Source organism: Trematomus bernacchii, unplaced genomic scaffold, assembly GCF_902827165.1.
Source record: "Trematomus bernacchii unplaced genomic scaffold, fTreBer1.1, whole genome shotgun sequence".
Classification (NCBI taxonomy): Eukaryota; Metazoa; Chordata; class Actinopteri; order Perciformes; family Nototheniidae; genus Trematomus; species Trematomus bernacchii.
In genome coordinates this window covers 10,250,062-10,322,150 of record NW_022987547.1, presented here as the reverse complement: position 1 = coordinate 10,322,150, position 72,089 = coordinate 10,250,062, and the positions used below count along the sequence as shown (strand labels likewise).

Genomic DNA, 72,089 nt, shown 5'->3' with positions numbered 1-72,089 from the left:
GATATCTTGTCTGAGAGAAAGGTTACACTTCCAAGGTGTGCGATGGCAGGGCTGCGTGTCTCGTTCTCTATTTAGGGAAACTCTGGCGTTCCATCTCGGAGTTCACTGCTTCTGAGAAAAACCCCTCCCGCTCTGCAGTTCCAATAATGTCTTCCAGATGACCAGTTGTCCTACATGGAGTTTTGTGTGTTATGTGGTTAGCAAGGACTTCAGTAATCCAGTTTCTTCACACGCAACATGCCAGCCTGTGAGCTGCGCTGGCCAAAGAGGATGTGGAATTGGATGAAGTGGTTCATTATTGGCTTGATTGAACACTCTGTGGTGGAGGAGGGTAGTTCCTCTGTAATGACTAGCATGCCTGCATCAATGGGACCAGTGGATTCAAACATTTTAATATTTTTTAAGGTAGAAAGGAAGAAAAATATGGTTACTATAAAGGGATCCATTCATAGTTTCTGAACATTTTGAATCTGCAGACTCAGTGTTGAACAGTTGAGCCTTTCAGAGAAATACCCTTTCAAAATACGCCTTTGCAAATCCAAATAAAATCCCTGCCAACCCCTTCAGCCTTTCATGTCCACACCTGGGTACAAAGTTCTAAAGGAAATATAAAAAAAAATCTCGGGCCTGGCTTACCTCATATCACAGGGTATTTGCTTCTTGGTCCAGCAAACCCTAACTTCAGTGCTCAGCACCTCCTGTTGAATCGGGCTGTTGTAAATACTCACCTTCTACTTTTGAAGGCTGTCCTTTGGTCTCGTACCTGCTTCCTCTTTGAAGTTCTGAGTAGTTTTTAATTCATACACCTAATCAGCCTTGGCTGGCTCACATGACTTGCAGCCCTAGCCACATTTAATGTGAAAGCACTTCTGTTCTTTCATGGTTTGCAAGATATTTTGCATGTGTAAGTAAAAGATCTTAGGCTTAATATCCGAAACAGTATTTCCTCTGACCTTGATTTCATTTAGCTTGAGATGCTAAAAGTCATCCGTAAGCCACATGATTTAAAATGTATTTTAAATGTCATACACTCTTGTAGTGTAACCAGCTTATCGACAGAAAAATATTTGGCAGTTATTCTGTATTTTATAAAAGGTGATCATTTATTTTAAGTAATTTATCAAGAAAAAACATTAAAGGTTTCACAGGGCCAGCTTCCCACCCATTGACAATTGGCACACATGGTTAACAAATTCATAATGTATCAGAACTAGGGATGTGAACGATTAATCGAATATTCGATTATTCGAAATTATTCAGGTATTCGAATATGAGTTATGAATATTTATATTAATTTTTTCTTTTTCTTTTTTTGGGAAGTTGATTACATATTATCAAATTGAACAATTCAATGTATACGACAGTGCCATAGCTAAATGTGTTAGGTGACGTCTAAAGGTGTGTTTTGCTCCGCTCACCGGTCCCTCACAGCGGGCAGAGCTGCAGGTGCTGATCTCTCTCTCTCTCGCGTCCGGTCCATCAGATCTAGGTAGTTCTAGCTAATGATATGCCTGCTGTCCCTGCCTACACGCAAATCACGCAGACTCAAACCTCATCTTATGCCCAAATGCGGCGCAAATGCGCTCCGCAGCCGTTGCGAGGTTCCGGCGCTAACAGTTCATGAGCGTGCTCCCCCGCCCCCTGTCAACACTCGCGACACATGAGTGGCCAGCCTAAACAACAATAAGCACTACTTGGCAACCGTGTGTGGCGGCAAAGTACATAGACATTTTGACAGGAGAGATTTAGTTTTGCCGGTATTCAACATATTTGACCAGTCATAGTCCGGTAATTATTTACACTCTAAAGAAGAGTCCTACACAACAGACATGGCGTCAAAAAGGAGTAATGTGTGGAAATATTTCGACCAGGTTAGTGAGTGCGGTGTAGAGTGCACACTATGCCAAATTAAACTTATATATATAATATACCTTGCTATACCCGCAACCTCCGTTCCAGCTGAGAGGGTCTTCGACAGCTGGCCTGATTGTGAATCGCCTCCGCACATGAAAGCTGTAGGCCTATAGCTGTCAAACTGTGATCACCAGTTCAATACATTTGACAAATTCGACATGGTTTCTATACTTATTTGAACATGTATTTATTTATTTCCAAAAGTTATTGAAAAAAATTGTTTCGAAAAAAAATGTTAGACATTTTTTTTTGACCCCATTTTTTTTTTATAGGATATGTACATTTCGGTTAACCGGTTAACCGTTTATTGGGGGGTCGAATATTCGAATATACATTGGCTTTCAAATTCCCATCCCTAATCAGAACATGTGACACAAGACAGCATTGACACAATTAAAACTAATAGTAGAAAGCACTTTCTGCTTCTTTTTACAAAAAAAGCACCTTTTTTGACAATGTGTTGTTCCCTCCTCCAGGTCTCTGCCTGCTGGACTTGACGGAGCAGTTTTCTCTCCCAGAGACGAGTCCACCCATGATGGCCAGACTCATCGAAACTATTGAGAACAAAGGTAAGCTTCACCACGGAAACAGTACTTTAAATGTCCCTTTTACCTCTGCCTGTCTTTGTTAACCACATCTGAATGTGCATTTATGACCAGATAGTTTTCTCATTTTATAAATGTAATGAGTTTTGTTTCTGTGATTATCTGCAGGTGTGGATAACCCCACTTTATATCGAACATTTACTGCTGGTGGTGGACTTGAAGTCAAACCGTATTTTGAATGTGGTAAGCAGCTTTTTTTTTGTATCAGCCTTAAGTCAGTAGTTTTCCAATAGTTGAATGAGGAAGAAGAAATGTCTCACAGGTGCAAGTGTTGATGACGAACAGAGATAACAGTGTGAGGTGACACAGAAAGTACTTTGGTTTTCATGCATCCATGGTTACATCTACGTATGAATCATTTCGTTTGCGGTTTGCCCAAACGCCAGTAATGACGTATTTCACTTTGCACAAAGAGTTTCTAGTTTTTAAACGTGTGTTGTTTTGTGCTGCAGACCCCCCCCTCAGCAGACCTGGATCAGGTGGAGCTTCCCATCCTGTGTGACGGTCTGCGCAGGTACCTGCAGGACCTCCCCCAGCCCATCATCCCCACTGCAATATACGCTCAGATGGTCCTCACTGCCAAAGGTGAGAGCAGAGGACCCCCGCACAAATGCAATTATCATTTATATTCTGCACAGAAAAACAGAAACACTGATGACATGAATGCACTCTACCCTGCTGAACATTCAGTTCTTTGAAAACAAAACCACAAAGCATTGTCAGTACCCTTTAGACTTTCATTTTCTAACCAAATGTGCTTTTTTCCCTTCACAGTAATTAGTGCATTACAAGTGTATTTTGTAACTTTCTCCATAAATTAGTTTCCGTTTGTCTTTCTTTGTTGCAAGAGCAGACACACTTCTCACAGCACACACTGTTCTGTAGCGCTGCATTCTCGTTCTGTCACATGGCCAGAAACAGGATATCTGAGGTTAATAGGAACTAAAACAAGCCTGAGCGTTTATCTCTTGCATCTGTCAGCAGCCAATCACCTGCCAGTGTACCTTACGCTCATTGTCAACCACAATCTCACTGTGGTTTCATAACCTAACTGCACATGACACGCTTTTTCCACCGCTTCATTGTTTAAAGAAACACCTCTCACTTTACGCTCCACTTCGACTCAGGCAGGAACTGTCTTTTTCACATCTGTCTAACTGACCTCTCGGCCATCCTCATCTGTTTCTACAGAGGTGGTGAATCCTGAGGAATGTGCTCAGCTGCTACGTCGCATCGCCAGCGCCTCGACCCTGCCTCCCCAGTACTGGCTAACCTTCCACTGTCTGCTCAGGCATTTCTCCAGAGTGTGCCAAAACGGGTCCAAGAACCTGCTCAGTGCCAGAGCCCTGGGCGAGATCTTCAGCCCTGTGCTCTTCAGACAGCAGACCACCAGGTGGGTGTCAGCCGGATGGGGGCAGAGACAGACACTCAGGCAGCGACAGACAAGTGTGCAGGCTCAGTCATGCAACACTGAGACACACACACTCTGAAACACGCACACTTCCAGACACTCACACATCAACACACTGTCAGCAACAGTCTGTTAGGCACTCATGGGTTTAGCTGCGCACAGATATAGGTTGGAGCTTTTCTACTTACCAGCTGTGCTGCGCAATTAAAGTAGCTAAGCCTGAATTGCCATCCGATTGAAACACAGAGTAATCAGAGCAGCAGAGAGTCACCTGGGCTGTGAAACTTTATCTAACTTGCCTTTTTTGTTTTTACACCCTCTGCAGTTGTGAACCCAGCTTGGAGGCCCACATCAAGATCATTGAGGTTCTGGTGACCAGTGAATTGAGTGAAAGTCAGGCGGCTCCAGGTAGTTACCACCGTCATGCACAACGTTTCAAATGCTGTTGCTTTTTTTTTTGTTCCTGCTAGAATAATATTGATATATCTAAAAAAGAAATGCAAGACTGTTTAGCATTGCACTGCTGCTGTTCGATTTGTATATTCTGCAGGGACTAGAGCTGCAGAACATACACTGAACACCCTCAGACCTGATCTATTAATAGCTTAAAGAAAGAGTGTTGAGGCCCAGGGGGGGTACACTGGAGGTAAAATACTGACATTGTAGGGCAAGTTAACTACTTTATCGTGTTTTAACTGAAACACATTCCCTGATGATCATTGTTGCAACATTGTTGAACTGTTTGAATAAGGTCTACACTGGTTCTAAAGCTTTAGCTGCAAACAAAGGTTCCTTGTGCTTGCAAATGATCGTGTCAGATATAAACCTTGCGGTCGGTTCTGAAAGTTCATGACATGGTACAATGATTCCATGGGAAGTTGTCTAATACAGAGTACAACATGTCCTGCTAGTGTTGATTTTGGTTTCTGTATTCTTTGTGTGATGAATGTTTGGTTGATATTGAACACATGGCCCAGGACGTGTGTAAACTGATGAAATCTTGTTCTGGTGTTCTTCACAGGGGAGATTCTTTTTTTTCCCGGGGTGATGTTATTTTGTAATATGTCAAACACAGAGCTGCACAGAGTCATTTTTCATGGCTGGTGCAGTGGTGGTCTGCACAGATGAAGCTGGCCTGGGTGTGTGTGAGTGAAGTGCTCTGCGTGGCACAGTTATGTTTTTACAGTGCTAGTTAAAAGCACCATCGTTGCTGGTCCGGAGGCCCAGGACTGGCTGTGGCTGTTTAAACATTTTATTACCTGTTAGGTCTATTTATAATGTTCCTGTGCATGGGCCACTCTCAGCTGTCAGTAATTTGCACCTGCGGGAGCATTTGGCACTGAGATGGATGGATTGAAGGGCGGGCGGGCGGGCAGGCGGGCAGGCGGGCAGGCGGGCAGGACTCAAACCCTAAAACACTTTTTGTTTGTTCTTGTAAACACACACACACACACACACACACACACACACACACACACACACACACACACACACACACACACACACACATATTAAAACAGGACAAAGTTCAGGTGTGCCAAACTGGAATAATCTACTTGCCAATGATCCAGTACTCTGGTTGCCCAACCCTATAAACCTGTCATAATTTTAGGTGGTAAAGTATTATGACATCGTTTTTTGATGAAGACATTGATGGAAATTAAATTAGTACATTTGCTTTAGTAATTATAATACTGATAATAATGCATTTTATTTATATAGGCGCCTTTCTAGGCTCTCAGGGTCGCCTTTCAAGATACAAAACACAAAACATCAGCAGAAAATGTAAACAATGCAGTGTATACTCATAAGAACAGAGGAGTGTGTTGAGTAGTGATCTGTGGGTGTGTGTGTGTGTGTGTGTGTGTGTGTGTGGTGTGTGGTTGTGTGTGTGGTGTGTGGTGTGTGTGTGTGTGTGTGTGTGTGTGTGTGTGTGTGGGTGTGTGTGTGTGTGTGTGTGTGTGTGTGTGTGTGTGTGTGTGTGTGTGTGGTGTGGTGTGTGTTGTGTGTGTGTGTGTGTGGTGTGTGTGTTGTGTGTGTGTGTGTGTGTGTGTGTGTGTGTGTGTCAGCCATTTTGTCTACTTCTGGAATTGCTAATGTGTTGCTTAACTGTATTGTCATGACGACCAGTGAGTGCTTACAGAAATAGGACACATTTTGACAGGCTGGAATTTTATTTCTAAATGACATAATGTGAATCTCCAGGATAAACGTCCAAACCAGGACGCCTTACAGACCGCAGTGCACATGTGTTAATTTGTTTATATTACACTATGGGATCCTAAAAGTGTGTGTGTGTCTGCGTGTGTGTGTGTCTGCGTGTGTGTCTGCGTGTGTGTGTGTCTGCGTGTGTGTCTGCGTGTGTGTGCGTGCCTCCTCCCAGTTACTGCGTGCCTATTTTAAGTAAGCGACAAAAGGCCCACTTAGATTTGGTTGGCTGGAAAGTGGGCCTGCTCCACAGAGCACTTCTTGTTAACCGAGGGCTGCCTCCAGGTCCTAGGGCCTCTCTCTCTCTCTCTATCTCTCTCTCTCTCTCTCTCTCTCTCTCTCTCTCTCTCTCTCTATCTCTCTCTCTCTCTCTCTCTCTCTCTCTCTCTCTCTCTCTCTCTCTCTTTCTCTCCCTCTCTCACCTCCTCGCCCTTTCTCCCTCCGTCCGCCTGGATCTCCACATGTCCTCCCTGCCTCAAAGTGCCCAGCTCAGCAAATATTTGAAACTTTGCAAGTTAATCATAAGACTGAACTCCCCCTGCCTCCTCCTTTACAAACAGAGGGAGAGAGAGCGAGGGAGTGACCAGAGAGACACGCACACACACGCAGCTGGCAGAGTGGCTGCTCTGACACCAGCTACCCCTAATCATTAACTATCTGCCTCAGAGCGAGCAGGCCTCGCACAGCCCACAGAGAGAGAGAGAGAGAGAGAGAGAGAGAGAGAGAGAGAGAGAGAGAGTCAGACCTGTACCTTACTCTCGCAGCAGGAACTCAGTCAGTCAGTTAGACAGTCGCGTGTTGCACCTGCCTCACGGAGAGCGGATTACCCGGATTTCATTAAGAAGCACATAAAGCTGTGACCTTTTCTTAAAGAATTTTTTTTAAGTAACCTAAACTATGAAATGGAGCTTTGCTGGAGGACTTGAAAGTCACTCTGTTGGATGTAATTTACCTTTTGGGAATAACAGCGAAGTCGTAAAGAAGAGATTGATGATTCAACAAAATATGCACAACTCGCAACGTAAGTCTGATGTTCTGTGTCTTTGTATGTGAACCTTTTGTCATTGTCATACAAGAGTAGAGTGGTGTGTTTCAATACTTCTGCCTTCAGGCTATAATGAAAAGGGCCCGGAAGATTAAGAAACAAATACTATAGCTGAAGAAAAGAAAAGAACAAGAATAATATCTTTTGTATTATTTAGCCTCCAGTCATAGTTGTCAGAGAGCAGTTTTGCCTTTGGCAGCTGCTGGTGCTTTACAGTTTGTAGCTATTCTCACAAACTGCAAACAAATCTCTAAGTTCTCTCTGAGGGAAGTTGCTGAATTCAGTGACAATGTTAAATATTCAACCATTATCAAAAATGTATGTGTTGCCACAATAGGGAATGTTTATGTTCAGTCAAATAACTATTTCAAACCCTACAGAATATTTTCCTTGATTTTCCTTGCACTTCTTAAAGAAAGAGGCATTTAGGTCACAGTCTCTGGCATTAAAACATGTTTTCAAATCCACTTGTATCTAGTTATTGTGCTCAGTTTAGCTACTTCTTAAGTTATTCATGAAGAGTCCTAACAACGGTTCCTCAGTTGAACCTGGCAGGACTGCATTCCTCTTGAATCCTTGTACCTTACCAAGAACTGGGCCTATTTTAATTTCACTTAGGAAATCAGTGGAGTTATCTCTGTCATGCTGAGTGTCACGCTGTGGGATTACAGGCGTATTTTGGAGCTCTGGGTGCCGCTGACCGGGCCAGGCATTATAATTTAGCTGCGTACGTGCTGCTGCAGCAGAGCTGGCTTTGTCTGAGTGCCAGCAGTGGGTCGGACTAAAGCTCCGCACGACTCACGCAGAGGGGAGGGGCCGAGCAGCCTGCAGGAGAGAGAGCAGCTCACAGAGAGGGAGAGAGGCACAGAGGAGCAGCATGGAAACAGGCTGCAGGTCCTTTTCTTTCTGCCAGAGAAGAGATGCTGCACAACTGCTTTTTCAAACGGATGCATACTAGGACGTAAAGCTGGACGCTGCAGAGCGAACAATGCATTTCTTTCCATTTAGTTGCAGTGTTGTTAAGAATTAAAGCAGGGAGTATAAAGGCTTTCAGAATGACCTCATCACTCTCCGGAAATGAAAGATGCAGGAGTGGTTGGTGACAGACCCCCTGGATGTGATTGGCTGTGGTAAGTGATGTAACACGTTACTGAGCAGGCTGCTCTAAACGGTTTTTTAACTGGATGTTGAGATTGTGATGTCAAACAGTCTTATTTGCCTCTGTTTTTGCAGTCAATGCGATATGCAAGCTGTCTATCTGTAGAAATGTGTGGATCTAATGTAAGCTACGGGTAAGACTGGTTTGTCCACAAATGGGTTTAAGACCAAGATTATTTTCTAGTAATCTGGAGAGGAAATGTGGATTCAAAGGCAAATGTTCTGAGAAGCGCAGCGGAAACCTTGAGCTGTGGTTGAGTTGGTAGGCTGCATTTTGCACAGATTGTTAAGCTTGGCTTTTTCTGCCATGTCACAACTGTAGCCAGTGCACAGTGCATGTGTTCCCCAGAGCGAGTCCTGAGGGTCGCTGTAGAGAGGCTGTGATGCAGAGGGAGTGAACAAAGGCAGTGCAGATTGTGGGTTAAAAATAGCTCTCTACCTTAGCTCTGCTACAGCTAACCTCACTGTGGAACTATTAGCTTGTGAGCAGCAACCGCAGGTTGAACATGTACTTTTTTTAGGGTCCACAGCAGTGGTTAAATGTTCCATCACGTCACGAGAAAATCACCATAGATACAATGCAAATTAGACTCTTGGTGCTGCCTTAAACTGCAATGGGAAAATCATATTTAATTCTGGGTTGTAAATACTGAACTATGATACATAACTTACACAATGTGGTTGTCTAACACTAAAGCTGGATATTTGTCGGATACTAAACCTTGAAGGGGAATATATTGGCAGCTCAGTATTGACAACATTCTTTAAAATGCATTTTAACCTAATTATTTTCTGTTTCATTTTTAAATGAAAATATACCCGTGTAGCAGTATAACAGATAGGCATCATTTATTTGCTAATACCAAACGCTGTTTTTGCAGCTGGGACTATTTATAGAAATGTCCTTTTCTTGAATGAAATTCATTCTCTCTGACTCATTCATCATTCTCTGACCCCCCCCCACTGCCTCGCTGTTACCGCCTCTCCCCTGGCAGCTTTTTTTCATCCCTGTTAAATCAATGGGGAAAACAGACGAGTGAACGGGTCACAGAGCTAGTGTGTGGTTCCCAGCATCCTCCTTACGCTGGACAGAATTGAATGTAGTGGGTCTCAAATTTGGTATCCAGTTGTGTTTCTGACGCTTTAAAGAAGGGCAAACAAATGCTTTGAATCGTGATCCACAGCACCATTAACACCGCTGCTAGTTGACAGAAAATCAATAATTGAATTCAAGCGGAGACCCATTTCATGTGAATGTGCTCCAATGCAGGCTCCAATCACGTTTCAGTAAATGAATATCTATTCTATTTTCTCTCCTCACAGCTCTACCTCCAAAACCACCCAAGCCCACAGCTGTGACTAACAACGGTATGAACAACAACATGGCGCTGCAAGACGCCGAATGGTACTGGGGAGACATCTCAAGGGAGGAGGTCAACGAGAAGCTGAGGGACACGGCGGACGGTACGTTCCTGGTGCGAGACGCCTCTACGAAGATGCACGGAGACTACACTCTGACTCTGAGGTGAGTTTGAAACCATTTCCTCTTATCTACCAGCTTCTATTCTATTGTTGGAGGTCATTCAACACGTTTTTTCATCTACAGGAAAGGGGGAAACAACAAGCTCATTAAGATATTCCACCGGGATGGGAAGTACGGCTTCTCGGACCCTCTGACCTTCAGCTCAGTTGTGGAGCTCATCAACCACTATCGCAACGAGTCGCTGGCTCAGTACAACCCCAAACTGGACGTCAAGCTTCTGTATCCAATCTCCAAACACCAGCAGGTAAGGCGGCAGCTGAGAGTGGAAACTGGCAGCACTTCAAATGCTTGAATTCAAACAATTGAACTGTCTTGTCTCTGTTCTTAGGATCAGGTGGTGAAAGAGGACAACATTGAGGCCGTGGGGAGGAAGCTCTGCGAGTACCACCAGCAGTACCAGGAGAAGAACAAAGAGTACGACCGTCTGTATGAAGAATACACCAGAACATCACAAGTGAGTGCAATCCAGAGTCAGACTACCATCCTAAACTTTACTGCAACATTTCCACAACATACACTAATCCTGTGCCTTCTTCTCCAGGAAATCCAAATGAAAAGGACAGCTATTGAGGCGTTTAATGAAACCATCAAGATCTTCGAGGAGCAATGCCAAACACAAGAGCGCTACAGCAAGGAGTATATTGAGAAATTCAGGAGAGAAGGCAACGAAAAGGAGATCCAGAGGTAAGAATACATCACTCTGTGCCACGGACAAGAAGGGATTGTAGCACGTAATAAAAGATGGATTGTGTTGAAATTAAACGTCATTATTGCTTTTTAGGATTATGGGCAACTACGAGAAGCTGAAGTCCCGGATTAGTGAGATCGTAGACAGCAAGCGGAGACTGGAGGAGGACCTGAAGAAACAGGCTGCAGACTACAGAGAGATCGACAAGAGAATGAACAGCATCAAGCCCGACCTCATCCAGCTCCGCAAGACCAGAGACCAGTACCTCATGTGAGTACTCTGATCAGCTGCTCCGGGAACGTTAAACTTCCCTCTGGGGAAAATCAAATTGGATCTGCCCTGGTTTCTAATGTTCGCTCTGTTGCAGGTGGTTGACCCAGAAGGGAGTCAGACAGAAGAAGCTCAACGAGTGGCTCGGAATCAAGAACGAAAACACAGAAGAGTGAGTATCTGTTTTACTTTTGACAAATGAACTGACTGTAAAAATGTGTTCCCTCATAACTTACACCTGTGTACGTTTGTTTTGTTTTTCCAGTCAATATTCGATGGTGGACGATGATGAAGACCTTCCTCATCACGACGAGCGGTCCTGGAAACTGGGCAACATCAACCGGCTGCAGGCCGAGGCGCTCCTCCAGGGCAAGAGGGACGGAACATTCCTGGTTCGAGACAGCAGCAAAGCAGGATGCTACGCCTGCAGCGTTGTGTACGTATCTATCTGTGTTCCATACAGCTGCTAGTTCACAAACTGTAGTCAGGTTCCTCCCTCTGCATACCCAACATTATATTCCTATGTTCATCCCAGGCTCATACGATGCTCGAGCAGTGTTTAGGTAGGACATTCAAGTGGGTATGGTCCATATCCATCGTCTGTTTTGTCACTAAAAGGGAAGATATTGACTTGATTTGTTCAGCAAACACTGCTGGAGCATCATACTAGCATCAGATACATTTTGGCCTACATTTTTCCATAATAAGAATCCCCCCCTACATTAAAAGCAATCTTCTAACATCTAGAATCAACATAACATTTGTTTAATGTAGGTCTGAGCACCTTATTATTGTTCTAAGACTTGATGACGTGTTTTTAAATAGCGAGTGGTCAGAAAGAGCGCTTCTGTTCCCCGCAGAGAGAACCGAGTGTGACTGTGTTTCCTCTCTTTGCAGTGTGGACGGTGAGGTGAAGCACTGCGTCATCAACAAGACCCCCTCAGGTTTTGGTTTCGCCGAGCCGTACAACCTCTACGGCTCACTGAAAGAACTCGTACTTCACTACCAGCACACGTCTTTGGTCCAGCACAATGACTCTCTGAATGTGACGCTAGCGTACCCCGTTTACACCCAGCAGAGACGGTGAGGCCCCGGCTGTTTCCACGGACACAAAGAGAAGGCCTCATAGAGAGTTAAGAGATACAGGTCCTTGGACTCCATGATTTAAAGAAAAAAGAGGCTCTGTTTGCCTGACCCAGATTTGAAATCGGAGGAAGAGGCTCCGTTAAGCCTGAAACATTTCAGTGACTTTGCCCGACCACGAGCCTGAGGCCAGTCTGAATGTAGATGTATTTCTCCGTTGCTTTTTGTGGGAGCACAGAATGGAGAGTAAACTGCTGAACTTTCTGCAGCTGAGGACGTTTGAGGCCTTTTCCTAATGGTGCTTGTTCTTTTTCAAAGCTTTACCAGCCGGGAATGTCTAATCGCAAAACAGATGAACTCCTCAAATGGAAGTGTACTCACCGGCCACGACTTTGTTTTTCCACTCTCCGTTTTATTTTCCTTTAACGTCATATTTGTGTTTGTGTTTGTGTGTGTGTGTGTGTGTGTGTGTGTGTGTGTGTGTGTGTGTGTGTGTGTGTGTGTGTGTGTGTGTGTGTGTGTGTGTGTGTGTGTGTGTGTGTGTGGTGTGTGTGTGTGTGTGTGTGTGTGTGTGTGTGTGTGTGTGTGTGTGTGTGTGTGTGTGTGTGTGCACAAGTGGCTGTGAGTGAGTGAGTGTGTGTGATTGTCCATGTGACCAAAACTCATAGAATCAGGAAAATGTGTGGCGTCAGGGGGATGTGTAACACGTTTGCTTGTGTTAACTGTTCAGTAGCAGACCATGGATCAGCTGATAAATGTAGCAAAATGGCACTTTTTAAACAAAGTTTAATTTTTTTTTTGAAAAAGACTCCTATGGACTTTTATGAGAAGAGCAGAGAGGACGAGGCGTCTGCATTGTGGTGCAGAAGCAAACTTGATCTTTACTGTGGGCAGGTGAAACTATGAATGGACTCACTATTTCATGTACATATGTGAAAAGTCATGAATCAAAGTGCACCATACCAAAAAGGATCAGTTCCTGTTTAGTTATATTCTGATCTGCTATGCAATTCTTTCTCCATTATTTCTTCAGAACTGTGTTTTATTCTGTTGCAACCCACGATATAAGCTTGTTTTATTGCTTGAAAAGTATCTTTTCCTGTGTAAATATCCAAGAGGATATTTTGTGTCAAAATGCCAAGGTACGGTAAAAGAAAAACTGCTTATGGCTTTTAAAATAATAATAGCAAAATACACTTTACTATAAATTACTTTAACAACTGGTATCAAGATGGAAAAGATGAGTATTTTATTTTTTTGCTTCAAACTAATGTTCTTCTCAGGCAGAGCCTTTTGAGTGTTTGAGCTGCTTCAGTCACAAATACTATTTCTTACAGAGATACTTGTAGTTCTCTGTTGGACGGACAGAGAGCACTCAGAGAACGGGATGATGGGATTGTACAACCCTTATCTAACCATCACCACGAAAACAGCAGTATAGATTTATTTTCTTATAAAATATATATGTTCCCACATGAGAATATATCAAAGCAGACTGGTGTTTTCAACAGATGGATATTGTTATTAAAAGATCGATTTACATTGTCCACTTAGTATTTTTCTGTATCAGAAAATCACTGTGTTTACATGGTTGGATCGGCTCATTTCAGATAGTCTATAATTTCATATTTCAAAAAGGACAACATGTGCCAGAAAAAGGTCAGCCCCAGCTCAACAACATTTACTTTCCCACATCTTTATTCTAGCTTTTAAAAGTCCAAGGGATCGGTACGTGTGTAAACCCAGTGACATGAAAAGAATTAAGAAAATATTAAATTAAGCCACCATTATTACTAATCAAGTCTAACTGATGATTAAATCACTTCAAGAAATTGTCTGCCCTAAAATAATTTTAGATGTTATATTTGTATTCCCACTCATTCCCATTCATGCAAACTTTTAAATATATATTTGTGTAACAAATTAGTTGTAAGAGAAAGAAATAAATAAAACTTAACCTAATGTAATTATGATTTATTTTCAAATTTGACTCTTAATAATCTCCATTTTTGGCATCTCTTTGTGCAAAAAGGTAAACAGATTACCAGTCTCAAAGCGTTCACTTCCTGTCAAAAGAAACGTGTACGATAAATGATGTATTTGATGTCGTTGGACATTAAGACATTTCTCAGCATGGAAACATTGTATAATTTTTTGTTTCCTGAATATTATTCTCCCCTCGTGGCAGAAAAGTTGTACGCTTGTACAAACTACTAAATTGTGTTTTAGATGTATTTGACCAGGTAACTCATCCAAGAGAAAATTGTAGCAATGATAGTAACTGCCATTTATTCTAGGTTTTATTGGTTCTATCAAAGCAGTTGTCATGAATGACCTGACATTTATTTTACTAGAAGATTTTCCTTACTCCCCCATCAGCTGCTGGCATGAACGTTTTGTTTCTCATTGTCACAAAACAATTATTCTTTTCCAATAGTTCTTGGACAACATGCACCATTATTTTCTTTGCCCCAGTTCTGGGTTGTATGATTATTTTAGGTGTCTTTTTTTTTTCTGAAGCTCATCTTTTTGTGGTTGTCCCAGACATGATGATTGGATTGAGATTTACCAGTGTTCTCCAAGTTTTGCTTCAAATCTGTATTGGGCTTTGTTAAAAAGGAAATAAAAAACACCTCTTTTTAAGAAACAAGTATTGTTTTATGGTTTTATTGTTCAAAGAAATGCAATCATTGGATGGATGGCATTATCATGTCGTTTGAAATTTCCAAAATTATAAAATTGTTTATTTTTCTGAACGTTTTGACATTCTTAGCTATATCTACATAGTCGTATGTCGAAAAATGTCTTAAGAACAACATAGTTTAGTATGTAGAACATTTCATCAAAAACGACAGTACAGTATGCAGAAAATATGTAAAATAACGACATAGTATAGTATGTAGCAAATTTAAAGAAAAACGACATAGTATAGTATGTCGAAAATGTCATGTAAAATGACGACATACTGTAGTATGGCATGTAGAGCATTTAATAAAAAACATCATAGTATTGTACGTCGAAAATATGTTAAAATAAATGACATAGTATAGTATGTAGAACATTTCATGAAAAACGACATGGTATGTCGAAAATGGGCAAAATAACGACATAGAATAGTATGTCGTAAATATCATAAAATCAACATAGTATAGTTAGTAAAAAATATGTAAAATAACGACATTGTATGACGACATAGTATAGTATGTTGAAATTATCATAAAAAAACACAATATATTATGTTGAGAATATGCATAAAACATTACAGTATAGTATGTCGAGTATATTGCATGTTTTCGACATCGTTTTTCATGAAATTGTCCTTTTTTGGAAAATGTCGTCATACTATGTTGTTTGTTTTAACATATATTAAACATACTATACTATGTCGTTATTTATGAAATGTGTTGACATACTATAGTATGTCAACACATACTATACGACTAGGTTGTTTTTTATGAGATTTTGCCATTTTTGTCGGTTGTTTTTTAATTTCGACACACTACAGTATACTATATTTTTTGTGCATATTTTCGACATACTATGACATACTATACTAAAAATCGACATAATATACTATGTCCTTTTTTGGCATATTTTCGACATACTATATACTATGTTGTATTTTATGTAATTTTCGAAATATTTAACTACTGTACGTCTTTTTTTAACATATTTTCGAAGTTCCGATACTAAGTTGTTTTGTGGCAAATATTACGACATACTTTACTTTGTGGTTTTTTTGCGTACTATACTATGTCCTTTTTTGGCAAATATTTGACTATACTATGTCGTTATTTAAAAATATTTTTGACATACTATACCATAACGATATATTCCTTATTTAAGAATTTTTGACATACTATACTATGTCGTGTTTTATTTAATATGTCGTTCTTTTGCATATTTTCGACCTATACTTTGTCTTTTTTTATGAAAATGTACACATGATATACTGTGTCGTTTTTTTAAACATATTTTCAACATACTATGTTGTTTTTTGCATATTTTCGACATACTATAAATTATGTCCTTTTTTGGAAAATGTATGAGATACTATACTATGTCGTTTTTCAAAACATATTTTCAACATACTATATCGTTTTTTTGCATATTTTCTACATAATATACTTTGTCATTTTTTTCAAAATGTTCGACATTATACTGTTGTTAGTATACAATGGTTCTTTATGACATTTTCAACATACTATGGCGTTTTTTTACAATATTTTCGATATACTATAATATGTCGTTTTTTCATGAAATCTTTTACATATAGTATACTTTTTTTAATGAGATTTTTGGCATCCTATACTATGACATTTTTATGAAAGGGTTAGAAACGTCAAAAGGAAAATACTTCTGCTCTAGTCCCATTTCTGGTGAAAGTGGCTCAGCATAGATCATTAAATAAAATGTAGCACAACTACAACCATAGATATTTCAAAATGGAAGCATTAAGAGGTTGTGTCAGTGTGATCTTTGTTTATGTGCTATGATCACAGGCTACTTTAGGAGATTATGGGTGGCCATTTTACAGCTCCTCTGTGATTAATGGTCATAATGTGCAGGACAGAGGTTAATAATGGCTTACAGTTTATACAAGGACAGATCGAGTGTGTGAAGGTATTATTAGGGAACTGAACATACACATAATAGTACTTAGGTTTATAAAAGCCTGCTTGAAGCAATTCCAGTGAATTGCTGCCCTTTTCTTACTGTCAGCCGGCCAGAATCAATTCTTAGAATTCCTATTATTGTAAATGTATTTTTTATTTATTTTTTGTCTCTAGTCCTTTGAGAATGTGAATTCTTCGTCTTTGCGGTCAGACGCACAGATTGTAATGTAGCCACACTGGTTACATAGCTGTAAAGGGATGAGGTTTAAAGATAAGGCAACGAGTTCAGACGGCTTATCTTTAAAAAGCCCTGATAGAGGGAGCAGGCTCTGGCACTGTACAGCACCCTGTTAATATTTAACAGATATATCTGAAGCATTGATGAGCACCTCTCAGAAAGGGATCTCAGGGAAGTAATGAGGGACCAAAGTCCATCAATTGTCGCCCGACAGACTAGAGTTTAAAAGCATGACATGATCAGTTAGTCAATTTATAAAATAAATACAGTATTTCAGCTGCATTTCCAGAAAAACAATGTAATCATGCTGACTTTTTGTCAAGTTTGTTACTACTATGTTGTCATTTTAACAGTCATGATCAGCGTTCACCGTTTTTGCTTGGCCTTGATGAAGACGTTTCAATCATATTCATACCATTCAGAAGATAAAACAAAACAGATCCAATCATATTTTATTTTTGGAAATACAAATGTTCCAGTTGTCTTTTAAGAGTAACAAATCAAGAACCACCCAAAATCTGGAACATCATGTTCAAAGAAAAACTTTCTATGATAGATAACTCAGGAAACTTGCCTCCTGGAAAAGGGCTAAGTAACCTTTAGTAAAGACTTTAGCTTCGACGGAAGGCAATTACAGTGAAAACAAACTGGGAATGTCAGTTTTGTCCTCAGTTAGACATCCATACCCAGTCAACTGTTCCCAAAATACATACAGGGCAGACCCAGACACACAGGAAGTGTGTGTCCAACCAACTGGGAAGCCTCCAGGTGTGCAGCTGTATGAATTTCTGACCCCGGAGAGAAACCATAAACAACCCCAGCCTCCACACTCGCAGGAGGTTTCAAATGAAATAGGACTACTTTAGAACCAGTCACATGCTGCTAAGTGCATCACACCCTGTGGCTGCCCTACAGAAGTGTGCACACTGTAAATACTCAAGACTGTTAATCAATAAACCAGGCCATTACCCTGACTATGCCACTCTTGCTGGAGCAATATGTGGTGTCTGTAATCAAGATAGACTATATGCCTCATATCTGCTAATCATTTTAACTAGAGATAAAGGCAACTACAGGGCCTTGAACCTTTTGAACGGGTCAAAAGCTTTGTCTTTTGTCAATTGCAGATACATGTCTATACATCCGAATAGATATGATAGAAAAAAAGATCCTTCTAACTTCCGAATTTTACACAAGATAGTTGTCTTTACATCCATGGATACATTGTAAACAGGAACTGCTAATACTGTAGCTAATTCTGCATCATTTTATTGGAGAAAAACTGTGAACAGATGTAGGATAAATATACTAAGCTCACATCATGACTCCATTATCCAAAAAGCCCCAAATATGAGATCTGTGGTTCCAAAACTGAAGCATTACTTTCCCCCATAATAAATAAGATCAACATGACTATAGGGGAGAACAAAATCCATTAATTTTAACATTTGTTCATGTTTTTATCCTTATCTGATGACAGTTAGTGGGTTTATTTGTCACTCAATAAAATCTAAACAAACACACCGTTCTGATTCAGCAGAGTTTTAAAGTATAAATCTCACTTCATCACTCATCATAGTTGAAAATGTAGTTTTTTTAAGTTTGAGCTAATTTAGACATTAATATTTAATGTTAAAAGAAAATACTTCAGCTTTAAAGTGAAGTTTTCAGGGGCTTTAAAGCCAGAAAGTGGAATGTAGATCTATAATGCTGTCTCCCGACAACGTTCAAAGATCATGCTCGGTCGGGGGCGATTATCTAATTGCTAATGTGTAATATGGGTTTCTCAATAATTGACGAGGCAGGGTCCACCCAGCTGCGATGACATCAGCTCTGATTAGTAGAAGTGTGTGGATGGATGTAAAAGTGCTGAGAGCCAGACCGTAAATTGTGATTCCATTACGGCCTGATTCATTAACTTGTCTTTCAGGTCACAACTCAAACTGCAAGAACAACAGAATCTCTGCTGCCACCAAAAACAAAGGATTTAGCTTTACAATAAGATATTAACAAGGCTTTCGAGGAAAATTATATTTTAGTTTTAGTTTCCCCCCATAACTTGTTAGAGCGGGCCCCTTTTCAAAGCGGCATCCAAGGCTAAACAATTATTCTGTCAATCGTTATCTCCTTGATCTTCCCTTAAGTGTGAGGCAAGTGGGTTGTTATTGCACAAAACATACAAAGTTAAACATAAGCTGACTAACCAGTCAGTCAGTGGTGGAAGTACTCAGATACTCATGTAAAAGTAAAAGTTCCACAATGCGTACTGCATTCCTACTTTTTCTTGGCAGAACATACTACTAGTATTTGCAGCAAAATATACTTAAAGTACAAAAGGGTATTCATGTTTTCAGCTGAGCATGCTACCTGAAATTTAATTTGAAAAAAGTCAACAAAAACACTGGGTAAACATTTTTAAGCTCACTTTTACCAGAAAGACTTTGTTTTAGCGTGTTTCAGTTTTGTGTGAGCCTATTACTTTATTGTTTTATTCCATGTTTTACTCTTTAAAAAAATCTAGTAGTCTCATCATTTTATATAGGTTTTTATTGTTAACTGTGATTTATTAAGTGCTATAATAATAATAACAATATTTTTTTATATAATATTAATTGTATTAAAAAATACAATCAATACTATATTAAAAATAATAATGTATGTCGTGTTATAATAATGAGGACACATTTTAATGTGCATTCCAAATTAAAAAAACATTAAGACATAATTCCCCAAAGGTTGATTAGTAGCTTCATAAAGCAACTGAGCATTAGGGTGGTCCTTAAAAGTCTAAGCTCCAACCCCCAGAATTCATTCTATTAGTCAAGAAAACTCTCCTGGTGAATTTTTTCCTCAATCTGACAACATGTACAAACAATTCTTGACTAATAGAATGAATTCTGGGGGTTGGAGCTTAGACTTTCCAACTTTCAATTTTAAGGACCACCCTACTGAGGCTAAACTTCAAGGTTGATGAGGGAGGGGTAAATGTTGTTAGAATTTGAATAAAATTCACCAGGAGAGTTTTCTTGACTATCATAACGAATTCCGGTGGTTGGAGCTTAAAATAAATGAATTCAAAAAATGTACCTCTCACGAAGGACCACCCTACTGAGCATGCAGTGAAAATGCACTGGTAGGTAAAAGCTGTCACCACTGAACACTAAAAAAGCACGGCACTTATCAAAAAGGGACACCTCACTGGAATGACAGCTGATCAAATCTATGTTTAGCTATCACAACACAGATGGGGATTTATAAACATTTCAAATGTCAAAGGTCGGATAGGAGCTGACCTCTGGGTTTGAAGGCCAGGGGATTCATTGTGATGCTAATCCTGTTTTATCCAGTCAGACCCTAAAATAAACCGAGCGCTCTGAAGAATGAGCCGTAATCTCCATCACCGAGCCCCGTGTACTCCTGTCCTGAGCCGGGATGTTACATCAGAGCTGCAGAGATCAAAATCATCATGAAATGAGAGGGAATATGAGCAGGTACAACACATATCATAAAGGGATTTCAGAGCTTATTTGTAAAGCTTTCCTCCAACAAAACCAATGCATGTATGCAAACCAATAAGAGCTGGAATGAACACACACACACAAACAGAGACGGAGCGAGGGATCATCCTTCTTAAATGTATGTGCAATTTAGGGGAATATTTTAACATGTTACAAAACACGCTTATTCGCTTACTTGCAGAGAACTAATGAGAAAATCTGAACTACTCTCATGATTGTAAGGTAAACATTAAGCTATAGCCAGCAGCTGGTTAGCTTAGCTTAATTTAGCTAAAAGGACAGAAACAGCTAGCCTGGTTCTGACCAAATGTAAAAGAATACACCTACAACACCTCTAGTTCTTACAAAATAACACATTTGCCAGTATCTTGTTTGTTTGTAAAATATTTGGTGTAAAATTCACAATTTGTGGTTTCAGTCACTGGTCTGGCCAACAAATGATCAAGCACATAACCAATGAAGCCTGATTATTTATTTATTTTAAAGAGCCAACCTAACTCTTTCTTGTTGTTGCTAAGCTAACCTAAGCTAAATGGCCTACAAACAAGTAAGTACATGTATGCAAACCTATAGGAGCTGGAATGAACACAAATACACACATTACAGAATGATGGAGAGCAAGGGATCATCCTTCTTAAATGTGTGTGCAATTTAAGGGACTAGTTTAACATGTTGGAAAATACGCTTATTCGCTTACTTGCAGATAATTAGAGGAGAAAATCTACAGCCTACCACTCTAAGCTTTGTATGTTAAATACGAAGCTACAGCCGGTTCGCTTAGCTTAGCATAAAGACTGGAAACACAGTGAAAGTTAGCCTTGCTGTGCTAACAGCACCTCCTATTCACACTTATTAACACATGTGTTATGTGTTGTTTGTTTGTTTGACCTTTGCAAAAACAAAAGTGTAAAAACGACAAACCAGCTAGCTGATTCATTCCATTCCCCGTCTTTATGCTAAGCTAAGCTAACTTGCTGTAGCTTCATTATTATTATGCAGACATGACATCAATATCAATCTCCTTATGTAACTCTGCAATAAAAGAAATAAGAGCATTTTCTAACATGTCAAACTATTCATATAAGGCAGCTACGAACACGGATTTAACAAAGTAGTACAGATATTTTTAGACTTCATGTCCATTTCCAAATGCATCATAGCAAAGTACAACATGTTATATAAAGTACCTCCATGTCTTTTAGTTGTCAATCAAGCTTTTTAATCAGGATTACCCCTCCTCTAATGAAATGCACATACATGACTTGGACTATACGTATGAATGTATAGGCTGAAGGAATTTGTTAGAATTTGGTTTAAGGAGCTTTGGAAACAAAATGCCCAGAAAGCCCAGATGGCAACTTGATGAGGTATACATATTAAGGTTGTGATGTCTGTTGTATGTGGCGCTGAAGTAAAGCAGCTTGGGCCAGTCATATGTGAGGTTCAACATTCATGCTATAAACACAGATACAATCCTCTTAGGCTCAGGTCCAACTTCACGTACATCTGCAGGGATCTAATGAAATGTATTTTCCCTTTAATGCTCGCAATGCAAAGCCAAAGGAGGAATGAACATGCACTGTAATGTGAAGGATTACAAGATCCCTTCATTTGGGCTGAGAGGAAGAAAAGAACAAAAGAGATCAAAACTAGCTTCAAAGCTGAAATAATTCAGTTTAATGTTGCTGTCAGCGCTGCTTTCTTGGCTTTTAATCAGAGGTCAGACATCTGGCCCATGGGCTTTTCATGTAATTGCTCTGCTTTTCTGAAATGGACAATAACATCAAATCTATAAATTTGATCAAATCCTCAGTGATTAACTAAATGAGCTCTTTATGAAATAGGGATCCATTAGAGGCGATCACTCACCATCTTGATGGGTCATAAACCCGCTGCGCATGTTATGCATCTACACACTGACCATTTCGCATTTTCAACGCTTTAATTTTGACGACATGTTGGATAGCTTCATCCATTGTTGGACCCACAGATGTCAGGAGATGATCCCTTCAATTAATGCTGATAATGTGATATCATTTACCTCAATCCCTTGTGTTTGTGTATGTGACCCTACAGGATCATGCACATAAAGAGCTGTGCATTAGTTCATTGAGAAAGGAGGACCATTTTTAACTGTTGGATTAATAAGGAGTAGTAACTGCATTAATTGGTAGCAATATAACACTGTGTCAGGTGTCACAATAGGTTAAATGATTAGATTTTCATATTTTCATCCCCTTAAAAGGTTCATGGTCTTTAGAGACCACAGATAAAAACCACAACTTACACCACGTACTAGTGACATTGCATATGCTATGACATAATAATATAGATTAAGCTATCAAGCATTATGTAAAGTGATTAGGAATTTCTCCACATTCACCAGCTGCAACACAAAAGTGATGAACATATTAATGCATCACTTTCTATAATCCAGTAATTTAATATATATTATCCTGAAATACACCAATCTGCAAGTACTTTTGGTAATGATCATTTTGTTGATTAACTTTAATTATATTGTTGATGGTGATACTTTGTACTTTTACTTAAATAAGACTTTGAATGCAGGAATTCTTCTTGTAGGACAGATTTTTTACACTGAAGTCTATCTGATAACTTCTTTACAAGTACAAGTTGAATGTGTGTATGGTGCTGAGCAGTACAAGCGATGTCAAATCATCAAGTGACATTAAAAGGTATTATTACATTGTTAAAATGCCTTTATATAATAATAAATAAATGAGTAACAACCATACAAATATAATTGTAATCTATAGAGACACTCATACAAAGACATAAGTACATATAATAGCTGACACAAAGCTATGGATATAACAAATGATACTTTTCACCATGTACGTTTAATCAGGTCTAATGAAGATAACATTTAACAGTTATTACACTATATTAATTGTATCCCTTTTACCCACAACTAGCCGTGCACTTATTCTTACACTAAATCTGCAGGGATCTAATGAAATGTATTTTCCCTTTAATGCTCGCAATATAAAGCCAAAGGAGGAATGAACATGCACTGTAATGTGAAGGATTACAAGATCACCTCATTTGGCCTGAGAGGAAGAAAAGCTACTGTGTACAGAACAAAAGTTGTTCTTATGTATTATCTAATGTTTGGTTATAGTTTACAGTGTGTGCATTGCCTACAGTTTAAAGTTGGTTTTGAGCGTCCCACAAACAAAGTATGCAATGTCACATGATTTACGGTGAGCTTCTTTTATTTGCTTTTCTTTAGCATCTGACCTTTTGTAATCCTGAAAACTAATATGAAAAATACCCCAAACTAGATTTAGTATCTGTTCCTAATCCTAATATATAGAATTGCAGCATGTTTTTTTTCTGCCACACTCATTTGCAATTCAGAGCACATGCACGAGAAACTCACTCAACACAGAATAATCACACTGGGCGTGAAATTACAGATTTTTCAATTACATACGTGCAGGATGGAAAGTAGTGCGGTGTGCTTTGACAGGGCCGTGAACAGATGATTTAGATACATCTTCACACAGTGCCAGGGACTCTGCACCTGAGAGCAGAGCCAATTCAAATATAGCACAGGTTCTTGGAAAAAGGTTTCCTTGAAAAACATGATTAATGGCAGAGCAGCATGCTTCAACGAGGCTGCATGGCGTGACTAATGCAAACAGGTTTCCTTAGGCAACACAGTAACCTTTGCTCAACTTGCACATACGGAAATCCCATATTCATCTCCTCTTTTTTGACCCCATGAAGTAAACTACAGTCTTTAGAATACTTAAGAACCCCTTTTCTGCATGGTAGCATGCTGGGGAAACAGCACCCTATTAAACATGACAATGCACAAAACATATCAAATGTTATTTAACTGCATAGAAACAGACTGTTTAAAGATTTTCTGCAGGTCGTTGCAACAGCAGGAGAGTTGGCTGTGTAAATTTGAGGCAGCTCTTTGTGTAAACAATGATATAACAGTATGCAAATACTGAGAGTATCACAACGTGTAGCAACACCATGTCAGTTCCTAGAACTGTTGGAACATTTTGGTTCACATGAATTAAGGCAGGTCCCACTTTCAGCTGAAGCCTGCTGAGGGAAGGATACATCAGCCTCTAGGAAATATATATATATATATATATGTAACTCTTATTCAGCCGGTTTCTACAAGTGCTTTTGCTTTCTAGGATGATTAATGAACTATAATGAATTTTGAGATTGTATTAAGGTGTTATCACCACATTTCCTGTAGAATTCTCTCCACTTTCACTAGCAAAAAGAGGCATAACATGCACAAGAAAATAAAAATAAAATAAATCAAAAAACACTTAGTAATTTACACATTGTACAACCCTGTTTTAGATAACTAATAACTAACCCTTGAATTTAGTGAGTTCAAGATTAAGGGGCAAAAGCTGCAACTATCTGTTTTTTAATTTTGTTTCAAATGAACATTTGCACTATACACGAATTAGAGATGAGGCGGATGGAAATGTCAGTAGTTCTGGTGATATAAAAACACAAAATAGAGATGGAAGTTTTGATCTGATGATGGACGCTAGATGAAGAGTTAGGGCTCATTAACCTTTATATTATTCATCCTCTGGGGATCATGAATGCTGAACCAAACCTGACCTAAATCAAATCCAAATGAGAACCTGCTAGTGGGGCAAGATAATCTTTTTTCTTTAAAGGATGATCATCAAAGTCATTAGTATTCATCCTCCGGGCATCATGGATGTTTGCACAAAATCAAATATTTGTTGAGATATTTCAGTTTCAACCAAAGTGTTGGCAAACCACCAACAGACACGCCACGCGACACAGGTCTAAAAACATTAGCAACCTCAAATCTAGCCATTTCCTTGATTCGTTCACAATACTAATAATCTCTTAACATGCGCTGTTATCGGCTCTTATCTGTCCACCTGACAACGGGAGGTGATCGGGGTCAGGGGGAATATTGAGCTGATTTTGACAAACATGAGTGTCAGGCAATTGTATGATCTCCTTCTCAACATTGAGGGGTATAGACTTGGGATTTCTAAGAGTACTGTTACTCTGGGGGGCTTTATTACACACTTGACTCTTGACCTCAGGGTCCTTATTTAGAAACGTCTCAGGATGAAATGTGATCTCAGCAATTTGCATAGGTAGAAATCCAGGCCAAGTTATTTCTAAACCTTCATGGGAAAAACTCCCCGCTCCATGCCAGCCGACATCTCCTCATTCCTCATTGTCATATTCAAACTAAATGTTCCAACACCCTAATCCTTCGACAGCTGAGACTGTCGGGCTTCTCTGAACAGCTCGAAAATATTCAAAAGACCTCTGCTGTGATTATGACAGGACCAAACATACAGACTGACCCCCAGGAGGATCGGATGCAAAAGGCCAACATGTCCCCATTAAACTGGTCTGCAAAACAAACAAACAGAGACGTGTGCAAAGAGGACACGTTGCTGCAGATGAAATCCAACTTGAGATAGGATCTGATCACCGTCACCTGTTCAAGACTAAAATGACTAAAAATACAACACAAGTAGGACACTTAGATCGGTCATATTTAATTAAATCATGGCTCATTTAAAACTCTTATTTCTGTCTTTGTTGAGCAATGCAATACTTGGATTGGAGGACAACTGAAAAGTAAACATATTGATTTATTTAAACTTGGTGCAGCTTGCACAATAGGCTCCACTTGCAAAAAAAGAAAGATAACCCTGATTTTAAACTGAACTTTGGATCCTGGTTCAGACATTTTAGGTAAGTGGGGTCACTATGAAATAACATACCCAAGTATAATCCAGAAAATTATACTTTACACTTCATCACTACACCCTGTTGTACAAATGTTTAATACATAAAAATAACTTGAATTGAACCGATTTCCTTTTGAATTAAAATGTGCACTTAACTTAGACAAATTGAAGTTTGGACCTGTTTAAAAAAAATGTAAGACTTTTTTAAACACCACATACCACATTTTTCACAGTCACAATAAAATAAAAGTGTTGCATTTAAATAAAGTCTTTAATACCCTCCAAAGGACTTATTTTGCTGCTTTTAAAGACCAATTCTTTTGACACTTCATAGTTGGTTTCTCTGTAAAATACACTTCTAAATACACTAGGCAGCAACATACAATCCATCACATAGAACCTTTAGAGAGTACACACTGCCATCTGCTGGCAAGGACTCTACAATGAAAAAGATGAAGACTAATTTATAAAAATTAAAAGAATAGCTCACACAGACTTTTATCAAACTATCATTTTTATTTGTATTGAAGGTTACAGAGCATCTTTCTTTAAACATTTAAATATGAATGTAGTGGTCTCCAAACGGTCTCTTGGTTTTACAGTAAATACATACGTTTATTTTTCAGTATATTAAATATGATGTATCATTGTCTTAATTTATCCTGGTCAATACCTCAGTTTCTGACAGAGGGATTGAACTGATTCAACATGTATTCATAATGTCTTGTGTCTTTAGGGGTGTGATTCTGACTATGTGCCTTTGACATGTTGCTGATCAGTGGATGAATTTACACACTTTTACAATGACTTCCTCACTACAGATGTTTATCCCAATAACACATGTGGTGCATGTCCATTCACACTCATCAGATTAGCGCTGCCTTCAAATATCTATAACCACACATACCAACAGTGCCAGTCTGGGATGGCTGTACAAAACACTGTTTGCTTCTTTGGTGGAAATGTTGCCATGTTCATGTCTCACAGCCAAAATGCAATTACATTCAGTGTGATTGTCTTTTGTTTCGTGAGTATTTTATTAAACATTTGTATTTATGACTGATGGGGTGTAGATGAGGAGGGGGTTCACACAAGTCTATGATCGTTTTTTTCTGTTCTCCAAATTTCTGAAGTTAGCCGGCCTAATCTTCATCTCTGCAAATTCAATTGAGTGTTCGTGGCCCTTCCAGTGGAACCAGTTGATCCCCTGCAAAAAGAATGCAAATCATGGTACAAAGGCCTTCTAACATGTCAGCTGTTCCCCTGCACCGTACATCCAACAAAAAGAAACATCTGAACTCCTAACAGCTAACAGTTCCAAAAAAGTCAGAAATGTTGGGAAGAGTGTGGAATATTTGATGTAGATCACCCATTTCCTTTCAGAAATGTAAGAAAATACCCGTATTTTAAATCCGAGAATACAATGTTATGATTTAAAATACTTTTAATAGCAAGTTATAACGCCAGTACAAAGAACTAGGGGTAGAAGGACCACTGACTTATAAACCTTAACAGAAATGTTGACTGAACGATTTATAATATGTGAATTTACTTTCCTTTTCTTACCTTCAATGTTTAATGTTGCACATCTTTTTAAAATGTTTCCTTTATCAAGAAAGCGATAACATGAGACTTGAATAAAACACACATACCTTACTGTGACTGAGATCCCCATATTTCCCCATGAGGTTGACACGATGACAGTTTTTATACCAAAAGGCTCCTTTGTAGGACAAGGCGCAGTTGGTGACAGCAATATCGTTATCGTTGTCGTAGGTGGAGAAAGGTCGACCCTGGTGGTACGTCATGGAGTCCCCTGGTGAACATATCAACACACAGCTCATGTGAACGGGAGTTTATTCATTAAAAACAGTCTGATAAGATTGAGTAAATTGTGTTATAGAGGCTTTTCCTAAAGGAAACCTTCAAAAATGTATTGCTGAATATGAACTATTAGCCTAGTTAAGCATAGAGATTGCAAATGGGGAAAACAGCTAGCCTAGCGCTGCCAAAGCTAACACAATCCGTCTACTAAATATCCACGTTATATCTCGTTTAGTTAATTTGTTAAAAACTTGAGGTGTAAAACTATAACGGTTTGGTTATACAAAGATTTGTGTGCCATACTGTATGTAAGCTTGTAGCATGAAGCCCAATTTGCAGTTCTTTATTTTACAAATGAACCAAACAAGATATAAAGTGTTAATAAATGAGCTTTAGTGGCGCTGGTAGGTGACTTTTCTTACGCTAGCTGTTCACTTTTTGCCCTGTTTTCAGCTGCTACTGTTTACTCGACAGACAGAGATTAGAGAGGAATTACTTTCTCATCTAACTATCATTGGTGAACTCAAATAGGTGTAATCCACAAAAAGACAATCTTATCCTTTAAACTAATACCCACCTGCTGTTCCACTGTACGCTCCTAAGTAGACTTTGTAGCGGGTTCTTGGTTCTGCAATCGTGAACTTGTCGTACTGAGCGTAGGCCGATTCTCCTTCATCCCTCATGTCCACTCGCAGCTCATAATGGCCAGAATTTGTGATTTTATGAAGGTTGGAAAGACCTGGAGTAATACAATATGTGTGAGTTGTGAAGGTACTGAGTAAGAAGAGAAAGACAGAGAGATGAGGCTAGAAGACGGGAGCTCGTACCCAGCCAGAACTCATCGCTCATGTTTCCAAAGCCAGCAGTGTAGTTCTTCCAGTTCCTGAAGAACTCCAGATTTCCATTCTGCCGTCTGAGGAAAACCTGAAGAGGACAGAGTGTCACAACAGCATTATATAAATCATAACAAAGAACAACGAAGGTCACCATGGTTTCTGATGATCATTATTAGAGAAAACAGGCAGTATGATAATATCAGATTCAATGTCATTTTACAGCTGGAATGATCAATTATTTTCATTATGGATTAAACTGCTGATTGTTTTCTAGATTAAACAATTGTTTTTCATATCTTACACTGCACTTATATTTGGTTATTTTATATTGCTGGTTTTAGTGACTTTTTCTAAATGTAATTTTATAAGCTCTTTCTTTTGCACTATGTCTCAATGTTTTAATGATTTTTTAAAGCCCTTTGAATTGCATGGTGTTGAAATGTGCTTTATAAATAAACCTGCCTTGCCATGCCTATAAAAGGAAATAGTGAGGAATGTCCATCCTAGTTTCTCAATGTCTTGTTTTGCCATTCCAAAACCCAAAGATTTTTATTTTAATATTATAAAACAGACAAAAGCTGGGAAACGTTTGAGAGTCTGAAAGCTGCTTTTTATGCCTTTATTGCATTAAATATGACTGTTTCTCTCAATATGATTTTTTTGCCAGTCTAGGTTGCAAAAGTGCCTTTGAATGGAGTCCAGCAGGCTGAGTCACTCACCATCCAGCCTCCTCCGTCTGTGGTCATGTCACAGTAGACATGGATGGGCTGGCTCTCCTCTCCTCCCAGGCTGATGGTGTACAGCCCAGAGGTCGTCTCTCCGTTCAGTAAAATCTCAGCGCAGTCTTTAGCGTGTCTGTACAACTGTCCAACTGGCAGCACACATTAAAAAGACATCTTAGCAGAATAACCTTCAAGACAGTATACAGTGTCGTGAGTGAGTATGGACTTTGGAAAGAAAGAAGGTTTTGAAAAAGAGAAGAACGGAAAAATAAAAGGTTTTTCCATTGTGACACAGAAAGAAACATAATCACAGGTGCAGTATCAGATTGAAGGGAAGGAATCTGCGCTAGGAAAGGTAATATATTTCAAAGTGCATCTGGAGGGTTGCTTTAAAAAAAAAAAAAATCACGACATCTTTAACTGCTATAAGAATACCATCAATGACGTCACTCTTTAGAAGAATAATGAAAAACAAAAGGGAGACAGTGTTAGCATGCACGTGTTTCTTTCGGTCCTTACTGGTAGTGAAGACGGTGGTCACATGACGACTCCTCTGGGGTCCAGCGATGACCTGAAGTTTCACATTGTACTCTGTGGAGTCGGTGAGCTGAGCCATGTTATAAGAGGACGCTGTCGGGCTTAGCACCACTTCCTGAATCCGTGCCCAAACATGGAGAAAAAAACATTTACAGAGAGCAAGACCATACTGGAGAGTTGACTGCAATATGTAAACATATACATCATTTCATTTTGGTATGGAAAACTAAAATAAATGCAACACTGGACAAGTAGGACACGCCTTCTTCTAGGATTTTAGAGTTATTCTGTTGTAAATATTCTGCTGATTTGTATTGAAAAGCCTTGATTATCTTTGTACCATGTGACCCAATGACAACAGCATTTCTAGACTAGGCATTTAGGATTACTAGACTAAAGATTTTAGTCGAAGATTTTCATGGAAAAGTCTTGTTTCTTTCCAATAGTCATATGACCTTGTGACTCATAATCCATACCAGATATTACACACCTTACCATTTTTTGAAGGAATATTGCTATAAAATGTCAGACGTTTCTTGAATCATGATGGACACCTTAGTACAAATATGTTCTGCTTTTCTTTGAGTGATTATTACAGTATCCCTGAGAGGCAGGTGAGAAGAAAAACAATAGCTGCCAAGAATGTAGGAAATGAATCCAACACCTGATGGTGTGCTTTGGAAAACCTCAGTAACAGTGAGTTTATGCAGTCTAAAGTTATATTTGTTTAAACCCAAAACCCTCAGTGTCGTCAGTAATGTACACACCCTGATTACTCCATCAGCAGAGTCAAAGGTGAGAGTGTAACCAGTCACTGCCGCCTGCGGAGGTTTCCATGTGAGAGTCGCACCGTCAGTTTGGACGTTAATAGCCCTCAGATCACGAGGAGGATCCACATCTGAAAACACAAAATCACACCGTGGATTTAGCATTCCTTCAAGATAGACAATCATTTGTACACATTTTCTCTCTCTACAAGCCTACCGGTGGTGAATTCAGTGACAGCAGAGTCACTCTTCTGAGCGTCTCTCATAGCGTGAACTCCAACTGTGTAGTGGGTTGCAGGAACCAGAGAGCCCATCTCAAACTCCACCGTGTTCCCAGAAACATGCTCCACCACGGGGGACACTGAGAGGAAGGACACACCCACATCAATAATCCAAATCACATCATCAGAATAAAGCTACATTAGTTATAGGTTGTATGTTTAGAAAACCCTTTGCACTCGTTCAATCATTTTTTTTATATTGATAAAAACTATTACTGGCTGTAAAGTGAACTTTCTCATGATACAATGGTTGGTCTTTAGGTTAAAGATGTATGTACTATAGTCTGTATGTACTATATGTTTCATTACAGTTTTGGGAAAAGCAGACCAATGTGCATAACGATAGTAATATAGTAGAATCAATTCAATATCAATACAAAAGTAAGTAAACCGAAGCATTCAAAAAGAAAAATGATATAGAATGCATTTGTACTTATTTTTCAAAAATCATGACGATGTAAAAGTCTGACCTAAAATACTTCTGTACTGCATTTAAATAATTTAAACTAATGAGAACAAAGGTTGTGTCATTTCCTCATCCTGCTAAATATCGTTTTTAAGCATAGATGGGTTTTAAAGATGAACTAATTCTGCTTCTTGACTAAATGACAGGATATTGCATGTACTATATAAATAAATGAGAACAGAGACACACCCGAGTCAGCACTGTAAGTAATGATGTAGCCATCCACAGTGGCGACAGACGGTTGCCATAGCAGCAGGGCGGACGTGTCAGTGACATTAGCTGCATTCAGGCCCTGAGGTCTGTCCAGAGCTGCAGGACACACAAACAAGAACAATTACATTTTCCACAAACTGACTCCAACGTCATCAACAGACAGGAACGTTTTTGTTTTAAAAAAGAAGAAGAAGAAGAAGACGAAGACGAAGAAGCCAACCTGTGATTACAGTGTCAGTGTTGGGGTCACTTTCCTCCAGGCCCTTCATAGCACTCACAGTCACCTGGTACTTTCTGCCAGGGCTCATATTGGGCAGCAGAGCCTCGAACACGTCGCCGTCCACAGTCACCATCAGCGGGCTTCCTGCAGGAGATACACAACAAAATATGGGTCCTACAATAATAACCAAATAACATACCGTTAATGGATTTGACGGTTTACCTACATTCTTCTATCTATAACTAAGCTCTGAATGTATTCACTACAGTTTATTGCAATCCATGGGATAGTTCTTGAGATGTTTCAGCCTCAACCAAAATGGTGGATTGACAGTCCACACTCCCTAGAGCCATGCCACTAACAAGGCTTAATTTCCTTCAACTTCAATTTATTTGTATTTACTTGCACTATTGTATCTGTTTTATTGTGTTGCACTGTTGGAGGAGCCTGTGACCTAATATTTTCATTGACATAACTACACTGTAGCTATGTACACATGGCAATAAAAGCCTTGAATCTTGAAACTGCCGTAAACTATAATTTCAATATAAAATAACAAAATTAAACAAAGTAAATACATTCAAATCTAGACCCGAAATACTGATTTATATCCGTCATTATCTATAGAAACAGAAAAACACAGATTGACCTCTTACCTCCTTCAAAGGGCACGTAGGTGATTCTGTAGTTATCCACTGGAAAGTGAGGCATGGACCAGTGGACCACAGCTGAGGAGTCCATCACTTCAGAAAAGCTCAGTCCATTTGGAGTACTGAGGCCTAGAAAAGTACAAATAGAAATGTGCAGACAGATAAGCAGAAGAAACGTTATTTAGGTGAAGGAAATATGGCTAATAACACTGCCTAAATAGAAGAAAACTATAAACATGAAGGATCCCAAAAGACCATTCCATTGGACATGGAGTTAAGCCTAAATATGAGGAATAAAGATTTTTTGTTGGACTGTGGGTTCGGTTATCAGGCAGCAGATCATACACAAAAAGGTTTAGTAGTTAGTCTTAAACGGCACACTGCTGTGGTTTTATATACCTGTCTGAGCAACCCCGAAAATAGGTTGTGAGCGTCGTTCCAATGTGACACCGTAAAGCTCTATTTCATACTCGGTGCCACTCATGAGTCCAGTTAAAACCTTGGTCCTTTCATCACCGCGGACACTGTACTCGTGAGGGTGGGCTAGTCTTTTACTGTCTCTTATTTTGATCACAAATCTGTCAAACAAGTCTTCATCAGACGTCCATGTCAGACGAAAACCTTCAGCCGTGGCGTCCGACACAAAAAGATGCTCCACCTCCGGCTCAGCCTCTGATTAGACAGGGGAAAAACGATGCAGAAGTTTTGAAGTTTCCCCAGAAATATTCATCAAATTCTGAAGTATGGAAGAAGTAGGCAATCAGGCAAGAAGGTGTCCAGGTGGAAGACAGGGTTATATTCCAGCCTTTTGGTCACCTCCAATCCGACATGCTGAGGCGTCCGTTAGTGTAAATCAGTTAAAACCACAGCACACGGGCTACAAAGGCTTGGGGGAATTGAAAAGACAAGATGCTTTTTGTAAACCTTTATTTATGTCAGTTAACAGGGTCAAAGTCCTTTAAAGGCTCTAAAGGATTTGTTTGATTTCACAAACACCAGTTGAGACAAGGTCCCCATGCGTCTTCAAGGCCAGCCTCGATGCATTCAGTGCATTCAAAGACGATGAAACAAATGAGAAGAGAAAATAAATCAACTGACATTTCATGCCGAGAATGTCTTGTTGATTAATCAGTGTTTTCCTAAGTCTGATCATTTTGTAATATTCACTCCTGTCAGATAAATAAACCAGCATGAGTTAGCAGCATGGTGGGAGTTACTTTAAAAAGACGCCCAAAGACGTCTGTGTAGCACCAATCAGAAATCTGAAGGAAAACACTTTTAAAATATGAAAACAAGCACATTTGCTTGTTCATATTTTCAAGTTAAGAAGAAAACAGGCGGGGGTCCACATCTCTTCCCCCGGTGACGAAGCAAATGCTTAAAACAGAAGAAAGGTGAGATCATTCTGAAAAAGATTTGTTTTAAATACGAGTTAGGATTAGACAAACAGTACAGGAGCTGAAGCCTCACCATTGAAAACATGGCAGTTTACCAAATGTATCATCCCCAAGCAAATTGTGTTAAATCAAATCTTCTAGTATTATAGTTTATATAAACACAAAAACATTTATATAAACAAATGATGCCATTTATGGAGCTGCCAAGTTGTAATGGTGAAACTTCAGAATAGGTAGTTGACACTTCTTTAGTAGCAGGGGCCTGCAGTGCACTGTGTGGTACCTGTCACAGCCACTGTAGTGAGAGGCCGAGAGAGGAGCCCTGACTCTGACACCCCGGTCAGCCTGACCTCATAGCCTATGCCGGTGATGAGGCCCCAGATGTCCAGGTGACTTTGGTTTCCCGGCACAGTGAACTCCTGAGGCTCCAGCAGCCAGCCGGAGTCTGTCACCACTATTTGAAAATGCCTGAAGCCGCCACTAGAGGGGGCTAAAGCCTCCTGCTGCTGCTGCTGCTGCTTCACCTCCCACAACACACGGAAGCCGTAGGGGGTGATTCTGGAAATGCTCAAGTTTTCCACTCTAGGCAAAGGCACTGGAGAGGAGTGGGTTTGATTTTTTTTTTTGTGAGAAGGGAACACATGTGGGAAGGGGAACAATTTCCTATTAGGTGGATAATGTGTGCAATGGTTGCAAAAGCATAATAAAAGCTGTTCCTTTTTTTTTGTTTTAAATGAGGCAAAATGAAGTTTAAGATGTGAAAATCAGATTTGAATACCTCTGAAATTGAGGGCCAAAACACATTAAGGGCAAATTTTGCATGCATCATAAAATTGTATGTAGTTCTACAATATATAAAAATGACAAATAAAAGTATGTAACCTATCGTTTGAAATTCCACATCCTGTCTGGAGCCACAAAACCAAAAGGGTGAAAATGAGAAAACATGTACAGCAATAACGCTGAGATTTCTCAGATGTTAAAGCCGCTGATGAGTAGTGAAGACAAAAAGGTCTAGTACAAAAATGACAAAGCAAAACACAGTCATCTAATGGCTATAAGTGTTGCTGCACCTTACCACAGTTCTGGCTAACAAGTACTGTACTGTATAATAATCCAGTGATTTTTTTTTTAATGCAGGACTTTTTTGTTATCTGTGGATCCTAGGCCTGAAATGCATTAAGATAGTCATTTTGGTATAGCAGGAGACCAAAACATACTTAATTCCATTAAGAGTTTTTATGAAAAACCTGATCAAAAACCAACTGAAGAGAGTTTAAGATATGAGTAAAATACGTCGTACCTGTGACGGCGTGGGTTAATACAGTGGGAGTTTGGCGCCCATGAGAGATACCGTACAGTTCAATATCATAGCCTGTGGCATCCATCAGGTTGGAGACCGTTAAGTTACGGGCTTCACCAGGCAGTCTGAACTCCAGTGTGTCAGACTGCTGCTCAGGGTCACTGACCCGGATAACAAAGCCATCAAAGTGACCTGACACAGTGCTCCAGGACAGGCTGAGGTTATGTGGGCTCACGGATGAAGCAGCTAGGGGCCCCAACAGTGGGACGTCCTCTGAACAGAAGGAAACACAGCCTTTCAGTTATGTTGTGCTGCTAAATCACAATGTGGTTGGTACATGAAGTGTAAAAGAACGCATGTAATTAGGCCCGTCACGATAATTACTTTCTTTAAATTGTACGATATAATGACATCACCTTGATATTTTGTACATAATCCAGTAATGTAGAATATGTAGATGTTACAGTAATCATTTTCACAATATTGTCTTATTGACTAAAATCGATCATTTTGTTCCTTTTTACGCCGTCAGCTTATTGTCTATCTATCTATATCGGGAAATATCCTTTATGGTTTTTACATGAGATCAATTATTTAATTATGATCAACTTATTGTTCGATTTATGGAAATAAACTTGATCATTGTATGTTATCAACTTATATATTTCAATGTCTGAACATTTAAAATAATTAGTTGTTAAAGTCAACGTGGGCTCTTCGCTCATTATATCAGCCAAAAGTGGCCTTGAAATGACAATATTATTTAACGCCAATAATTATATATCTTCCTAAATTTGTATTCTTTGGGACGGTGGGAAATAGCATTTCGATTTCCCTGTTTGGATCACACATTGGCAATAAAGTTGACTTTTACAATATATGGTCAAACAAAAGTAGTTATCATGACAGGCCTACATGTGAGGGGTACCTGTTGTAGCTACTTCAAACAGGGGCTGTGAGTTCTGGCCACCAGCGCTGGCGTACAGCTTTATGTCGTAGCTTGTGCTGGCTTTGAGCCCGGCCATGACTGTGGAGTGCACGTCTCCGGGCAGAGCGCGCCCCATTGCCTGCGAGGGCAAAGCAGACTCTCTGACTTCTACTATAAAGTTATCAAAAGCCTTCTCTCCTGTCCGCCACGACAGAGAAAATCTGTCTGAGGTAATGTTTGAAACAACTAGCCTGGACAAATCAGGCTCTTCAGCTACAAGGGGAGAGAAAAATATAAAATATATTCATTTATTGACATAGAAAGCATGTTTGAGTCTATATTAAACCAGGCCCAACTCAACTTTAAAGTGCAAATAAGAATATTTAAAAACTAATAATATTTAACCCTTTCCTTTGTAATAAAAGAAATCAAAATACCTGTTGATGCAACAATACTGACAGCACTTGTTCGGGATCCCTTGTATGTCCCATAGAAGTAGGCTACATAGTCAGTGGTGGGCCTGAGCCCTTTGACGTCATGGGACTTTGCATTGTGGGAAATGTTATATTCCTTTGGCTCCGTTAGCCAATCAGAATCAATTATCTCCAGGATATAACCATCAAATTTGCCATCAGTGCCGTTCCAGGAGATTGAAAAGCTCTCTGACGTTAAGTTAGCGATATAAAGTTTTCCAAGCACTGGTAGATGCACTAAAGAGAGAAATCATTATTAGTTTTTCATTTTGTTTTGCAACATTTTTGCAGAATACATTCTGATTGAAGTAGGAAATGGTTGGTTTGATAAAATTGTGTATAGCGTTACAGACAACTCACCACCCTCCAAGTTGTTATTCCTGAAGCTTAAAAGATTAAATACATGCTTTTATTCTGCCATCAACATTAACTTAGGAGCTTGAATTTGAACCAGTTACGCCTATTGCTTTTATTGAAAAACTGATAATAGTTAGATGGAGAAACATTTAATGGCAAAGGGAAACTAGCTGAAGATTACTTGCCTGCAAGTTTAAGTGTTGATAAAAAATTGAAAATGTGGCGAAGGAAGAAATTGAATAGTATAAATTAAAATAATTTATCATGCATGTACAGGGAGGTCTGATCATGCAGTTGATGTCCTAACATTATGAACAAGACAAATTCTGCATAATGTTGCACCAGAGCAATTCAAAGAGGACAGCTACACTTTTTTTTTACATGCAAATCAGTCAGTTGCTTGCAAACATGCAGCAGATAAAATAGCCCATCTTTCAGATGTAAAACAATGTGGCATTACTGTTAACCTCACATTATATTATTAGTTTTTTACCTTAATAACGGTCTTGATTAAGATTGAATTATTTGCCACCTAGTAGTTAAAAAGGAAATAAGGATATTTTACTTTGACGTTCTGCATCAAACTCTACAAACTATTTCACACAGACTAAGGCTGGTGACCCACGGGAACGAAAACGGGTTGTATCCGCATATTTCTCTTGCGTATAGCCCTTTTTGCCACACGAGGCCGTAACTAAACGATAGAAACGGACCCTGCAAACGACAACGGGTCCAAAGGTGGATAGATCTGGGAACGGAGCGCTCTGGGGGGTCCAGCGGCTCCGTGTGATCGCCTCTATACGATCATTTTGTGATAATGATGACGCAATAGCCCTGCCTCCCCCACCTCTGCTGCTCACCCCCGCAAAAGTACACTGCACACTGAATTCAGATTATTTATCTTTAGCTCGATATGGACATGCAGCTCCTCCCGCTGTGATGCAGCGGGAGCAAAACACACACTTCAAGTCAGATCATCACCCTTAGCTATTTTAATTAGCCTACCTCATAAATATGTTTATTTTTTACTGTCGGCCGGGTCACTCATTACTGGATCAGCTGCTGCATGAGACAGACACTGACGCTGTCAGAAGAGAGGCAAAAGAGAGGCTCCGTGTATTTTATTATTATATAGAGTCGTTATTCATTTGTTTTAAAGCTTAATAAATAACAAAGAAGACCTTTGACCGGCACTTTTATAATTTTGTCCGGAAGATTTAAACTTTTACACACGTTGACCGGCGAAAAACTCTGCCCGGTTCCCTCGGCCCCCACCGCGGTGAATAAACAGAAGCGCAACCATGACAACCATGCTTCTTCGTTGCTTTTGTGGAGGAAGTTACAGCGCCACGTACAGGCTCGGCATATGTACTGCAGCTTTTTCCAGCGGTTGGAGCTAAACGGAGCTGTCTCGTGTGAACAGACACTATCCGGTGTATATTGCGTGTGGACGGAAGCTTTTTTGCGATTGCGATTGCGTTAAGCCTATGCGTTTTGCCGTATGCGTTCCCGTGGGGCACCAGCCTAAATGAACTCACAAAAATTCACGTGCACATACATGAGCAAATGATCCCTCAAGGTTAATCAATTATACACTGAATGAGTGTTGATGGGATGAAATGAGATGGTCACGCTGTCATGGTGTGACAGGCGTGTGATGGTGAAAGTTATTGGTTTTGCTTTTGCAATCATTGCAGCACATCAGCGTCAAACCTCACCACAATGCAGGGGATGGTAGAGGAAGTGGGGGAGGGGGCTTCATGCACTTTTGTAACTGGGATGGAGGGAGCCGTTCGGGGTAAGGGTGAACATTTGAGGGGCTTTTGCTTTGCTCAGTGATGCGGCATGGGTCCATCACCCTGCCCTCTCTCAGCTAAACAGAAACAGTGGCTGGAGGGTAAAGAATGGTTCACGGCATGTTGGTTAAGATGACAAAAACACAGAATTAGGTTATTATGTTGTTCTGATTTCATGCAGTGAGGTGTGGATGGTCCACAGAGGTTCTAGTGTCAGTGTATGCTTCACAGACATGGACTAAAATAGAAAGTTAAAAACCAGAAAAAGGAAAGAGTGGAAGTTAAAGAGTTAAAGGACAAAAACACTGCAACGCTGCAAGTTGCAGGTACCTGTGGTGGCTTCAGTGTACACGGGTTCCAGGAAGGAGCCCTGATACATCCCAAACAGGCCAACCATGTAGCTGGTGTTGGGGTTGAGCCCGGAGAGGCCCAGGCTGAAAGCTTCTCCGGACAGACTGAGGTTCTGGCTCTCTTCGAAATTATCCAAGTTTGTTACCTCAATGACAAAGCTTTCAAATTCCCCACCCATGGGGCTCCAGGACGCAGTGAAGCCGTCCCATGTAATGTCAGAGATGGTGAGGTTCACCACCATGGGCTTCAGCTCCTCTGCTAGATAGACAGATCAGAGCGGGTCAACTGAATGGCAAGATGGATTGTAAATTTCTTTTAAAGGCACATTTTTCATCACAATCGAACAACTGAGTACTTAGGCCACTGATATAGAAAACAAGTGTTTTAGATTTTAGGAAGTCAAACTAAAACAGAAACAAAGTTGAAAAATCACCAGAAAAAAGTTATAATATTTTTTTACTTTAAACATTTTTGCAATTTTCTTAAAATATTATGTATGTATTTCTATATTTTGACTTTCATTTTTAAATATGGTGTCATTCTTTTCTAAAAAAAACTTTAATAAGAAAATATCAGAACTATCTTCTTGAAATAAAATGTTTTCCCTAAAAATATCAGGACTTTTATCTTAAAAGTTTAAGACTTTATTTATTTAAATGTGAGGAATCTTTCTGGAAATATTAATCCAAATCTTGCTCGTTTTTTTTGTGGCCCCAATACTCCGCCATGAAAAAAGTAAAGCAAAGGAATGTAAGGGAAAAAAGATGAATGTATTTTACAATAAAACAGCAACAGTTTGTGCAATCATCCTGAAATATGAGAACATAAAAAGTAAATGGATGGGATGATGATGATGGGTGGTGGTAAATGCCTACAAAAGAAGAAATATTAGCTCCATGTACCTGTAGTAGCAAAAACTGTGAGAGGTAAAGACCGCTTCCCTTCCACCAGCCCTTGAACTGTAATATTATATTTTGTGGAGGGGGACAATCCCTCTATTTCAGCCTTTCTCACACTTCCTGGTAGTGTGGTTACATGAGCTTCTGTTGGCCCTGATGGAACTCTGAGCTCCACCAAAAAGCTTTCAAAAGCCTCGTCAGGCGCCGACCACGCCAGGCTTAAGCCGGTGGAAGACACATTGACTGTGAGGTCCCCCAATACTTCCAGGATGGAGCTCTCAGGCTCAGCCCCAGAGCTCATCACTTCAGTATCAGAAGTGTTTAGGGGACGGAGGGGATCTGGGTTTCGAACTGCTTCAGTATCCAGAGCAGTTGTTGGAGCATCTTTGACGCTCATCATAAGAACATCTGGAGAGGTAGGTTTGGGTGCTACAGTGAATAAAAGCAGGTTAAAGAATGAATAATGTTACCGGCTCTGCTGAAAGAAAACCTGTGAAAAAGAAACTGGGTAAAAAAGAAGAATACAAGTTATTGTAGTATTCATATTATTCCGCTCGAAGCTACGTCCTTAATTAACATTATTTGTGAAGATTTTGTGGTTTAATCCGTGTTTTTCCAGGCCCACCGTTTATCATCAAGCATCAACTAAGAAATTAATAGCACTTGAGTCAGTGCTATTAATTTTTGAAGCATCTGAGTAGTCCATCAGAGTGGAAGTACAAAGTTGACTTCAAATATGTTGTAAAGCCATGCATAGACTTTTTTCTGCTGCTTTCTTGCTGCTGTCCAAAAGAATAACTGGTCTGAGTCACTTGATTGACATGCGAGTGACGTACTGTGGCATCTTCTGAGACTGCTCTTGTTATTGCGATTGAAGGTGATAAATGATGCAGATGGAATTAGCTTTCAAAGAGCAAAAAGGTTGCATTTCAAAGCTCAAATGCAGGAAGAAATTGGGACAGATAGAGTATTAAAACCCCTTGTATCTGAAGGTGTTAATGGCTCAGGGAGGACATAACTCCCACCAATTCCCAGTGTTAATTTCTTCTTGTATTTAAATGTTTGGCAGCAACTTCAAGCTACAGTATTGAATGCTCATGAGATGATAAGTGTTAAGATAATATCATCTATGTTGGGTTTGTCTTCATACTGTCTCATGCCAACGATTATACCGAGGACGGTTGCTCTGACAAAATGAAATCTTCTTGCTGAGAATCTAAAATAATGAGAAACCAGCATGCAAGTCAAATGGCTATTCGGATGCAAGCAACTATTCGAAGGAACATTTTTCACTAAAAGGAGACATTTTCAAACAGGATCAAATGTCCCCTATAAACTAAAAGTAAAGCGTATAATACCTGTGACTGCAACAGCTTCAAGTAGCGAAGATCTTTGGCTATTGACATTTCCATAAAGTTTTATTTGATATTCTTTCGATGCATTCAGTCCCTCGATTCTAAAGCCAGTGGCATCTCCGGGAAGTTGGACTTCTCTCACATCCCATAACCGCTGAGTGTCTTCATATTCTACTGCCAAACTATCATAGACACTATGAGCCTTCAGTTCCCAAGAGAGGTCAAATCCGTCAGGCATGATGCCCGAGATAGTCAACTTCCCATGCTCATCCTCGGGCTCCGTCTCAACTGAAAACTGGGACTCTGAGGGATCTAAATGCACAAAGCTAATGACATTGTCCTCCGAGCCTGAAGGAGTCGTTAGATCACGGTCGTCTGAGTCTGCTAAATAAAATGTGAAAGTGGCTACAAGGGGGGGAAAAAGGCACAAATCCAGACTGCGTTATTTTTGGTGCAAGTGCATATCATTTCTTGTGTGTATCTTGGTAGGTAAATCATCAAATCTGTTAAGTTTAAATGTTTAGCTTATTTTAAGCATATAAATATACCAATAGAATACTGAGTGACTTACAATTGAGATTATAAACATGAATGAAAAATAAACAGAAAAATAAACTGGTTTTGCACAAATAAATCGGTATCATTCCTCTTTGAAAACGTTTTTTTCAAGATTGTATGGTGGTAAAATTGCTCCCTACCCACCTGTGGTTGCAGATAATGTGACCGGTGTGCTCCTCTTGAGCCCCCTCTCGGCAGCTAAAGTGACGGTGTAGCTCATTCCAGGAATCAGGTTGTACAAGACATGGCTGGTCTCAGTGGGCGGGATCTCCACCTCCTCCACCTCTCCATCCCTGGAGGCGTACACCAGACTGTAGGCACCGACCTTGGCCTGGGGTTTCTGCCAGCTCAGCGTGAGGGAAGTCTCTGTTGACTCCATTTCTTTGAAATCTCTGGGAGGATCGATATCTAAAACAAGAAAGTGTCAAAAACCTCTGATGGTAAATCTTTCTCACTTCTGCAGCATGCTCAGCACAGATCATAAATCGTTTCCCCCCCCCCCATTAGTTTCATTTCATCACCCAATTTGTATCAACAAACATGGTTGTCTGTGTATTTATGAGGGGTGTGAAGAAGGACTGTTCGGACAGCTGCTCTTTCCTCACCAGTTGCTGCATTTGTAGTAGCAGGGAAGCTCTCTCTGTCATTCTTCACCGCCGTCACACCAATCCCGTACTCCGTCCCTGGCTTCAGCCCTGCCACACAGAGGGATGGGAATACACTAATGACCAGGTGGTATGACTAACACAAGTCATATGTGGTTGTGTTTATTGTATGTGACCCTCACCAGTGATGGTAGCTTTTGTGGTGTCTCCTGGCCCTCGAGGAAACAGTTCCTCCCCATGAGTGGCTCCAGAGAGGGGAGTGTATTTCACCAGATAGTTGTCAACATCAGCCTGACTGTTGGTCCACTGCAGGGTGATGCTCTCGTCTGTCTGTGACACGGCCTTCAGGTCCTTGGGTGCATCCAGGGCTGATAAACGTAAATACATTTACAATCATATTAGGAGAATCTACCTTATGATCCCAAACTTAAGATTTATTAACAGACATTTACTTTATTATCTCGGCAAATATTGGAAATTGGGCCAATCCAATTGCAGTGTAAAAACTGATGTGCACATTTCAAATCATTAGACATGGATATACATTCTGTACAATATATCCACGGACTAGCATGTGCTATTCTATATTTGTTATATTTCCAACCCACTGGTTCCTACTGAATGGTTTAATCTAGAAAAGGGGGTCTACTGAGATAGTTCAGTTTTTTAAGTCAGTTATAACTTAATTAAAACAGCCTGTGACTGTATTTTTAGACAAATGTATGAAACAAGAGGACATATTGCATTTATTGGGGACAATTTTTAACAGCTAATTAATCTACAATCTCTATGCATTACATTAAAGGTGGGGTAGGTAAGTTTGAGAAACCGGCTCGAGATCGCTAGAATTTGAAAATACACAACCGGAGAAAATCTGCCACTTCCTTATAGAGCCCCTCCTCCAACACACACGAACGCGCACATGACCAATGAGGGCACGAGATAAGTTTGTGCACAGATGGAAGGCTGACAGGCAGGTAGGCCATCCAGTTATTTTAGCCGGGCCGGCTCAGATGATTGGTCGTACTTTTTACAGTACTACGGCTTCCACAGATGACATTTTTTGATGGATTTTTTGTCAAAGCACTTAAGATATTCATTGCTATCGGGATGTTAAGAGCATTCCATGGAATATAACAAAAAGTGTATCTCGAGCCGGTTTCTCAAACTTACCTACCCCACCTTTAATGCACACAATATCTGTTTTCTCTTTTTTTGTATTACTGCCAAATTTTATGTAAATATTGTTATATTTCACTATATTTTTTATTATTTTTTATATTTTGTAATGTTATTATAGTTTTCTTAAAATAGTTTTTTTTTTTACTTTTATGTATGCACCATGACATCAAGTCAAATTCCTTGTACGTGTCAACCTACCTGGTAATAAACCTGATTCGGATACATTTGGTTCTGTAGTGTATTTAGGTCTAAATAACATGGTATGTGGAAATTATTCAAAATACACATCTACTGTATGGTAATAAAGGAACATGTCATCCAGGGTAGCAGTGTGGCTCACATATGTATTTCTAATAGTTTTCGAACAACAACTGAGCTCTATGGCACAGAGGAGGTAGGTATAAATTATTATTTGATATACACACACAATACTTAAGTCGGATAAATTCGTAGTTTTGGTCTTTTTCTGGGATTTGTTGACATACAAAAACATAGCCTTGTATTATGTCATGCAAATCACACAAGCAAATACTGTACGTGCAGCTTAAGAATGAAAGAAGATGTAAATCTGCAGTGACTGATCATAAGCCTACCTGTAGTGAACGTGGCGATGACAGGGTCACTGGAGACGTCTCTGCTCCTGGAGATGAGCGACACGGTGTACTCGGTGTCTGGCGTCAGGCTGTCAATGCTGTACTGAGTCTCCGGGATGGAAACCCCCACTATGGCTTCTTGTGAAGGCTCAGAGCTAGGCCTGTAGGCCAAGGTGAGTCTGTCCATCGGAGCCACCGGCAGAGACCAGCTGACCAGAGCAGAGGAGTCCGTCACGTCCTTCACCTCCACCTGCTGGGGGCCGTCAATCTCTGGGGAGGGATTCAGGTGAGAGAGAAAAGGGTGAGGGGAAAGGATGCATGAGAAATGTCTGATTCATTATGAAACTTACAATTAAGTAAGAATTCGGTTGACAGTCCTTAAAAGATGTCATACATATATCTGCAATGTGCAGAATAAATAATTTCTAGCACTAAAGGGGAACCACAATATTTAAGATATATATATTTAAAATATATTAAACTGGTAGACCGATATTTCAGTAAACAGTTAAAAAAGGTTTTAATGCTGTTTGTTGTAAAACAAGTTTACATTTGCTGATGAAAAGTAATAAAGACAACTGTAAGAGTGGAGTAGGTCTATTTGTCAGCAAGCAAATAAGCTTATTTCCCAAATGATGCAGTCATTTAGTTTATTGGTATCAAGCAGATAAGGGTCTGCAAAGTTGTTCTCAGCAAAGATTGAATCAGTCTCTGTAGGAATGTGTTAACTGCCAATAGTACAATTCAAAAACAATCAAGACAACATCTCTTACATTGGTGTGAGATCAATATTAAACGCAAACATTATCACTCCTGGCATGGTATTTTGAGCCTTTAAAAATAAAAGATCTCTCATAAGCCTGAACTTGGCTCTCTTATAAGATGAAGCAATAAGTTGGATCAACCTGGGAAAAGGCTTAATAATGTGCTTCCTTTTCAGTCTGGCTTTATGTTTACTGCCTGACACATTTCCTGTGTTAACATGTGGGGGCGGTATCTTTTCTCAGTGTTAAACGGACAACTGGGGGTAAAAAGGGTCTGAAAGGATTAACGGGACTTCTATTATTCATTTATGGGGGCTGTGTCTAGTTTCAGCCAAGACAAATAAATGACATCAGAAATGAAACGACGTGTTACCCAGAGAGTAAAAACACACCAACGTCTAAACTAAATGGCTTTTCCATGCACAATGAAAGTTGTTTGGCCTGGCGTGACATATCGATTGCATACTTAAAGCGTTTAAAAAACTTAATGTATGGAGTAACACAGCTATAAAACTTCACCAAGCAGAGGACAAGAGCTGAAAGCAAGATTTAGTGAAAGTGAAAAATCATGCGAGGCTGACATTTAACTTGTCCGAGTTATTACTCTTAAGCTCAAATCTGTACGATGGACGAATGGAGAGCCAGAAGGGATTTCCTGTTATTACTCTTCTTTTCATTATGGAATTTCCCTCTTTGACATTAATGTATTTGTTTAGCTCTGTGCTCGAGGAAAGGGAAGGTTTTTTTAGTACCGAATTGCTAAAAGCTGCCATAGGGAACAGAGAAATTATTACATAATCATACAGTCTGAACTTTGATTTAGGTAGAAACTGGATGAACATCTAATCTCACCTGTTCACTCTTAATAATGCAAAAATAAATTAAGTTGACAGCCACAAACTCACTGGTCGTGACTTTTTCGGTAGTTTGGGGTCCTCTTGTGTTGTTCTTGATGATGTTAACAGAGACTTCATACTCCTGTCCTGGTCCAAGTCCTGACTGGATAAACTGGTTTTGATCAGGTGGAAGGGTGCTCACGATTTTTCCATTTTCTTCTTTCTGCAAGGATACATAATGCACAAACGAATGTGAAACATCCGGTTCAGGACTAGCACATAGATTACTGGGAGAAAAACAGGTTAACATGCACTAACTGCAGTAGGCTGAACTATTCTACAAAGTCAAGTTTAGCAGTTTCAGCAGGTCACTATCTAGAGTCATGGCATTTTTTGTTTGGAAAATGCTTACTAGCTTTTATGCTGGCATTTCAAATTCAAAAAGTTAGGAAAGCGGTTTGGATCTTTTTTGTCTAAATCTAATCGAGGAAACAAATAAATGCATTATTCAAAATGTATAATTATTTCCTTTGATGTATTTAAAAAAAACATTGTGATGTGACAGTACATGCTGAGTAATGGTATACAGAGAAGACATTACTTTCTCTGTGTGCATGCAGTTGAGTTCAAGGTGTATTCTTCAGCAGTGAGAATTATATATTTTTATATTTTGAAACAGGGAGATTAGAGTTTTGTTAAATTAAAGTTTGAATTGAATTATTATTATTATTATTGTGTATTTGTTATGAAAATGTGCAACTAATCAGCTTTTTCCAGAAGAAATCAACCTGGGGTAATATGTACTCAGTTAAATCTTAAGAGGCCACACTACTGTACCAGTTCTTGCGACTCATGTTTAAAGTTCCTGATTGTAATAATAAGTTAGAAATCAGGTAGAGAGCATACAAAAAACAAAGCTGCATGCAAAAAAGTTAGCACTGTTGGCACATCAATGCAAAACACATCAACACGCTGCACAGGAATGTGAAAGTACAGAGACTGGTTGTGTGGTAATCTACATCCCAAAACCTAATATCAAAATGAACATGGTCAGGAGAAGACATGCATATATAAAAATAGATTAATACTCTGCAGCAGCTACAAAATGTGAAAAAGCTTCTGAATTATCAGCTGACACAGTAACTTATTCTCGAAGAATTACTGGCTGGGATTCTAAGCAGCAGATTTACCCGCAATTCTATGACATCCGGACTTGCCCTCTCTGAGGTTTTTCCCATATATCAAAGCAATTTTAGCACTGAAATAAATCCATGTTTTGCTGAGACTTCCAATAAGCTTGAGGAGCTTTATCACATTTTCCCCTGTCGCTTAATAAAATCCTGTGCAAGCTTTTAAAGGAGATAGGCAGACTGACCGTATTGCGGAAATAGATCTCCCAGCCATCGAAGGAGATGTCCACCTGGTCCCACATCACCTCCACAGAGCTCTCTCTCACTGATTTGAAGATTAAACCCTCTGGCTTTGGAAGCGCTGCAGGGATGGAAAGAAAATACATTATTTACTGATTATTGGTAGCTAGGATACATCTTCTTTTATTTACAATAAACTAGCATATACCTGTTGCCACCCGCGCACTGACGGGGATGCTCTTCTTGTTGCTTAGAACAGCGTAGACACTGATCAGATACTCGATGCCAGGCTCAAGCTCTTTGACGGTGGCAGCAGTTTTGTCTCCTGGCACAACGAACTCTTGTTGAAGACCACCAGGTCTGGTGGGCACATACGTCACAAGGTACTCTGTTACCAGCATCTCGTTTTCCCAGTTCAGGTCCACCGTCTCAGGGGTGACCTCGCCTAAAGTAAGGTCGTTCGGAGGAGACACTGGAAAAAAAGAACGAAAGGAGGGAAGTGTTTTCTTTGACAGTTTCTCACGCCCTCAATCCACCAAGCGGAGCTAATTCAAACACCAGCTGTGGTGTCAAGAACTGCCAAAGATTGCGAACAAATGCAGACATTGACTATGAAAACTATTTTATGTTCACTGAAATAGTTTATATCAAGAGTGGTGAGTGAAATTGGAGAAAGGGAGGAAGTGACATCACTCTGGATTTAAATGAATAGTACATACTTAACACATGGAAACGTTCAGGATTTGCGGATTGCCAAATCTTTTTTGGTGTGTGAACTAGGGATGGGAATTTGAAAGCAAATGTATATTCGAATATTCGAGCCCCAAAAAAACGGTTAACCGATTAACCAAAATGTACATATCCTATAAAAAAAAGAAAATGTGGGAACATTTTTTACAATTCTTTTTTAATTTATTTTAATTTTGAAAAATCAATAAATGTTCAAATAAGTATAGAAACCAAGTCGAATTTGTCAAATGTATTGAACTGGCGATCACAGTTTGAACAGTTGACAGCTATAGGCCTACAGCTTTCAGGATCATACACGAACAACATAACGGGTTAGGGTAACGTAACCCTATTACAACAGAGATCACCAACCTATAACAGGGCCTATGCACAGAATGCAGCTATTCAATACTCATTCTTGTTTAAGAATATGAGCATGTCTGCATGCTCAGGGGAGAGGCGGGTGCGGAGGCGATTCACAATCAGGCCAGCTGTAGAGAAGACCCTCTCAGCTGGAATTTGGGCATAAGATGAGGTTTGAGTCTGCGTGATCTGCGTGTAGGGAGGGGCAGCAGCCATATCATTAGCTAGAGCTAGATCTGATGGATTTGGACATAAACGCGAGTGAAGTATAACCGGATGCGAGAGAGAGATCAGCACCTGCAGCTCTGCCCGCTGTGAGGGACCGGTGAGCGGAGCAAAACACACCTTTAGACCTAACACACTTAGCTATGGCACTGTCGTATACATTGAATTATTCCATTTGATAATATGTAATCAACTTAGGCACCCCTCCCAAAAAAAAAGAAAAAAAATTACAATAAATAATTCATAACTCATATTCTCATATTCTACACCTGAATGATTTCGAATATTCGAATAATCGTTCCCATCCCTAGTGTGAACTTAACATAGCTTCTTACCTTCAGAGCAGTCTTCTCCGATATATCCCTCATCGCATACGCACTGTCCGTTCTCACAGCGGCCTTTGTCCTGGCAGTTGTTGGGGCAGCTAAGGTCTGCACAGCTTTCCCCTTCATATCCAGCCTCACACGTGCACTTTCCATTGATACAGCGTCCCCTGTTGTTGCAGTCACCTGGGCAGGCGTGCACAGAGCAGTCGTCTCCTGAGTAGCCTTCCTGGCAGATGCACTTGCCGTCGACGCAGTAACCCCGGGCCAGGCAGTCGTTGGGACAAGCTTTCTGACCGCAGGCCTCCCCGCTGAAGCCTTCGTCACAAACACACTGCCCATCGATGCATCGGCCGCGGTTCTGGCAATTGTTAGGGCAGCTCAGCTCAGCACAGTCCTCACCGGTGAAGCCTGAATGACACACACAACGTCCCTTGATACACTCACCGCGGCCGTAGCAGTTTGAGGGGCAGGTCCTGATGCTGCAGTCCTCACCAGCAAAGCCCTCCTCGCACACACACTGGCCGTTCACACAGCGCCCCCTGTGCCGGCAGTCATTTGGACAGGAAAGCTCAGAGCAATCATCTCCCTGGAAACCAACATTGCAGTCACATTGCCCGTTTATGCACTGGCCTCTGTTGTTACAGTTGTTGAGGCACGCTAACTGGCTGCAGTCTGCGCCTTGATAGCCCGCGTCGCAGATACACATCCCGTTGAAGCACGTTCCTCTGTCGTTACAGTCGTTGAGGCACATAACTCGAGAGCAGTCCTCTCCATTGAAGCCGGCAGCGCACACGCATTTGCCATCTACACAGTAACCATTACTTTGGCAGTTGTTGGGACAGGTGTGCTCTCCACAGTCCTCCCCGGTGAACCCCTCATCGCAGTAGCAGGTGCCATTCACGCAGCGTCCACGGTCATAGCAGTCTTTGGGGCAGATGAGTTCAGAGCAGTCAGGGCCAGTCCAGGGTTCATCACAAACGCAGTCTCCGTCTTCACAGCGGCCGCGGCCTTGGCAGTTGTTGAGGCACTTGGTTTGAGAGCAGTCTTCGCCGTAGTAACCATAGGAGCAGATGCATTCACCTCCCACACACTGGCCGTATGTACCGCAGTCCACAGGGCAGTCGTCGAGTGCGCAGTCCTTTCCGGTGAATCCCTTGAAGCACACACACTTTCCGCCAACGCAGAGGCCCCGGTCCTGGCAGTCATTAGGACACTCGGGTTCAGAGCAGTTGGGTGGTTTCCAGCCCGGCTCACATATACAGCCACAGGTTTCAGTGCTGTAGTTCCCATGACCACTGCAGTAGGGTTTAGTTCCCAACTTACCTTTGATAAGAAAGTAGAAAGATTTTTTTTAACAAACGTTTTCTGGAATATCATCTCTTTTGTATTACATTTTTGAAATGTTTGAATACAATCAGCTTGTGAGCTTCTTTCAATAAAGCAATTGCTTATTCACTTTCCTGAGAATTAGCAAGTATCAAGAATATTGATACCGCTCTATGTATGTACTGCTTAGAAGGAAAAATAGAAAACAGTTTGACTCGTGCCATGTCCCTTATTTCCAGTGATTATGCTAAGCTAATCAGTGGCTGGCTCTAGCTGAGAGTGGCATCCATCTCCTCTCTAACTAAGAAACTGAATAAGAATAATAAATCAATCCTTTAAGATTGCATTGGTCAGAAAGGGTCCAAAGCTTATTTTAGCAAATATTATGGAAGAAGACATTAATTCATAGTCAGCATGAATGTCATGTCATTTAATCAAAAGAAAAAAAAAACATTCAACTGTAAAGAGAATGGAAGTATCACACTCCCCCATTGGACTCCAAGGAATTCCTCAACAGATGAATTGAACAGATGTGACATTTGGTATTCTTAGTTTAGCACTTTACAATGACATTTTTGGGAACAAAGGAATATTTTACTGAACTGTCTAGAATCTGCATACCAGACAAAGCATGAAAGACAAATGACACCTACCTGTGACCTGTGAACTGCCGCATTGATCTCTAAGTGTTGAAACCTCTCCCTCGAGCATTTCCAGTCGGCTTAGGAGCTCTTTCAGGCCGGGTATGTCGTCAGTACAGCCACAGGCCCGTCGTGGTATGTTGATACGGTGGGTGAAGACGATCTGGTTCTCCCCATTGACTGTGTGCTCAATCCCGGGAAGGCCTGAAACGACTGCTGCATTTGTAGGATGGAGGTCCGTACTCTCTGGAGCGTCCACATCCACCGAGCACAGGGCACTGGCAGGAACATTGATGTTATAGACGTGGTTGAAAACTACAGGATGGTCCGCACTGGGGAGCGTGATGTTATGTCCTTTTTTAGGGGATTCCAGAGTCTGTCGTCGATGCCGGAGGATTTTCTTCACGAGCCCGGCATATGATAAGCTGAGCAAAGCAGTCAGGAGGAGGCAGCCCAGAATGCCTCGTGCACCCATGCTAGATGATGTGGGACGTTGATGTATTGAAAAGATATCCGATTTAACTCTGACTAAAGGCCAATCCTCATTTCAGATGAAAGTTCTGGAAAACAGAAAGAAAGCATTTTATTACAGATGCATTTGTATTGGGATGTAGAGCTGCAACAATAGACAAATACTTCAAACTTCATTCAACCAATCAATTAGTTAACTAAAAGTTTTTTTTTATGAACCTAATATTCTGTCTGTTAACAGAATAGAACACCAGATTTTCCAATAATCTTTGCTTTATTTTTCTTTGGATAACTGAAACAGTTATAGGCCACTATAAATGTCATATTTGTCCTAATATTTTAATATAACAAATACAATAAAAGTATTTGGTTGAAATGCTCTCTACTTACTGACTGATATGCAACTGCCTTAAGGGAATGCACATACTGTAGATGCAATGAGGTCACAAGCCAAAAACCTGTGTTTCACCTAAAGCAGAACTTTAAAAGTAAAACTTTTACAGAATAATAAGTAAATATGGCCAATGTTTAACTGTTTGTGTATGTGTATACTGTATATGACCCAACCTGACTGAGAAGCCATTTCACAGACTAACTCCAGTTTAAAGCAGATTTAAAAAAAGAAATGTGTATCATAAATCCTATTGCCAGGTTCTTGCCTATCATTGTTTTAAGCCCAGTGCTTTTGTAAATAGCAATCTTTTGGTGTTAGAATAAACTCATACAAACATGAAAAGGGTCTGAGAATTGACCTGCACTGCAGTTTGCTAAACAATGGGTTACTATGAAGTGTTTTTCCCACTGTTTTGGAGATTTGACTACATCTTTATGAATTCCACTTCAACGATGCAACAGACATAAACACATGTTTACTGGAACAAACAGCAGAGCTCAGTCAGAAGTACCAGAATCCCTTAACACTAATCAAACCAACTCCAGGCTAGCGTGGACCACACAAGTAAGTGTGATTATTATTTACAGTGTGTGCAACATAAATAATTGAGTCACTGCACTCAACATAATACTACAAGCTACTGTGGGTAAAGGACTCCAAACATAGAGATAAGTGAGTGATATCGTCTTTGTTTGATTTTGCTACGGTAAACAAAGACACTGCTTCTTTGCAAATAGTCTTCACATTCGCAGAACTTTTAAAAAGGTCAACAGCAGACACAGCCCATATTCCATGTGTTCACACTTTCACACTTGGTTTTTCTAGATTATCCAATGGAAATAGAGTGTTTGCAACACCAAGGAATTTACAGTTGTTCTGGCCCATCAATTTCTTTCACAATGCACATGTTCGAAAGTCTCAGCTGTTTTGCATGATACAGCATATATAACAAAATAGGCAGCATATATCCCATGCACAGATCTCCTTCTCACCCACGACGACTTCATCAGCTGGACACCAAGAACGCTATCATTTGTGGGAGGCAAAACTAGAACTAATGACAGGCTGCTTGCTCAGCGTGGGAAAGCCTCTTCGGATTACTGAGTAAGAATACTGAAAATCAATAGAAAGCCCCACAGTGAGTGCAAATGACTATGTATCTGTGCACAGGACTCTTCCTCACAGGATGTATGACCTCAGGTTCAAATGCATGTCTGTTGCTATGTCTGGGAAGCTGCAAACTATACCTCTATAAATCGGGTATCATCTCTGTAAGTGATGCAGGATTTTGTCCAGATTTTTTGACTGGTGGCTGACAGAAGTTTGCACATGCTAACAAATGATTTCCAGAAGGGGGTTGTTCAGGCAGTGATAGCTATGAAAAGACATGTGGAGCACCAGGATTTAGTTTCCCATGAAGACTTTTTGAAACTATATATTGAGACAAAGCTGAACCTTATCTTTCAGGGGACAAAAGCAGATGTTCCACAACGATTCAGCTTCAGTGCATCTCAATGTAACCATGACTGGAGTCATCTTTTCCCTACTACTTGGTTATTTCAACAAAGAACATATTTTATACTCAAGACACACAATCAAAACAGGTCATGGCACCCGCACATGTAAAAGGAACTTCATCAAATGCAAAAACACACAAGGAAGTCAAAGAGACACAAAAAAGCCTACATGAAACGAGTTTCTAAACAGGAAGAGAAGTAAGGAAACAAGTGTAACCATAATAAGTCAAAACATGAGGGAAGAATATATGAAGTTGTTACAAGGAGAGAAGAAAACTGTCTTTTTCCAAGAACCAAACATGTTTCATAATTTAGCAATCCATTTAGATTTAGACAGATCTTAGAAAAGGTCAAAAGATGAAAGAAAACGGACCCAAAATGTGCACAAACATACCCTCTGTTTAGCCTCCCACCGCTTTCAAATTGAAAACCCATGCCTTGACCCTGTGTCTACCTTTGACCCGAAACCTCAGGCTCTAAATATCCTCTACATTATCAGAACTTCAGTAGACTTCTGAGTGAGAAATTAGTCTCTTGTCTGTTTTTACGATTAACGACTGAAAGGTTTGGGATTAATGGGCAGGCTGAGTCTGCTTTCCTCTTTGGTCCGAAATATGAAAAGTTATAAACAGGATGTAATACATTTTTTGGTTAGGAATTTATATTTTGGAAAAAGCACTTTAGGCAGCACGAAATATCAGAGCAGAATGTGAGAGAAGTTGAGCAGAGGTTGCGGGCTAATGACCTACGGTCTTTGAATACAGCAAGTCGACAGTAGCAGTTTTATGCAGATCAGGAGTTCCATGACATCTGAATGATGTCATTTCCATTTTGGTTTGTTTTCATTTGGTAATATTTGACATGCAGCTCGATGCATTACCCGAGTCAAACGACAAATATTTTTCCATTACCTTCAGTGCCTTTGAACCCCTAATTAACACTCTTTCCTTTCCTTCTCTTCTTGACATTTGACCTGACCTTTTGTTCTCCTCACCAGCATCTTTGCATGCCTTCACTGCCTAAGACACAGATATAAAACTCAGCTTGGGTTTCACAAGTTTTCGCACATCTGGTGAGTGGTAGTATAAAGGCATGTTATGGCTGGTGTTGTAAATCTAAACACTTGGGCTGTCAATATGTTTTGCATCTCCCTCTAGAAAACGTTACAAGACACAGAGACTGATCATTTGTGGTCTTAGAGGTAAAGAAAGAATCCTTTGAGATCCTCAGTACTCTTTTTTTAGCTGAAGATGTTGTATTACAAATATGATTTTTATACAAGAATGACTCGATATTGTAGCCCGAAAGCCAAGAATACATCGACCATGGGTTGACTAAGGACATATGTGAATTCTGGACATGGAAAGAAGATTTGGGTAAAAAAATTGAAATAAATTTAAACTGTTCACTAAGCTATAATCCAGAATTGCTGTAGCTTTAGTATCCTTCCCCCATGCTGGCAGCGGGATGGGAACTTTCCCGCGTGGAAAAGAGAAACCGGGAATCTTGGCCCTGGTCTTAAGACATCTGTTTCTCTCAGTCAAAGAAAAGAAAAGGGCACTGAGTTACTTGTCCTGTTTCCACACAAACTGAAAGTGCCCCTGCATTCATAATTTGTCGTCTTTGATCATCTCTATCTGTGCAATTATCCAGTTAAGGGCTGATTTTGGTCTTTATTTCACATCAATAAGAGCAACACAAGTGCAGCATGTCTGGACACACTCATGGAAATCATTTGCGGCTGATAAAGGAGTGTCATCATCGTGAATCTGCTTGTTTGTCCATCTGTGATAATTTACCGGTTCTTTTTTTTTTTTGGTAAAGTCTGATTCTCATAGCATCTGGAACAGCTGGAAATCATATTAAGAAAAGTTAATTGGACTAGTTGGTGTAGCCGATAGAACAATAACAGAAGTTGCAACACCTCATTAGCAGATTGCACATTCCCCCACTGCTGCACAGATATCCTGAAGCGGTTCTTTAACAATAATAAACCTGAGCTTTATGTGTTCCCATGTGAGCCTGAAAAGGGCGCAGACTTCAGTTTCCATTTGCAATTATGGAGTCTCTTCTCAATCAACAAGAAAAAGCTTAAACATTTGTAATAGGAGACTTATTTTTCTTCCTTTCATATGAGCAGTTCACACTTCCATACATGATGTATTGTGTGGAAGTTTTGGGGGAACACATATAAAACAAACACACATCCTATCTTCATCCTGCAACAAAGAGCCATACGAGTTATACATAAAACTACGCACAGAGAACCAACAAATACATTATTTATCCAACTAAAAACACTAAACCTACAATACCTGGTTGACTATAAAACTATTCAAATTATGTTCAAAGCCGCAAATCAACAATTACCTCATAATATCCAGGGACTTTTCACACGGAGAGAAAGCATGCACATGTTGAGAGGAAACTGCATTTTCAAAAAACCACCCGTACGAACAAATGCCAAACTTCATTGCATCTCATCAAAAGGTGTTAGTCTGTGGAATAACTGTAATGATGCACTGAAATATTGTACAAGTCTATCTAAACTGAAAGTATTATTTAGGAGCCAAATCATGAATGGTTATGAACAGGACCTGTAAAATCCCATTTGTTATTTCTTGTAATTGTAAAAGTAATTTCTTTCTGATTGTTTTGAAAAAAACAAAAAACAAACAAACAAATTAACAAGACAAACATGTCGCTGATGACGATGACCTAATATTTTATTTAAAAGGAAAATGTATGCTAGAGGGGGTAGGACCAGAAAAGTTTTTTTTAAGCTTCTTCTTGCCCCTGTTGAACATGACAGAGACTATTTGAGAATTTATTTTTATTATTTTTTTGTACTTTGTTATAATTATTATTATGAGTGAGAAAAGAAAAAAAAAAGAATATATATATATATATTATTATTATTGTTTTATGTTTTGTTTCTGACATGTTCAATAAATTGACAAAAAAAGAAAAGAAAAAAAAGCAGTAACGATTTACAGATCAATAGAAACTATAATTTTACGAGCAAAAATCCCAAATGTCTGCTGGCTCCAGCTTCTCAATGGGATAATTTGCTGCTTTCTTAGTCATTTAGGCAACACAAAATCTTTGGTTAGGTTGCACATTGCAGCATATCTTGGTGTGTTACAGCCACCTATTGAATGTGACACTATTGGTTGGATTATCCCAATAAAGGAGGTCCCTCTCATAGGAAAACAGACCCATAGCACTTCTAGCAAGAGAACTGTTCATCTGCTGAAGAAATTATTAATTAAATATTCAATACAAAAAAAATAGTTTTCAGCCCTAGTCTCTAGCTGTAATGCTAAACAAAAAAAGAATACATAATTTGACATTTTGCAGCTCTAGAGTTGTTGTTTGTGAATGACCAAGAGAAAAAAAGCCAATATTAATTAGCCAGAAATTAAACTAATTACAAAACAGCCATCTGTGCACAGCATCCCGCCCTAACCAACACACCTTTAGAGCGCAGCAGCTACTAAACCAGCTGTCCCTGACAGAGGTTTGTTTCACACAGACACCTTCCTCACTGCAGCACAGACACATAGCACTGCAGTAAAGCTGGAAATCATCCCGGAGTGAAAAGTTACCAATGGGACGATCATTTATAGATGTGCTGTGGGATAAAACAAAAAGCTCAGAGGAACTAAATGATTATAATCTTCCTCGGCTGAAATGCTCACGAGTGAAAACCACCATAAACCAGACTTGGATTTCAATTAAGCAGCGCTAATGGACTGAATGGATGAAGTACTTTTTTTTCTTTTCTCCCTGCCCACGTTGGCAAATCCTGCCTCCCGTTTTTCCCTTTAATTGAATCTCTATGATGGAATAATGACACACAATGAAAACTAAATTGCATTGCAGAAAGTGATGAATCATCAGGCTGCAAAACCTACCAGACAAAGGGTTACTCACACACAAACACACGCAGATGGACGTTTTTGTATTTTTAGTTTTTGGAATATTGATCAATAACCTCACAAAAACTTGACAGGTTCATTTTTGGCATGAAGCGTGCTGGCTGCTTTCCTACTAAGATGATCAAAGCTTCCACATGTACTCCCTCAGCAGTCAGTCATCATTTCTGATCCTGCACTGGCTGCTATGCGAGTCTGACTGGGGAAGAAGTTGCAGTACACACCAAGAATGTACCGCTAAGCTATAATCAAAGCCCTCTGGTGTTGAAGTAACCTGTGCTCGACCAAAATGTAATCCCAACAAAAAGGTATGCTACTACTATTTTTACAAAATATTACTTTTTAAAGGGAATTAATCTCAGAGAAGCAAAGAAAAGTCAGGAAAACTGCCCTTTTGTCACATGATTTCCAAATGAAAGTATCTTCTTACCTGTGTTTCTGCAATCTTCTTGACCCACGCCCGTGCAGGTAAGATGAGGCACACCTCAGGGTCTTCACAAATGCATTGAAGCCAAGATATATGATGCTTTGCTCTGTTGTGTCACTGCTCCGTCTTGCAGCTTGTTCAGCAAGGTGGCAGCTCTGTCAGTCAATCCTCCCTCAGCTTCCTTATCTTCCTCACAGCTCACACTGGAGCTCTCTTACTGACAGAGAGAAAGGGTGAGGGAGAATCACAGAGAGGGAGAGGGAGAGAGAGTGGGAGTAAATGTCTTTTAAAGTGTGAGGAGTAGTTTAGGTCAGACCCCCGTTGCTTAAACACCAACCCTTAAATAGCCGTCATTTTCCCTCCCTCCCTCTGCTGAACTAATGGCTGCAGACCCGGGCTGCTGCCTTTAAATGAGATGCCAGTGTTACTGGGAGCCATGACAGAGCAAGCAGTCTCTTGTGGTTGTGCAGGAAAATGAGTAAGGAGAACCGGGAATGAGCGGAACGTGAAGTCAGAAGAGCGACAGTGGACAGACGGTTTTCTTTCACCATATTAACTCTGCAATAATGATTTATGATTTTGTCCTGCACAAATAAATACTAATCTTTGTTCAAATGTACTGAAATATAATATATCCAAGGAAAGCCCTCTCCTCAATCATCCCTACTACTTATTTCCATACTTCATCAGCGTGAATCCTTCCCCAGCTCTGTCACAGTGATTCATATATACAGCAGCTGAAACCAGATTTTTATTATGCATGCAAGCACTCCTAATTGAATAAATCTGCGGCACGCTCCCTGATTAAATAGTTCCAGTAATTATCTAGTGACGCTTTATTAAAAGTGACTTCAAAGTGTTGAAGTGGATGTTAAACAGTGAAGCCCATCTCTTACTCCTTCAGTAAATGTTTCATTGCTCAGACACAGATATTTCTTGCACAGACAGTTCATGTCTCATACATTTACCAGCAGGGCTGACCAGGAAACAGACACATTATGAACCAGACATCTTGGATTCCAAGGAAGGCAAGCTGTAAGGGAGTATGTGATTCAGTTGTGGCCAATCCTGAGTTTAAACCTGCAGGACTACTTGAAGCTCAGCAGGGGAAACAGGCAACATGTCACCATACGGACGCAGTGGCCACACAGTTTAATCTTAATATGATTAGATCAGGATGAGGTTTAAATCTTTAACGTGATTCTGTGAGACTGGTTTACATGTACAAGACATGCTGGTGTGTAGTTTGTTGTGAAAACTAGAGTAAAACCCCAGTAGATTGAGTAGAATAATTCAGATAAGGCAACGAATATTTATTGTTATTATCAATTAATGTGCTGATGCTTTTTCTTTGTTTAATCCTCAGATTTGAGAAGATCTTTGGTAAAACAAAACTACTTAAACGGTTCATCAACTACAAAGTTATTCAACCTACTGTCACCTTGTGACTTTACTCCTTATCACATCTAATAATCTCACGTATAATTGTTTGTCATAGTACTTAAAGTTAAGATCATTTCTTAATATTACGACTTTCCCTAAACCAAAACAAACAAATCCGCAGATCCCGAACATGTTCAATGTACCTTTCAAAACACAAAGTCAAGCAGTAAATAGCTCTTTATGAACATGTGGAATGTGCATCTAAGATTTGACTTGCACGTTGGTATTATTAAAGCAAAATAAACAAAGTCCAATTGGAAATGTTGGTTTCGCCTTGTTTTTTTATGAGCTCACAAGAAGGAGGAGCCTCAAACTTAAACAATACATCCTGACTAATCTAACGGCACAACAGAGCTAAGCAGATTTGTCACATTTCATTGGAGGATGGTCGGGTCAGGTAAACAAAGCCACAAGACGCAAGGACAACAAGTGTCTGTTTTTCAAGATGTTGTGAAGCAAAACAGGAAATGTATGCATGTTAGAAACACAGTCCAAGTACCTCACAGAGGCAGAAGGTGCACTCATAAAATCTGTCACCATTCATCAAATTAAAAATGTTCTACTGGGCTCCAGAAGACCCCAGGGATGTGGTCCGAAGGGGAGCCCTGAAGAATGAGAATATGGTGTATGGACCAGAGTAAATAGGTCACGCGGTGGCCACTTTTAATTTAAGACTTCACATGTGTTTCACGCATACTACGCAACCCATGTGGTTCAGGCAAAAACACAGAGAACATTTGGAAGGTTTTGCTACTGCAGCTACAGTATAAACAAAATGGCAGTTATGATTACAACAAGGCAATCTGAAGAATGCCTGACATTTAAGCAACCACGTCTGCTACTAACAACAATTAGAATTACAGCCAAGCAAGGCCGCTCACTATGATTCTGTTCACATGCTGATGTTTAGCACCTTTAATACTGTACCATGTTCACCATCTAGTCTAGCGTCTTAACATGCAAACATTGATAATGAGAACTAAACAAAGTTTAGCTTTGCAGATGTTTACAGTGTTGCCATAATAATCCAAAGAATGGTCAGGGGATCGTCACATTTATGGTCATTTATCCTAAGGGCTATATTTAATTTCATTTTTATTTGTTCCGTTCATGGTATGCAAATCTTAAAGTATAATAATCGTTAACTAAACATGTCTCTGTAAACACACCATTGACCGAAAAGGAGCAGGAAGAAGAAAAAAATCTTATATTACCTGCCCCTTTCTAAATAAAAAAAAAAAAATATAGAAATAGATAGTCTGTCCTTCCTATTTCTTTTTCACAAACAAACGTATTCACAGCCACACATAACAGTATCTTAGGATAATAAGAGAAACACAAAAAAATACTTATTTCCCACTTGACAGTTAACGGAAACAAAACAAAACAAAAAAACAACAACACCAAAACATATATTTACTGTATAGAAGTGTGGGGCAACACGTATATGAGCAACATAAAGCCATTGTCAATATTACAGAAAAGGGCAGTAAGAATAATACATAAAGCTGATTCAAGAGAACACACCAACAGACTGTTTTTTAAGTCAGGACTCTTGAAACTCAAAGAGATAGCTGAGCTGCAGACATTATTAGTAATGCTCAGGGCAAAAAGCAGAATGTTACCAGTGTATTTACAACAGTTGTTTGTTTTTGGATCAGACAAGGAAGACCACAGAAGGACATTTAATTTTAAGCATCCTTATGCAAGGACTACTCTAAGCAATTGTGTATTTCGGTGGTTGGTGTGAAATTGTGGAATTCTCAACAGAAGGAGTTAAAGAATTGTATATGTATTTTTCAGTTAAAGAAATTGTATAAATTAAGAAAGATGGGACTATATGAAGCGGAATGTGAATAAGTCTATGTACTCTGGGCCTCCATTGGAAAATATGTCTGTTGTCTTTGATGTGATGTCTGTTCTTTATTTGTAGGTCTTATTATTATTATTAGGATGCGCCGCTTTCCACCTTCTAGTAGGACTCAGATGAGGGTGTTGCACGTTTTATATGAATGTTTGTACTAAATGTCCAGCCAATCCATCCAATAGTTGTCAATACATTTGACTCAGAACAACAAATGTCTACTTCACGGTGGTTGTAAAGGAAATGTCAAAGGACTCTCCCACTGAGAGCCATTCTAAACCATTTCAGATAAACTGTTTTTAATACATCGAATTAAGTGTTCTCCTTTATGCAGTGAAAATAATTGTAGTCTCTAAAGACTAAACATTCATTGGTAGTTTAAAGAGTGGCAGTCTTTCTTAGAAAGGATAGCCAAGTCATCCAATCCATCCAGTTGTTCTGACTGCTACTTGGTCGAGTTCTCTATAATCTTAACAGACTGAACTGGCATAAAGAAAAACAAAGTGTCTCCAGTCTGACCTTTGAACAGGGTTTTAATCATAGAGCTCAATATGTTATGGGTAGTTCAGGCTCCACTGTTCACCTCAAATAAACAATGAGGTCAGGAAAATATAGTTTTAATCACGGATAATAATTGCCTAACCTGGACCTTTATATTGTTTTGGGTTTGCACAAAATACTATGTTTTAATGTTACGAATGGAACATTCAAAAAAAAAATTGCAACATGACTGTCAGGGAGTTTCCAAACATTTCCGAAAAGACACCTACAATGAAAGAGTCATTTTTTCATGTAGACATGGATTACTGTGGAATATTTACATGGTAACTTACTTGATGTTTAATTATGCTGCTGTACAATTATAGGGTGTGTTTTGCAAGATGCTCTAAGATAGGAGGTAACTGTAGGCTACGGTTTGATCTTTTCTAGTTGAAGAGTACAATACTACAAGAAAGAAGGAATAAGGAACAGTATTATATGGAAGTTAAAATAGTGTTATCCCACACAAAGGAGGCCATCAAGAACTTGCGTTCCCCTTGCATGGTTTCTAATAGAGACCACGTATAAAGATCAAAATCTTGTTGTGTTATATCTGTTTGTTCAGACTTTTATATTTTGGCATCCAGCAGAGGTCATCTGATTTATTATCAACAAGCGCTTAGTAATCATAAACACAGCAACACATTCTTTGAAGACCTCATTCGTTTTTAACAACCCACTTTAACTCATGGTACCCAATGGCATTTACACGTCACTTGTAAAAACTATATCTGCCAGCCGTTTGTGTCATGACACAAACGGCTGGTCGTCAAAAACTGCCTGTTATGTAAGGTCGAAATTGATAGAAAGCTTTTGTTTACAAGTTATTTAACTGAATTCATTACTGTAAATTGACAAAATAACTGTGGTACATACCGAGAAACGAAAGAAAGATGGAGCGCAATGCATCCTCATATGAGTCAGCTAAAGGCCATGTGCAGACACTAAGCAGACCAGAGATGTCACAGCTCACACAAACATGAACTAATATGGCTCTGAAGGCATCACAAATCCCTCTCTGCTCCCTCCGGAGGATGCCAGCACATCTGCTGAGAGCTGCTGATTGTGCAGCTTTAACCAAAAGCACGGACGGCAAACTCTGCTCGGAGATCCCTTTGTTGTCTCCGTGTGGTAGCTCTAATGAGCTTGTGCGCTTTACAGATTAGAGGATCTGCACTCCCAGGCATTAGTTTAAGGATTATAGTGACATTGGTGAATGATCTCTACTGAATGTGGCCCTTTGTTAACAGCTGTGTTTGGCAGGGTTGAGTTTGAGAGCCTAATCAACCACAGGGCCAGATATTACTAATAAGATAAGTGATCAGTCATTCATCACAACAGTTAATATAGTGATGAGAAGGAATACAGAGCTGCTTTCAGGCACATACAATTTATATGATCAATGTATTAGATAAGCTTAGCATCTAGCTTCATTATAAGTGTAGCACAATAATATGGGTATAGAAACATGTACACACTTCTCTAAAGCTACCTGGTTACTCTAGTGGTGATTCAATAAATGTTTACTTTTTGTGAATTTAAAATAAGATTTAAACTAGCACTTAAGCACTACTCTGCACCTTAGCAGAGTAGTGCTTGAGCTAAATGTTAATGTCATCTTGCTAACTTGTTCGCAATGACAATGCTAGGTGACTATCCTGGATTTAGGGACAGCATGCTTATATCTTCTGAAAATTACCAGGCATTAACCCATGACCTAAACATCAGTGGTTGTTGCCAAGCGGCACTCAAGGTTCAAATTATTTCAACTTGACCTGGATTGCTGCTGACCTTTTAAATGGGCAACCAATCACATGTCAGCTGTGCTAAGCTGCGCAAACTAGCAGGGCAGGTAGCCATAAAAACTCAACTTTGCGGTGAGAAAATTGCGTATTAGATGAATGCATCTTAAGTGTCAAGTATGTATTAGTTATTAATTGAGCATGTTTTTGGTCATGAACCCAGACCACTTGAAAATTGACCTGATGACGGCCCTAGATGAGAAGTGAATGGGTCACCAAGGTATTTACAATTCACCCTGAGGGGAACACAATGCAAATGCACTACTAAATACTATGGCAATCCATCTCGTAGTTATGGAGACATTTCGTTTTACAGTAGACCAAAGTAGTGGCAAATAAATCAATCTTAATTCATCTTGGATAGGCAATTTCCAGTCTATGGCAATTTCACATAAACTTGTTAAGATAACCTTATCATTACTTAACACCTAAACAGATTTAAAACACTGCCCGAACTTCAAAAGGAATGCATTTCTCGTCAACTAAATCCAATTTCTAAAGTTAATTGTCTTTTTCAGGTGGGAGAGAAATTATCGCTGTCAATTAAAAACACACAAAGAAAGATAAAGACATGCATTGACTGCATTATGAGAGTCTTTTGTCATTACTGCATGCCCCGATGCACTCAGTGTTGTAAAGTGAAGATGTTGAGGGGTTATTAACAACACAAAGAGTGTCCTGAAATGAAAAGAGAACATTTGACGGTAGATATAATCTGCCGCAGTCAGAAGTTTAAATTAAACTAATTTCCTTTGACTTTATCATTACCCAACTATAAATAACTTTATAATCTTTAATACAACCAATGACAAAGTACATTCTCATAGCTCCTCTTTGATGTGTTTTGCAGACAATGGCATGTCTAGCTTATTCCAACTACTATGTGCACAATACTGTTCTCACAATAACACTGAAGTGTGCCAACTAAAGAAGACAGTGGAAACATTTCCCCCTCAACAAATCGTCTTAGGCTTTCAAGCAATACACATTGTTCCCGACAGAATCCAGCAGAAAGCAGCTGTAAACGTGTTGACTCAGATAACATGTAGAATACTCATGCTAAGGCTCTGTTGGTGTTTACATCACTGCATTAGACCGTAATCCCCTCTCGGGTGTTGATGACATTCATGCCAATCGCAATCCTGCTAAAGCTCTGTATAACATTTCTATGAAACAATTCAGCTTCTAACTTTTAAATAACAGACGGTTGAAGAAATATTTAAATATATTTGAATGCAGTAAACAAGTTTTATTTCGCTTTTTGGCTTGAGACCCTTTTAAGCAAAGCAATGACTGCCCTTGATGCACGCTGTATTTTTCTCTTAAAGAAATAGCACTATCTAATAGTTCACTATGAAAAGATTGGAGAAAGTTGTAGGTAGCAAGTATTTTTTAATCTTTCTTCAATAAAGATGAATCATCAAGTGGCTGTGGTAGGGGGCGGCTGTAGCTCAGGAGGTAGAGCGGTGGCCCGTCGATCAATATCCAGAAGTGATCTTTGGCAAGATACTGAACCCTTTGGTGCAGAACTGCTGTCTAGCACAGCCCTTTTCTCCTTTAACCTGTTAAGCCCTGAGCCTGTTTTTCAGGTCTCAGGCTCGAAAATGACATTCCCAGAACAAACACTATAACTTCACTTCTATGTTGCGTTTTTGCCCCCGCCCGCGGGGCCGTGGGGCTTAACAGGCTAATTGCCATCAGTAAAAACGTTCTGAAAGTCCCACAATTTACATTATGAGGAAACTTTTATTTTTAAAGTCGTAAAATGTTTACATGCAGGATATAAACTTGCAAACTGTTACATTCAATTTCATACAACTTGTACAGTTGCAAAAATATATAGTGTACCTGTAGTCTCTAAAGCAGTTTTTAACATTAATATTACATTTGTATCATTATGATTAAGCTCTTGAAGTCCTTGGTTAAGGATGGGAGAATATCCTAGGAATGCAAGTATCAATATAAGATTTGTTTTTAATCCAAAGTAATATCAGTATCATCCTCCAAAATGCAGTATTGAATAGCCTACAGAACACAATTCTTTGCATCCTAAAACAATAGAAAACTTTCTTTGGTTCAACAGAAGTTGTTGACTACTCTTTAGTTTATATCTGTACTGTTAATTCTACTCTTTTGGATGCTTAATATTTTGAATCCAAACAAAGTTATAGTCTCTCCAAAAGGTATGGCACACGGCTGAAAACGCTTCCTGATAAGTTATAACATGGGTACTCTTTGCTGAGCTGCAGGGACTCCCCGGCTTCCAGGCCTGCCTCATTCCATTCAGCTGACATTCCCCCGCGGTGGGAGATGGCCGCTGTTCACAGAGGCGACTCAGTCTGGCCTTAGTTAGCAGCTACTCAGCGCTTTCATGCACACAGCTGCAGGAACTCTGTGGTCTCCCCTTGGACGTCACATATGGAAACTGTGTGGGAGCATAAAGTGATCGTTCTCACTCCTGCTGTGACATCTATCACTGTGAGGTCCGTCGTTTTTCATCTGTTTGAGCAATAGGCTTGAAAAAACCTCTGTGGCTAGTCTATAAAAATTCTTAAAATGATTACAAAAAGTTATTATGATATCCTTTCCTTATATAAGGGTAATTTCACAGGAAAACTGTATTTTTTATTTTTATATTTTGGTACAACTGTAGCTATCATAGTCAACTGGGAACAGACAGAGGTCAATTATGTATCTGATGTGAGAGAATGCTGACCTCCATAGAGGGCATAACGTGTACAGCTAGCTTAAAATAAATACACGATGTAGATAGATACAGTATATTTCAAACTAGCTGTCAGGGCACATTGAGGCAGCACAGCACACCGTTTCTCTGCAGATGACAGGAAGAACAGAGTTGTCTGCAACTGATCATTATCTTTTTGAGATCCTTTCATGTCTGATAAAAGCAGGTTGGGTATTCATAAATGAGATGTTCCGTCAGATGAGATGAATAAAATTTGGCTCATCTGTGGGATTAACAATGGAAACCGAACATGTGTACAATGTGGCTAACGTTACATGGAGAAGATGTTTTGCAGTGGCCCTCCATCTGCAGTAAAGCCGTCAACTTTACACATCATCTGCACCGCCAACACCATATCCCTGACAATAACACTCCCAGCTGCTAATCTATTATACAAATATGCACACTGAAGTCACCAAAGATTAAACTTGTCTACTTATTTATAACAACTTGGCATCAGTGTTTCTTCAGCTACACTAAGCAGGTCTGACTTCTATACTGTAATTGTGTACAGGGTTTGAGCCTCTCTTCTGATCTGTCCATGGTTTCCCTGATGAAAGTGTCGTTGGTTCCTCACTACATTATAAAAATGCTGAATACTGTGGCCAATAATTGGTCAATTCCTGAACTGTATACGTCGTTAAAAGCAGGCCCCGGCCCTGTTTACTACTATAAAAGTTGCTTAATGGCACCTTAATCTGAAGAGGCCTTAAATGCAGAGTAATAAAGTCACCCGGCTCTTCGGATGATTTTCCGCATCTATTGGCCTATTAAGTTAGCGCTTTGGGCTCGTTCACATGAACAGAAACACAAATAACTTAACGTGTTCAAACTGGGAAGTGGATTTACCTAAAAAAGATATCTGCTGATTTCCAGATGCCTCTCTCCCGAGGTATGTCAAAAGAAAAAAATATATTTGTATGGCCATTGGCATCACTAATCAGACCCGGAAGTTGTAATTTGCCGGTTTAGTCAATACAAAAATGGGCTTCAAAGCCTGGAGCTCTTTCTGGGGGCTTGAGCATCCAGGTGTCACTAAAGTAAATCAATGCTGCAGCAAAGACTGAATTATATCAATGCATCAGCTCATAAACTTCTTACAAGATCTTAGACTAAAGGGTACCACAGAGGAGGCTGCAGTCTAAAGTCAACTAAAGGAGAAATGAAATGGTAAATGGACTGCATTTTTATAGTGCTTTTTGAGTCTACAAACCACTCAAAGCGCTTTGCACACACGACATGCCAATATCACCCAATAATACAATAAGTTACACACTGATGTCAGAGGCTGCCATGCAGGGCGCCAACCTGGCTTCAAGGAGCGCTGAGGGGTTCATTGTCTTGCTAAGGGACACTTTGACGATCTCTCTTCAGCGCTGTTGATGCGTGAAATCCATCAACATTTTTTGCTCATGATTCTATTTGTATAAAATGTGGAAGGAAACACAGGGTACAACCAAATATTTACTACATGAGGTCATGTCATTTACAAAAGTGTTGCAGACAAACTCAGAAAAGGGAGAAAAAGAAAACAAGTTGCCTATCAGCAGAGTGTGTTTCCATAACAACCTCATGCAAATATCCAGAAAGCTATATCATAGTTACAAATGCACAATGTTTACCAAAAGTTTACCACTTCAATACAGCACAGTCAGCATCATTTGCAGGAAAGAGTTGGTGAGGTCAACAGAACATATTTTATCAATATCTGTTCCTTATAAGTCATTCTAAATCTGGAAAGTAGAAAAAAATACTACAATGTTTTGGTTTCAAACAGGATTAAGATTTCAAATTGTTCTGTTTGCAGAAGAGATCTTTATCTTGAAGAGCTGTTTTTATTGTACTTAAGACTAAATACCAAACAGACACCTTAAAACCATTTCCAGCAGACTGATTTACCATTATAGTGAGAAGAATGATTTAAGATGAAGATGGATTTCTGTTGACAGGTCAGCTCAAACAAAAAAGTCTAAGAGTTTATCAAGAAGCGGCTGCTCTGTGATCTAAACACACTTTCTGATTGTGCACACACCCGGGAAGAGCAACGTGATGTCATGCTTATCTAGTCACTGGAAACACTAGTTCATGTGAAACTACTGGATAAACATGTCGACGTTAAGAAAAGTGTGTTGTGTTGACAGTTCAGTTCAAACAGAGAAGTCCAAGAGTTATCAAGAAGTGTCTGCTTTGTGATTTAAACTTCTGCACGCAGCCTCAGAGGAGAGTTGATGTCATGCTTATCTGAAAATGTTAGTTCAGATCTACTGGATAAACATGTCTACGTTAAGTTAAACATCGCCATGCCATGTGTCTATTGGACTTCTTACTCAAAGGCAAATGGAATGTAATCAAAACTTTATATCAATTTAGTCATAACAATAAGCAAGAAAACCGTTTAAAGATAGGTTCACATTTTTATTTTACATAAAAATGTTATAAGTAGCTGTCAATATTCCTGCTGCCCATACTGGCAGTGCAGAGATCATTTTCTCAAACTATTCCAATGAGAGAGATGTAGGTCAAACTACCCAGTCAAAACCAATGCTAATGAAGTATGTCCTTTTAGAAATGCAAGTAGAATGAAAAAAAAAGTTATAGCAATGTTGGTTAGACCAGACAGAAATATCTCAACAACCATTAAATGGAATGACATGAGATTGTGTTCATATGTTTATGATGCTCCGAGGACAAAGCCTACTAACTGTTGATATCGCCATAACATTTGGTGGGCCCAATGATTTCCACCCCGGGATAAATTATAATACCTGTAATGGCAATTGTAATGTTCCAATGTCCTATATCCTTTTGCCATTACTTCACAGGAGGGTTTGGAGTGATCCAGACGCAGACATAAACAGATGATTTTCCGGTCTTTTGCTGCAGTTCAGAATGATGTTTTATTTAGCGTTTACATACCAAGGTTTAATTACAGTCAATAGTTGTGGTGAGCATCTGCCGGGCTGGTGGAATCGGTGTACTCTTCCTCCTGTGTCCTCGTCCTTTCCTGTCACCTATGACCCCTTTTATACACCCGGTGCAGCTAAACCCCCGCCACCAAGGCTCCTACAATACCTTTAGTGGTCTTCTGACTTTTTACTCTAGTGCTGCCAGTAGGTTTCAGCATTCTGCCATACGCATGTCTCCCTGCTGAGTCACTAGCATGGCCATAAACTCCTATTTGTATTGGACCAAGGAGCAAGGTATCACTGTCCAGGAAACCAACATGATTTGCCTAATGTGATTGCTAAGGCTTCATATCACCTCCAGCTGAATTTTGACCTAACATTACAAGCTGTTTGTAAAGAATCTCTTCAGAAAAGATGTAAACTTATCCCTTGAGGTTTCAAAAACATTGACGTTCCAATGTAAACACTTTTCAGGGCCAAACCAAGCCTTGTTGCAAGGATGGAAATGCAGTCAACCACAAAGTGAATATGCCATAGACTGTGGCAAGCAACAAACCACCGAGTCTGCTGAACACAAGTAAAGTTCTTCCAAATATGAAGTCACATGTTTATTGGTTTTAAACCCTTGGGGAAGAGATTTGTAACTCGATTGAGAAATCTTTGTTCTCTTCAAAACTGTCCAAAACATGAAAAGTGTTTAACCACAACACAGAAACCCAACATGTGTTGTGGTGTTAACTTTTATGTTTGACAAACCTCTTGTCAGACTGTTTCATGGACTACTTCACTTATGCACGCCAGTCAACATCTTTGATCCATTTAAAATATTAATATAGTCCTCTTTTCAGCAATACCAGAGGATTGCCAGGAAACTGGCTTAAGCAGCATGCATTTGATAAAAGGGTCAGGTCAACCAAATTGCAAAAATAAACATTATTTTAAATGATCCCTACTGGTATGAAACCATGCATAAAAGTTCTGTATTATTTGTTGAGCTTTGGAGCCATTTGTCTCTGGGATTTATGTTTCCAACCAAATGTTATGGAAGGGATGAGCATTTCTTTTGCTGGACTGAAAGCATGGGAAATAGTTAGAAATTGGGGTTAAATATGTATTTTGTAATATGGATGAAGTGACGCTTTACAAAGAGTTGAAACGGGAGAGCAAAAAGAAGATCAAACACTAAGCTGTGAGAGAAATTAATTATTGGAAAAATAAAATGAGTCAAGTCACTGAAGGGGTTTCCCACCTCATCAAAAGACCTCGCCTAAGCCACCCAAAACAATCTGCAGTTACCATGACTACACTGCTGCCATCAGATGTGGGAGGTGAGACATTTCCGTTGATGTTGCTCTTAGTATGATTTTCCCATGAATATTCTGCTTAAAACTTGAACTTTAGAAAGATTCTGTGCTAAACGTTTTGCATTAAAGGTCCCATGTCATGGCCATTTCTACTGATCAGAATTCCATTGTTGAGGTCTACTAGAATAGATTTACATTGTTCAATGTTCCAAAATCACATTGGTTTCTCATACAGCATCTCTGTATAGTATGTGTATTCACTCTCTGTCCTAAACGACTTGTTGGAGCTCCTGCCCCCCCCTCCCTATGAGCCCACTGTGCTCTGATATGTGTTTATGTGTTACAATGGCGTTTGTTAGCAACCAGAAAAGGACACCAGTTGAGAATGCTGCATGGGGTCTGGGTGCCGTGTTGGCGGGACGTTGCGGGGCTCACTGCTCCGCCCTTTGAGGCTCGAGGAGCGGACAGTGCGAGCTGTATTACTGGTGTCGTTTCCTGGTTGCTGCGTGGGGTCTGCGAGACAGCGAGACACCGCTCACAGCCAGGCTGTGAGTGTGTGGCGAACTGTGAGTGGAGATCCACGGAGCCGCGGCTGAGAAAAGATAAGGCTGAGTGAGTGTGTGTGTGTGAGGAGCTCCACGGATTGGTCCATTTGGACCTGGGTATGGTCACGTCACTTTACTCAGGAAGAAAAAAATGGAAAAAGATAAATCTCCAACGAGGCGTTCTGGGGCAGCATAGACAGGTATTTTCTGTGTTAGAGTTTTACTCGCTACAGGGTATACTTTGAGGGTTTGTGACTTTGCAGACCGTTTACATGCAAAAAGCTACATAACACACAAGGGGACGGGTAATAACCGGAAAAGCATGTCATGGGACTTTTAAGTGATCAATCAGAAAGGAGCTGTTGAGGCTTCAGCTGCCCCAGGGATGGATTAACTGAAACATAGGTGATAGGGAATTTTTGCACAATAAGTAAATGGTTACAAGAAGTGACTATTGACTTTCATAAGATTAGTTAATTAAATAAAGATGTGTTGCTCTTCACTGAGAAACTGTGTTTGCACCATATCCTCACACTTTATAGACCAAACAATCAAAAATGTAATCACCAAACCAAGGGATGCTCCGATATCGATCGCCCGCCGATCGATATCGGCCGATATTCACTCTCTGCCGATTGATCGGTGCTCTCTATAAATGCCGATCGGGAGAGCCGATCACATGACGTAAAATACATGACACTATTCTCAGTGCGCAGCAAAACAAGCTCGCCAAAATGGCTTCACCAGTCTGGCAGTATTTTAAGGTGTCCAAAAAAGACAGTAAAATAGCGGTATGCAACGTGTGTGAAGCAGAAATCCTGCAGCTCCGCCCGCTGTGACGGACCGGTGAGCGGAGCAGAACACACATTAAGAGTTAGACCTAACACACTTAGCTATTTGATCTACCTCTGGAACAAGCTAAACTAGTTATAAATATATTTATTCTTCACTGTCGGGTCGCTCATTACTGGATCAGTGAGCTGCATGAGACGATACTGACAGGCTGTCAGGAGAGAGAGAGAGGGGGAGAGAGGAAAAGAGAGCGCTTCCGCTCATTTCTCCCGTGTTATTATCCAAAGTTAATGTAAACTTGAATAATGTACTTCATTTGAATGTAATAATTATGTTGGTTGTTGTTTGTGGAAGCGCAATGAGCCCCATTAACTGAGTTTTAAACATCACTTTAAATGGAAGATCCCCATAGCCCCCACCACCCACTCGATCGGATCGGCGATTGGTATCG

At 39.8% G+C, this 72,089-nt stretch overlaps 2 protein-coding genes across 8 annotated transcripts in view; one reads left to right on the top strand and one right to left on the bottom strand.

The window, feature by feature from the left end:
- Window positions 1–12,412, top strand: part of pik3r1 (phosphoinositide-3-kinase, regulatory subunit 1 (alpha)) — a 23,715-nt gene extending 11,303 nt beyond the window's left edge. Inside the window, exons 3-15 of one of the 4 annotated variants that reach the window (XM_034123168.1) lie at window positions 2,391–2,483; window positions 2,628–2,701; window positions 2,972–3,104; window positions 3,711–3,912; window positions 4,256–4,338; window positions 9,665–9,866; window positions 9,948–10,128; window positions 10,213–10,338; window positions 10,426–10,568; window positions 10,666–10,842; window positions 10,940–11,014; window positions 11,108–11,278; window positions 11,740–12,412. In XM_034123168.1, the coding sequence (XP_033979059.1) occupies window positions 2,391–2,483; window positions 2,628–2,701; window positions 2,972–3,104; window positions 3,711–3,912; window positions 4,256–4,338; window positions 9,665–9,866; window positions 9,948–10,128; window positions 10,213–10,338; window positions 10,426–10,568; window positions 10,666–10,842; window positions 10,940–11,014; window positions 11,108–11,278; window positions 11,740–11,929 (1,850 nt within the window). In that variant the 3' untranslated portion in view covers window positions 11,930–12,412. Of the gene's footprint in view, window positions 1–2,390; window positions 2,484–2,627; window positions 2,703–2,971; window positions 3,105–3,710; window positions 3,913–4,255; window positions 4,339–6,879; window positions 7,160–8,042; window positions 8,314–9,664; window positions 9,867–9,947; window positions 10,129–10,212; window positions 10,339–10,425; window positions 10,569–10,665; window positions 10,843–10,939; window positions 11,015–11,107; window positions 11,279–11,739 lie in introns of those variants that run through there. The other 3 variants (XM_034123165.1, XM_034123166.1, XM_034123167.1) reach the window with 3 other exon arrangements.
- Window positions 12,413–26,571: 14,159 nt separating this feature from the next.
- LOC117476793 (tenascin-like) lies at window positions 26,572–57,939 on the bottom strand. Of its 4 annotated transcripts, none has more exons than XM_034123536.1 (23): window positions 57,700–57,939; window positions 50,962–51,509; window positions 48,992–50,305; window positions 47,548–47,811; window positions 47,345–47,460; window positions 46,039–46,192; window positions 44,370–44,639; window positions 42,777–42,962; window positions 42,595–42,684; window positions 42,134–42,397; window positions 39,157–39,435; window positions 32,972–33,244; window positions 32,579–32,701; window positions 31,923–32,066; window positions 31,679–31,798; window positions 30,960–31,103; window positions 30,743–30,873; window positions 29,958–30,090; window positions 29,436–29,587; window positions 28,708–28,804; window positions 28,458–28,619; window positions 27,709–27,872; window positions 26,572–27,263 (listed from the first exon to the last, which is right to left on the bottom strand). In XM_034123536.1, the coding sequence occupies exons 2-23, from the start codon at window positions 51,422–51,424 to the stop codon at window positions 27,153–27,155; spliced, it is 5,154 nt and encodes a 1,717-aa protein (XP_033979427.1). In that variant the 5' UTR covers window positions 51,425–51,509; window positions 57,700–57,939; the 3' UTR covers window positions 26,572–27,152. The 4 variants fall into 4 exon arrangements, with proteins under 4 accessions (XP_033979427.1, XP_033979428.1, XP_033979429.1 ...); XM_034123537.1 differs by having other exon boundaries at window positions 39,157–39,432; XM_034123538.1 differs by lacking the exon at window positions 39,157–39,435.
- Between the last annotated feature and the right edge of the window lie 14,150 nt (window positions 57,940–72,089).

What these genes read in the sequence shown, in the direction of transcription:
- LOC117476793 (XM_034123536.1), bottom strand. Translation starts at nt 51,424, where the DNA reads ATGGGTGCACGAGGCATTCTGGGCTGCCTCCTCCTGACTGCTTTGCTC. An exon ending in CGGCAGTTCACAGGTCACAG is followed by an intron (nt 50,306 to 50,961) that starts GTAGGTGTCATT and finishes TTCTTATCAAAG; the next exon opens with GTAAGTTGGGAACTAAACCC. An exon ending in CTGCTGATGGAGTAATCAGG is followed by an intron (nt 30,091 to 30,742) that starts GTGTGTACATTA and finishes GCACGGATTCAG; the next exon opens with GAAGTGGTGCTAAGCCCGAC.